Raw genomic sequence first — 72,089 nt, 5'->3', positions numbered from 1 at the left:
TCATAATTTTCATAAATTCACAGTATTATTCCAACCTAAAACAAAAGAATAAAACAAAGGTATATCTAGTTTTTGACTGCACTGGACCTTTAAGCACTTGATAATTTAGGATTGCACATGTTATTCTCTGTTGAAATTCTGAACACTGTTATCCCTCTTGAACTGTAGGATTCCAAAATAGAACACCTAAAATAACATTCTAAATCTCCCTCCCTATGGTTATAGATAGAAAACACAAGGCTTGTGACACAGATTCAGATGGATCAGTTGTTTTGTTTTGATACTGACAACAGCGAGGTTGAGGGAGGGTATGTGAGGTAGATCTAGGTGTCACGTCCTAACCAGTATAAGGGGTTATTTGTATTGTAGTTTGGTCAGGGCGTGTCAGGGGTGTGTTTGTTTTGTGTTGTCGGGGTTTTTGAGTATTGTTCTATGTTTTTGTATTTCTATGTTTTTCTATGTTGTGTATTTCTTTGTGTTGGCCTGGTATGGCTCTCAATCAGGGACAGCTGTATTTCGTTGTTGCTGATTGGGAGCCATACTTAGGTAGCCTTTTTTCCACCTGTCTTTTGTGGGAAGTTGATTTTGCATGGTTGTGAGTAGCCTGCAATACTGCTCGTTCGTTGTGTTTTGTTTATTGTTTTGGTGGTTCACGTTTATTAAAATATGAACCCAACCCACGCTGCGCTTTGGTCCCCTTCTTCTAACGACGGACGTTACACTAGGTTTCTGATTATATATGATTACTAGGCCAGACAAACAATGAGAGAATGGAAATATGAAAACACTTGGAAACAAACATGTGAAATCCATTGAAGTCAAGCCAAATATGGCTTCAAAACAATGAGTCATACGGAACACATGCACACAATTGTGAAAAGGTATTGGTATGCCAAAGCTATTAGTCAAGGATTCCATCTGGCCGTATTTGATTACCCTCTCTCCTCTGTTTGAGCCCCTATCCTCAATTATCTTAAGGGCCTGTCTGACTGAATGGTATTCACTAAAAACTCCAAACTGGATACAGGCGTTATTATCCAGTTATGAATGAGACATGGGTTCATGGAAAGTTTAGTGCTTTCTTAAAGGGCAATTTCGCCCCTTTTCAACTTCATATTCATTATCTCCAGCACCATACCAAAGTCTACATACTGTATGTGAAAACGTCACGTTTATATGATCTGCGGTTAAAAAGATAAGAAGAAAGGTCCTACAAAAGGCTCTGTGACATCACAGTGTAGGATTAAAAGTAGTGGTTGGAACCAAAATTATTTTCCAATCGTTTGGTTCTGAAAAAAAAAAAAATCTGTTCCGTTCCACTGTTCCGACCAGCAAAATAAAGTTCTGAACCGGTTCAAACCCCCAAAAAGTAACGGTTAACAAAATTAAATTACTTCACCAATCAGTGCGGATAGACCAGCTTGCTATGGAGGGGGAAGCTATAGTTATTTACATGCATTGGACAGACAAGTGTAGGGCACGAGATGTGACTGAAATTTTGCGGGTTGGTGAGAGAGCGAGAGAGGGTGGAGGAGGAGGCTTAGCTTGAAGCGTTTACACCTACGGACGAGCAGCTTCTATGAAGGAACGTTGAATGTCTTTGAACTTCCGAGAGTTAGCTTAACATTGGACCAGAGCTAGCTAGCTAGCCAACAAGCTTGTGTGTGCAGAGTGGAACCAGAATTAAAATAAAAACACGTGAAAGCTGATAACTATAGTATCCTTAACTAGCATTGAAAAAGTGAATCCATTCTTCTCTAATTAAAAGGGGAAGGTATCCTACACACACACACACACACACACACACAGGCAAAGATTTTCAGCTGGCACGCAGACACTGGAATAAGTTTCTGAGCGACAGAGTGAGGGCTTTGCAGATTATTCTTCAAATCTGTCATGATCGATGTATTGTAACAGGCCCACAATGTGGTTACTGGTCGAGGTTGGATATATTTGGCTGTTTTCGCTGCATAACATTTAGAAGTAGTCAATTTTCAGGTTTAGAAGAAGTGACTGCTAAGTGCTAACTCCCGTTCATATAATCTGGTAGCATAGCTACATAGAGAAAGCAGTGGAGGTTACCAAAGTCGTTTTAAACTGTAATGCAGTGGATTGGTGACAATGAAATGAACATGTATTGGGGTTGACATCTATACAGCATTATACTCCAATTTTTACCTCAACATAGTGTGAAATACACATAAAAAGAATAGCCCAAATGTAGGCCAAATTTTCCAGGGGGCAATGAGGAGATTCAGGATCTTTCCCCCACGGCATCTTTCCCCCACGCGTTTCCATGACTTTCCATTGTTTGGGTCGAGTTCCATTGACCTCTCTACCACATCTATTGCGCACACAGCGAGCTGCCTAATCACCCTTTCCTGTCCCAGCTGTAACCACCAAGTGTCTGGTGATGCCCAAATTACCGCAGCACAAATATCCCCCACAGCCAACCCTTTAAATAATGCCTAAGATGCTGCCAGACCCATAGTGGAGTGGACGTGTACACCGCTATGTAACCCTTGCCCCTTGCTGCCATATGCCTCCACAATCTAGTGGGAGAGACGCTGCTTAGAGAGTGCCCTGCTTTGAGCTGGATTAGCAAAACATACAAAAAGCTGGTCACATAACCGGATCCGGGTCCGCTCAATGTACTTGCATAAAGATCGTACTGGACACAGGGCATGTAACTGCCGTTGCTTCTCAGAAAAAATGGAGGAAGTGGAAAGGGAAATAGCTCAAAGCTAGAGACCTGTAGGGCATAGTGATGACCTTTGGGGCGAAGGCGCCATTAGGATGCAATATCACTTTAGAGTCGCCGGGAGCCACGAGCAAGGAGGATTTGTAGGAGAGGATCTTCAGATCCACAGACTCCAGTGGTTCAGAAGGGGGCCTCAAACATAGCATCCAAAACCAAAGCTAAATCCCAAGTGAGCAAAATAGGTTTTGAAACCCGTCTGAGACGGCACACACCTTTTAGGAATCGCACCGCAAGGGCTAGTGGCGCCATCAATTCCCACTTGACACGCTGAAATAGCCGCCATGAACCCTTTCAAAGTGGAGAATGAACAACCCTGCTCATTAAAATGTCCCCATGTGCACTCTGAAAACAAACAATTCCTTTATTTTGGCACCAAAGCCCCAACACCTGCCACTTAAATGCATAAACAGACGACAATGCACATTTTCTCGTGATGCGCAAAGATTTCCCATATCCGGGAGACCAGCCAGGGGCGTAGCCTCCACTCCTGAGAGAGAGGGCCCCACCTGGATAGAAGATCTGCACCTGAGTTGAGGCAACCGGGGACATGCGTCGCCCAAAGCGAGAGCATGTGCACGCACTGCTCCCTAGCAGTAGGGAGCGAGACCCAAAATTAAGAGGAAGAGAGATCGAGTCTCTCCCCATCGCTTGATGTATGCCACCACTGACATACAGACATGACGTTTGCTTCGACCAAAGACCCAATCCATTTCCGCATCCCGCAACTGAGACTCAGTCGAGGTACAGGCACCTGGGAGAGGAAGTCACCATTGGAAAGACCAAGCTCCTTCAAGAATGCTATACAACTGTCAAGAAAACCTGCACCGTGGACTAGGGGAACAGTGCCAGCCGCGGGCAAGCAACTGTAACTGACACCGTCCGAGCATGCACCGAGCTGAGACATACAAGACAACAAACATTACTATCTTTTTATTCATTCGGGCATTGTCGCAAACCCAGCTTGTTAGCCATCTTCATCTCACCCTAGGAAACTAGGATAACAAATACAAACTCCAGCACACAATGTTCAGGGGATGAGCACACTGTACCACAAAGGGACAGTTTAGTTGGCGCAAAGTCAGATAGTCTTGTGTTCCAAAACGTTTTGTTTTTAGTAGCGTGAATCGTTCCTGCTCACATCGAGGTGAAGTGCGGAAGAATTTAAGGAATGAATCCGAGCCTCGGGCTTATCACCTGTGGAAGCCGAGGCTTCCAGAGAGGCGCGGATTTCATTGGCCTTGTTAGCCGTGATTTTAATTCTTCAATCGAAGTCGCGAGAGTGCTACTCCCCATAGTTGTTTTACCGAAGGTACCGACTGAAAAGGAACCTATTATCACCTGCTGTTTGATGCATACAGTGAAAAGGGAGCAACTTCAACCAAAAATGCAAAGCTGACCTAGATCAGTCTATAGGCCTGCTAGGGACAGCTTCATCCTACTCTGAGACCAACTTGTTGACTGGTATTTGTTCCCCACTAGGGGGCATTATGCAGATAAAGAGAGAGGCGCTTCCTCTCGCTCGCCCCGTGGGGACAGGAACGTGATAGTTTCCATGGTAACTCATTTATAGGATCGGGCTCACGGCTTGTATATACAATTTGAGATATTTTTAGTTCCATCTTTGAACATGCACACACACACACACACACACACACACACACACACAGACACACACACACACACACACACACACACACACACACACACACACACACACACACACACACACACACACACACACACACACACACACTGTGACTGAGTGTGCCGCTGTCTGTCCATCTGTCCACCAAGTCTCTCCAAGTAAAATTCATGCAAACGCATTCAAGCAGCTTCTTGGGTACAACAAGTCCTAGATGATACTGTACATCGGCATGAATCATGAAGCAAAGTCTTGTGTATAAAAATATTCAATTCAATATAATTAGCATTTCAAATAGTTTTCTTTGACTTTAGTTGACCTGTTGGTGGTGGGGGAAAAGTCAGTGTCTGAGTGAATGTGTTTTCATTAGAGTTTGTATGTAATGCTCATTATTAACACAATTTTAGATTGTCTTATTACAGGGTGAAGCCAAAGGGAAAAGTTGATATTTGGGTGGACAATAAAGATGTGTTGTTCTATACTATTCTATTCTACCTCACACAGGTAGAATGCTACACTAATTACAGTGACCTATAGACATGTGGTTGAATCCTAGACATGTGGTTGAATCTGCCTCTGTCTGGTTCTGCAGTGAAATACCTGGTCCCGTATCCACAAAGAACCTCAGAGTAGGAGTGCTGATCTAGGATCTGTCCATATAAAATTATTCACTATGATCTAAAAGACAAACTGATCCTAGATCAGCACTCCTACTGGAGTCCAAACTGAAGGGTGAAGTTAAGACATAAAACAGGACCTTGAGACGGGGTTAATGGTTAGGATCCCAAAGTTAAAGAGTTAATCATTTGTAGATGCAACAACCTGCCATCTTCCAGGCTTCCATTATTCTTCTGACAAGGTCACATTGTCCACGAAGTGTTCATGACAGGGTCAGGAGGGAAATTTGACATCCTACAGGGTTTAACGGCCTGGTTCGTTTAAGTTTAAACTTCCTAAAGACCAGTGATGGAGTTTTCACTAAAATTATCGCTTTCCATAAATGAGGTTAAAATAAGGAATGAATAGAGAGTGATTGAGAGAGAGAAAGAGTGTGTTTGTGAGTGTTTAAATCATGTTCATTCTTAAACCTATGTGGAAATTAAGAGAAAAGGGACAAACAAAACATGTAGAGTATTCTTAAAGAGGCTTGAGGATAGGTTTAAAGAGGCTTGAGGATCGGTTAGTAACCATTATGAATATGAGTGGTGAGAGATATTGACAGAGATTTCATCCTAATATGAATAAGCCTGCACAGAAGAGACCAAGAGACTTTGCTTCATAAATATTTTAAGTTACAGAGACTTAAGTCCATTGTCACGCAATGGATTCAATCTACTTTATGAAGGCCGATAATCGTAAAACATTCAATAATGGGGACTCCGCCCCTCCATTCTATGTTACCATGGCAAAAAGTGCAGACGTCACGATCGAAAGGAACACTGTATATAAGTATTGGACCTTTTAATGAGACGGGAAGCTTGGATGCGTGTCCGGTAGGAGTGACACGTGTGGATAAGGGCACATCCAGGGGCAATACATTTTTCAATTCGTTTTTAAGTAAATTGGGATTTGATTGTTCAATAAGTTTTTTTTTTTCTCCACAAAACTGCAAACATGGGACGTGGAGTAAGTGCGCTTTTTCTTTCCATCTTCACATTCTAGCTCCTCCATGAAATGCTACTGTAGCTTAATGTATTCAATTCTTAATTCTAGGCTACTTGTCAAAAGTGGTATGGATTTAAACATTTTTTTTTTTAATAATACAGTTGAAGTTGTTTTTAAATTATCACATGTACGTAGATGGCCGCATTTTTTTTCAAAATGCCTGCGATGGGAGAGTGACTTCCGCATTTTGTAGGCTGAACAAAAGTTGCTTTCATAACGTGTCTTGATCGAGTGTCAATTAGGGTTCAAAATGTGTTGTTTTTACATTGATACTGAAGATTCACAGGTTGGTTAGCTTGGATCTAGTCGCCAAGGAGAAAAGCTTGTAAGCGCTACGATGATAGAATTGAATTGACGGTATAAGACAAGTTTGAAGATTGATACAATGTTTATTTTCATCCAAGTGAACTGCCGCCAAGGTGGCTACAAATGTGGCGTGGTCTGTTTAAATTCGAGTTGCGGGAAGTGGGGGCAGACATGCTATCTTGTGACTTGTTACTTTGAGATACACGGCCATACAGAGTCTGTAGCCCACTTCTGAATATATGTGATGGTCTTTGTTTCAATGAGTCTTTCATGGTGACTTGTAACCCGCTTGACTACATTTTGTTCATCAATGAGAAATATGGGTAATATTCAGATTCTTGATCAATTGGTTAAATGTAGTTGCGACTGTAGGCTGTTGCGAAAGTCTGTTCTTCGTAAATTGAATAATAACCGTAGTCCACCCCATTCACAATATCAACCATGCGCCAAAGTCGTCGGTGTTTATTTATTTTTGTCATGCTCGTTGAAAGAATGTAGTTTTTATGTAGATGGACTATATTGGAATAATTCACTTTGGCTGCTTAAAAGGATAGTTCTCGATTTTAGCAGGATGCCCTTATCTACTTCCCCAGAGTTAGACGAACTCGTGGATACCATTTTTATGTCTGCGTTCAGTTTGAAGGGAATTGCTAACTAGCGTTAGCGCAATGAGTTGAAGTATATGGGAACACGCTAACACTAGTTAGCATTGGCTCACGAAAATACCTCTAACTTTCGTAATACTGGACGCAGACACCCAACAATGGTATCCACGAGGTCATCTGACTCTGGGGGAAATACCGAACTGACCCTTCATAACATTTGAGCACCTGCAAAATCTCTTAATAAAAAAATACATGTATTCCACTGAAGGCTTAATTGTTGTATACGGATTTTGCATATGGTTGTGTATGACATTTCTTGTGTAGCCTACATTCTGCGAATGTTCAGATAGGCCTACGATGTGTCTGGGAAGACCTACATCAACTACATGTATTAATGAAAGTCATCACTTTTCAAAATAACAATAGTTTTTATTAAATTTGATACAAATCGGTCCAAGACAAATGAATCTCCTAGTTGCTCCAGTGACGTTCAATACACTAGATTTGTTGTATATTCCTCTCACTTCAAGTCATATTGTTCTCGACTTGTAGAATTACGTTTTTTTTTTTAATGGGCAATCCTTAGTCAATAGGGTTTTTGTCATCGCACCTGTCTAAATAACTACCTGCAATTTTATGGTGATGGAAAATGTATCAATTATTGGGGTAATTTTTTTATTTGATGATTTATATATATATTTTACAGCTACCTACCTGTGACTCCTGTGTTTGGGTACTGTATTGACTACTGAATGGCAGACTGGTGGGATATCGGGGAGGTTAATAGCATCATATAAAAGGCTCGCCACTCCCTGCTGGGCAACGGATCACACGGACACAGTGATAAATGATGCATTCACAGCTACAGTAAGAGAGGGGTGATTAGAGAGACAGATTGGTTGTATGATGTGAATGCAGAGCAGCAAACCTCCAAGTGTTTTGGATTTTTTTCCCTGTATGGTGGTGAACACTGCTCTGCCCCCGCCCCTTCTGTCTTCTCAGCGCTCCGGTCCAGTACACCCGCAATAGGCACAGATGCTTGGTCAGCTGGACTAATGATTTCCAGGAGATCACAGAGAGGGATGTGAGAGGTACAGGGAGAGCATGAGGGTGGCATAGGGCTGGAGGGAGCAAAGGGTTGGTTAGAGTGGTGAGGTATATGGAAGGGAGACCGCTGTGAAGATGAGGCACCAGTTGCTGCATTGTCATCATTGTTCAGAGGGAGCTGGCAGAATTTTTATGAACTGGTTGAATGGCAGTTCAGTTCAAAATGCAGTTTTTCTGTAATGAAATGGAAAATCAAGAGGTATGATGCTATACAACTGCTCACTGTCAACAAATTGAAACGCCCAAAAGTTCCTTCCCAAAATGGTATACTATGGCTATTGTTTCCATCTCTCAAAATAAACTGTGATCTATAAACAAGGCCGTTTTCCTGTAACGTTATTAGGGCGCATTCTTTCTTTGTTTTTCCACTTCTTTTCTTGCCATCTTTCATCAAGGGGGGTCATTGTTTTAAAGATCCCACCACTGAGTGTGATGGGAAGTGACTTGTGGAAAATCTCCACTGTAAACAAATGAGGCCTAGAATATGTCCAAAACAAGGACTTTTTATATGGTGAAGTAATTGTGGAATTCTTTATTACTCTCCAGTGTTCCACCTCTGAGCTACTATCAGGTTGTGGCCTCAGCTGACCATTATTTCCCCCCAGGGGTCCACTGTGGAACCAAGAGACCTGCTCTTTTTAAAACATTTTTTTTGCTCTCTCTCTCTCCTGAGGATTTCACATTCTTTCCGCTCGACAGTCACTATGAATTAGGCATCCCTTTTGTCACGCGCCACCCCATCTCTGTGACAGAGAACACATCTCACCCCCACTGCCCCTTTCTCTCTCCTGCTCGATCTCCCTCTCTGCTCGTCTGGCTTAGCTGCCTAAACATTATGAGAGTACCACACATTATTACACCTTCTGTTTCCTCCACTGTCATTTCTATTGTTCCAACTGCCGAGGGAATTGTAAAAAAAAAACGGTTGTCCCGTAGGCCTACTCACAATCGGCATTTCGCAATAGCCACGCGCGTTCTGTTCTAACCTACATTTCAGACTGGCGCAATAAAGGAAGTTGCATCCCATTGATTCGTAGTCTGCTTTTAACTGTGGTTCCTGGGGTCTTAAGGAGAAACACTGGCATTCACCATCTTTTGTTCTGTGGGAAAACCGACTCTTCCAGCGGACGTGGTGGGAGTTTTAAATGCGTTTCTTGTGAATAAATGAACTTTTTTCTAAACTGAAGAGAGGGAGAGAAAAGGGGGAGGAGAGTAACACGTGACTCGGTCCATTCAGATATCTGAGAGGTGTGGTTATGTCGCCTGTAGCAACGGGGCAAAGTCCCAGTGCGAGGAGGAGCCAATATGCTTGAGTGGGCAGCTTTTGTATTTGGCACACGTACAGGAACAGAACCAGGAATGGTGTTCACAGGAATTCGACCCTGGCTGTAAAATATGCACCCGCTCGACCGTCTCTTATGAACTTTTGTTGATCTGGCGGTGGTGTTTTAGCGTAAAAGTGAGAGGCCCCTCGTCTCACTGAGGCTCTGTTCTGTCTATCACTGTTGTTTTTATGAGGACAGTTCTTTCAAACTTTCTGTCCTCTTGGAAAGGGATGTCTTGCCGGCTTCACCCCCTTCTCTACCCACCCTGCGTTCTTGCCCTCTCTTTCACACACAGTTGTTTCTCTTTCTGTCCCTATATGTGTAGGGAAGTATTTAAACTCTTGCTTAGGTCCAACCTCTGATCTTTCCAAGCATTTTTTATATGCTAAAACAGGATAAAAATTTAAGAAAAATAAGAAAACATATCAAATCATACTACTGTAAATACACTCCCATATGCAACGTTCATGAGAACAACAATTACGCAGTTGAATATACTACTCTGAACTATGGGAGAAATGGTATGCAGACCCAAGCCATGTTTACCACAGTGGTGTTCATCCCACTCCCAGATCAAACCATTACAGTAATCCCATATAAGAATGCGGTAAGCCTGGTATCTTAAGTGTTTTGCTAAGAGGGTCTGAATAAACTCCGTGATTGTACAGTTTGTCCAAAATAAAGTCACTCTAAAGATATATTTCTTTGCCCCATTTTTCATGTTTTTACATGGTTCTCCATAGAGGTACAAAGCCTCATTGTTCTCAGGCTTGTAGTGGGACAACTGTTGTTTTTGTGTGATTGGTCTTGTGAGAGATTCCACACAATTGCTGACATCCACACTTTTTTCCCTGTTTTCAGTGCAGTAGCTTCCTGTTAGGTTTGAGAGACAGCTGAGTAATACTTCCAAAACAGCATCCTCCCTTCCTTGCTTCATTGTGGTAATAACGGATGTGTACACTATTGGGAAAGTAAAAGGGATATTTCTTAATAGTATTAGTGGGGGGGGGGGGGGGGGTGCATTTCCAAGAAGGGGAAAGTCTGTGTGCCTGTCAACTAATAAAAAGACCACAGGGGACTGCGACAAGATTCCTTGAGGGGGCCGGAAGACTCCAGCGGGACTTGTCGTTCCACCTCTACCCTTTACTGTTCCAACAGCAACAAAAAAAAAACTGGTAGGGCACCTTATGTTGGATTCAGTTGTAACCAAACAACAAAGTTGAATTATCAGTCACGCCCCTGTGACTTGGGGATCACATTCTGAACCAGGAACTGTCTTGCTTAGAGTCAAGCAGCTTTTGTGTAACCCCATAGGGTCAAATCAGAGAAGCATGTAGAGCTCTCTTCCCCCACAGCCAAAACGCTTCTGAACACCAGTAGAACCTGAATAATTTATGATCGCTAACTGCCTTACCGATGTTTATCTGGTACTGTGCATTATCCTGTTGCTGCAGTGTTCCAACACCCTCCCCTTTTCAGCCGTCTAGCTGACGTGAATTCTTCAACAGGTCTTTGTCCTCTTCCCAAAAGTGACCGATTGATAATGGAGAAAGGGAAGAGTGAATGAACAATGTGTTTGCAGAAGGTGAGGTGCCAGGGTTATTTTGGACTTTCACAATGAGATGACTCCAGAGGAAGAAAGTTCTGTGTGTACTCAAGACAACCGAGCCAATGGTGTGCATCTTTTCCCCTCTGGAGTTCATTTTGCCCCTATTCTGGACAAAGTATTGTGACATAGGGCCTAATAGTCTGACATTCCTGGATTGCAGTGGAGTATGTTGAAATGACCCTCAGCCCCACCTCTCCCACAGCTCTCCTTATTGACGCAGTTGCACAAAGTGACGGTCTGTGACATGATTGTTCATTAAGCATTCCTCATGAACTTCAGACAGATGCCATTTTCAAACATCCAAGTTGGTTCTGCTGAGTAGTGAAAGTAATTGGGCTATCTAGAACAGGTCGTAGACGCTAAAAGGTGAAAGCCTACAGGGTGATAGTCCAAAAGGGACGGCCACAACTATCTTTGTACTTGTTGCACCATACCTGTCTAGGTCACGTTTGTTTTGTAAAGGATAACTGGGCTTACGTTCAGTAGAACAATGCTACATCAATAACCCACAAGTTGTTGGGTGACTTCTGGTAAGTCATTTGTAACTGAAAAGTAGCATTTTTATCCTTTTCAGATGAGTGAGTCTCTAATTGACTCAATGAATTACCTTTCAAGAGTTGGGGCCCCCAGACTTGGGTTTTATTCATGCCTCGGAAACACTATGGGAAACTATACTATAAGCAGATTCTGCATCAGGGGCTTTTGCTTGAGTTGGGTGAAGATTTTATTTTCTCGGGCAGAGCTCTAAAGGGCCTCTTTCTACCTATTTTATTATGTTTGTATATATATTTTTTTTCCTTATCTCTCCTAACAATCTCTTCTTGCCCTCTGTAGGAAGGACGGGAACAGTATGAGCTGGCGGCGACCTCTGAGCAGGGAGGCAAGAAGAAGAATGCCAAGGCCATGAAGAAGGAGAGGGACATGGATGAGTTGAAAAAGGAAGTTGATCTGGTGAGTCGGCTTCTCTCACTTTCATTCTCTTTCAGGACCTGGGAAGTTCATCTTTAAATCACAAGTCTTGATCACTCGTGTGTTGATGTCACTGACTTGGTGTCAAGCTTGGCGCTGCATGTAATGTACTGTATGTTTATCTTGTTGGTGCAGAAGTGCAATGCAGTATGCTTGTCAGTGACATGTTCCTAATCTCTGTCCCATAGGATGACCATAAACTGACCCTGGATGAGCTCAACCGCAAATACGGCACCGACCTTAGTAGGGTACGTTTGGAGCTTCGCTCATTTTCATTTCAGTTGGCGATTCATTCATCTCCCCTGCACTGTTTTCTGTTAACAAATTAGTTGCTTATCGACCACAGCTGGAGGGCAATTCGGCTCGGTTCTCCTCAATTCGAATAGTTTCAATTATTTAATAGAAAAATTAAGTCAAGTGATGGACTTCAAAGTTCTGCTCAAGTTATGGGTTTCGGACTCTTGGGATCTCTTCCAATTATTAAACCGTGGAAGAAGGGGGTCATCATAGACTTGGATGTGACAAATATCCAAGGCAATGCGAGAGATGCTTTATCCCTCTTTTACATCCATGCAAATAGCCTCTTGATCATGATTGGGAGATCAAGGGGAATAGTAGATTACTGCCTCCAAACCTAGCAGCGCAGCCGAGTGGTCCTTTTGAATAATTCACAAGCAGCAGGCTCATAGCACCTCAGCCCAGATTTAGGATGCGCTCAATCCCAGCCGAGGAGATGGCCCTGTTTTCATTGTTTGCAGCGAGTTGCCTGGCAACTGTCAGCACCTCGACTCTATCCAGAGCCCCATTGACTTGTTTCTCTGTTTTCTGCCTTGTGTGAAATTAGAGTTATGACTTGGCCCTGCAGTGTCTGTCTGCCACTGACAGACCTCGCAGAGATATTATTGTGTTGACAATTTGCTTCCTCTCTCCTTATACGTGCCGTGAGAGAGAATCTCAAGAACGGGGGGGGGGGTACCTAGATATGCCTGAATATAGCAATATACTTGATTTTAAAACGCAAGGGTTGATAAAGGTATACCCTTAAAAATAGTGTGGGAGGGAAGCACCTATTCTTTTAAAATTAAGTATCCTACAGCATCTTAATTTTGAGGTCTCGACATGTAAAGTAACACAACCAATTTTGTATTTCCTCAGGGGTTATCCAGTGCTAAGGCTGCCGAGAACCTTGCCCGTGATGGCCCCAATTCCCTGACCCCTCCTCCCACTACCCCTGAGTGGGTAAAGTTCTGCAAGCAGATGTTTGGCGGGTTCTCCATGCTTCTGTGGACTGGCGCTCTCCTCTGCTTCCTGGCCTATGGAATCCAGGCAGCCATGGAGGATGAGCCGGCCAATGATAACGTAAGATTCCAAGATGAAGAATGTTGATTTTATTGACATTGTGATGGAATTGAAAGCAGATGATGCTTGGGTTTTGTAGTTCTTTTGTATTGGTGTTTGTGCGGGGGAGTTAACTTAATTCTAACACGTTCTGCATCTTTGTCCCTCACAGTTGTACCTGGGTGTTGTGCTCTCTGCTGTTGTCATTGTTACTGGCTGTTTCTCCTACTACCAAGAGGCCAAGAGCTCAAAGATCATGGACTCCTTCAAGAACCTGGTCCCACAGGTACTGGCTGTTTAGAAATTAATAATTTTGAATGTGTTTTTTTCCCCCCCTTATTATTACATTTAAAGTTTAATCTTGTTGTCCTCTGCCTTGTAGCAAGCCCTGGTTGTCCGTGATGGTGAGAAGATGAACATCAACGCTCAACAAGTGGTGGTTGGAGATCTGGTGGAGGTGAAAGGTGGAGACAGGATTCCCGCTGATTTGCGAATCATCTCTGCCAGCGGTTGCAAAGTGGGTACTTTAAAATCCCCTTGCTCCAAATACATCACGTTCCGCCCATGTCCGTGCCATTCATTATTGTATTAATCTAATTCCCTCCCCACTCAGGTGGACAACTCCTCCCTCACTGGTGAATCTGAGCCCCAGACACGTACTCCGGATTTCTCCAATGACAACCCCCTGGAGACAAGGAACATTGCCTTCTTCTCTACCAACTGTGTTGAAGGTACTTTAACAGAGCAGAGTTGCTCAGATGAGAAACAAATCAACTAAAAATACATTCTGTCCAGGGACCACAGATAAAAAAATTAGCAATCTAGCTAAATCTGGTGCAAGGGCATGTTGTACATGGTCCCTGGCAAATAAATAAAAGAAAACAAACCATGACTGGGCTAGCTTTGATGAAGTCCTGTTGTTGTATAAAGTTGCTGTATAAAGTATGTCCACCATTTCTGAGGTTGAATCACTGTCAAATGTGCTGTTACAGTAGTCAATATGATGGCATGATTGTTACATTAAATCTGCACGTTATTTCCTGAAGGAACTGCCAGAGGTATTGTCATCAACACTGGTGACCGCACTGTTATGGGTCGTATTGCTACCCTCGCCTCTGGCCTGGAAGTCGGACGTACCCCAATCTCCATTGAAATTGAGCACTTCATCCACATCATCACCGGTGTGGCCGTCTTCCTGGGCATGTCTTTCTTTGTCCTGTCCCTCATCCTCGGATACTCTTGGCTGGAGGCTGTCATCTTCCTCATCGGAATCATTGTCGCTAACGTGCCTGAGGGTCTCCTGGCCACTGTAACTGTGAGTACTGTCTTTCGGGAGTGTTTTATTTTCAAACACTTCACATATGGCTCCAAAAATCAGTACATTGCCAATTTTATTCGACAGACATGTTGAGTACTTTCGGCTTCCTCCGCAGGTGTGTCTAACTCTGACTGCCAAGCGTATGGCCAAGAAGAACTGCCTGGTGAAGAATCTCGAAGCTGTTGAGACCCTTGGCTCCACCTCCACCATTTGCTCTGACAAGACCGGAACCCTGACTCAGAACAGAATGACCGTGGCTCACATGTGGTTCGACAACCAGATCCATGAGGCTGACACCACAGAGAACCAGAGCGGTACCTCCTTCGACAGGAGCTCTGCCACCTGGGCTGCCCTGGCTAGAGTCGCTGGCCTGTGTAACCGTGCCGTCTTCCTGGCAGAACAGAGCGGTATTCCTATCCTTAAAGTAAGTGTCTCATTTCCCCAGAGTGAATTGACAACAGTATACACAATGGCGTTATCGACAGGAGTTCAGCATGTAAAGCTGCTGAAAAGGCTCAACGGGGTTGTCTTTCACTTTATGTAATTCCTCCCCTGTCGCCTGAATGCCTCAGCCCTTGCAATCCCCTGGAATATAACCTCTCACTCCGTTAATCATCTCACCTTGGACTAGCTGTGATTACCACATTTAATTTTACCCCTTATTTTCAGTTTCTCTTTGTGACGGTCTTTGTCTTCTACAAGGCTCAATCTACAAAGAGTTCCTTTCCATTAAATCTGTTTAAATTGATGGAGGGCATTTTAATGTCTTGGGCCACGTAAGGATAAACCAGGTACTTGGAAGTGCTAGTGTGTGAAAGAGTGTGCGCCAGCGGCATACCACGTCCACTTCATCTGCCTACTCGTTTCCGTCTCGCAGAGAGATGTGGCTGGTGATGCCTCAGAGTCTGCCCTGCTGAAGTGTATTGAGCTGTGCTGTGGGTCTGTGCAAGGCATGAGAGACCAGTACACCAAGGTCGCTGAAATCCCATTCAACTCCACCAACAAATACCAGGTAGGTCAATGGCACGGTAGCACCCTGCCACATGAAATAAGGGGATATGTTTCACTAAGTCTTTGAAAACCCTTCCCTTTGGCACAGAGATCAACATGGTTACGCCTATTCTGGTAATCTGTTTTCAAAATGGCTGCTCCTATAATTTTATCCCTTAGCTCTCCGTTCACCTAAACAAGAATGAGGGTGAGTCCAAGCATCTGCTGGTGATGAAGGGAGCTCCTGAGAGGATCCTGGACCGCTGCTCCACCATTTTGATCCAGGGCAAAGAACAGCCTCTGGATGACGAGATGAAGGACTCTTTCCAGAACGCCTACATGGAACTGGGTGGTCTGGGAGAGCGAGTGCTGGGTAACAGTCATTTATTTCAGTCATCACTAGTCAATACAACTGTATTTTTTTGTTATTCCATCTGTGTTGTCAAATTATCCAATGTGAGGTGTAAAATTGCACTTTTGCTCCTTTTTTCAAATCACATTTTCACCATTTTGTATCCGTCTAGGGTTCTGTCATTTCCAGCTCCCTGATGACCAGTTCGCTGAGGGCTTCCAGTTTGATTGTGAAGAGGTGAACTTCCCAACTGAGAATCTGTGCTTCGTTGGCCTAATGTCCATGATTGACCCTCCCCGTGCTGCTGTGCCTGACGCTGTGGGCAAGTGCAGGAGTGCTGGAATCAAGGTATGGCAATGTAATACTTAACACGACTCTTCAGTCAACCCACATAGCAGCCACTGTGACCAGACCACTCCTATTCCCTTCCTTCCCTTAGGTTATCATGGTCACTGGTGATCATCCCATCACTGCTAAAGCCATTGCCAAGGGTGTGGGCATCATTTCTGAAGGAAACGAGACTGTTGAGGACATTGCTGCTCGTCTGAACATTCCAGTCAACGAAGTTGACCCTAGGTAATACAAAAAAATATTTAAGTTATGTTGTTGGAAACAACAGTTAAACTCCTGCCGTTTCTCTACATTTTTCCATTTTGAAGGCCTTTTTCCAAAGATTTCATTCAGGCTTGAATGTCGGGTCCTTCTCATGAGCGCTTATAGACATAGAAATGTCTTCATAGCAATGGGATTTCCCATAAATAAAGGGTACATTTTTCCCAGGGATGCCAAGGCCTGTGTGGTCCATGGCGGTGACCTCAAGGACCTGAGCGCTGAACAGTTGGACGACATCCTGAAATATCACACAGAGATTGTGTTTGCCAGAACCTCTCCTCAGCAGAAGCTTATTATCGTGGAGGGCTGCCAGCGCCAGGTAATATTCAGCTCAACTTAAAGACACTAGGCCTATCTCACGAGAGGTAAACAGAGTGAATGTAGCGTAGGCAAATTCCTTTAAAATTAAAAATGTGTTTACCAGTTTTCTCTCTCTAGACTTCTGTCTCTCCATAGACTCAAACACCTCTCCTCCTTATCCACAGGGTGCTATTGTAGCTGTGACAGGTGATGGTGTGAACGATTCTCCTGCTCTGAAGAAGGCTGACATCGGTGTTGCTATGGGTATCTCTGGATCTGACGTCTCCAAGCAGGCTGCAGACATGATCCTCCTGGATGACAACTTTGCCTCCATCGTGACCGGTGTCGAAGAAGGTAGAAGAAGCATTTCAGTGGATTTAGAATTTTTGGGGTTCCGTCTATTTTGCATTATTTTCACTAACTGTTATGCATGTACCTTTCCTAGGCCGTCTGATCTTTGACAACTTGAAGAAGTCCATCGCTTACACCCTGACCAGTAACATTCCAGAAATCACACCCTTCCTCTTCTTCATCATCGCCAACATTCCACTGCCCCTAGGAACTGTCACCATCCTCTGTATCGACCTGGGAACTGACATGGTGAAGAATTTGTATATTTAAGATTTTTCTTTTCTAAATCTTTGTTTACTGTTCAGTTTTATTCTAATTGTTGAAATCGTCCTCAACTTTCCAGGTTCCCGCCATCTCCCTGGCCTACGAAGCTGCCGAGAGTGACATCATGAAGAGACAGCCCAGAAACTCCAAAACGGACAAACTGGTGAACGAAAGACTTATCAGCATAGCCTACGGTCAAATCGGTAAGACCCCTTTTCACAAAGCCTGACTTGCGCAAAACAAAGTATTTTCATTCTTAGATGAAACATCTCATACCCCTCAAACTGGATTCTAGACTTAAGTTGACTGGGTGGTTTTGGGATCAGCTGGAAGTGGGGTATGCGCCAGAAATAGCCTCCCTGGTGATAAGAGAAGGGGTCTCTGAGTGATGATGGGATGTCTCTGGCTCAAGAGTTTCACACTTTGGTGATGGAGCCAAAAATAGGTTTAAACCAGAGGTTTCCACGTGAGCGGGACTTTCCTTAAGAGGAAACACTGATATGGACAGCATTCACATACTGCGGTTGCATCATATCATGGGTCGCGAACCTCTCCCACCAACGTGGTACTCCTTGGGAATCACTGAAGGGCGGCAGGTAGCCTAGCGGTTAGTGTTGGCCCAGTAACTGAAAGGTTGCTAGTTCGAATACCTGAGCCAACAAGGTGAAAAATCTGTCGCCGTACCCTTTAGCAAGGCAGTTATCCTTAATAAGCTCCAGGAGCACCCTACTACTATGGCTGACCATGTAAAACAACACATTCTCCTGCACCTATCCGGTTTATGTAACAATCAAACTTTAAAAAAAAAATTATATGGAGATTGAAGCAACATAGAAAAACCAACAGACAGAATGACATGGATAGAATCTGATACAAATGCACCCATCTGATCCTGTCTCCCCATCTCTCCACAGGTATGATCCAGGCTTTGGCTGGGTTCTTCACATACTTTGTGATCCTTGCTGAGAACGGGTTCTTACCCTCCAGACTGCTAGGTATTCGTGTGGACTGGGACAACAAATTTTGCAACGACCTGGAGGATAGCTATGGCCAGCAGTGGGTGAGTATGCAGACACCAATGTGGTTTTCACAAGCCTTGTTGATTGGTCTGATTCTAGATGATTAGCTGACTGTGTTTTGACTGTTTCTCCCTCTGTTGCTGACTGTTTCCCTCAGACTTATGAACAGAGAAAGATTGTGGAGTTCACCTGCCACACAGCATTCTTCGCCAGTATCGTGGTTGTACAGTGGGCCGATCTGATCATTTGTAAGACCAGGAGGAACTCGGTCTTCCAACAAGGAATGAGGTGAGTTCAGTGGCCATTTTGAAGAGCATTGGCTGTTCGTTTTTGTTGTGAAAGAAATAACTTGATTTTAAATGCTGCTTCTGTCCTCCTCAGGAACAAGATTCTCATCTTCGGCCTGTTTGAGGAGACCGCCCTGGCCGCCTTCCTGTCCTACTGTCCTGGAATGGGCATCGCCCTCAGAATGTACCCACTCAAGTAAGTAAAGACCTTTCAGTTAGGTCTTCATCTCTTAAAAAAAAATAATTGTAGTGCCAAAAATAGTTAACTCTAGGAGGACTACTATTAATCTTAGCTATGTGTTGCTTAACGTGTTAAGATCTGTTCTTGGTGTATTCTGGTCTGGAGTCATTTCAGATCTGTTATTTTTGTTTTATGTTTTGTTTTTCTTTTCTCCTTAGACCCAGCTGGTGGTTCTGCGCCTTCCCATACTCTCTCCTCATCTTTATTTATGATGAAATCCGAAAACTGATCATCCGACGCAGCCCAGGAGGTGAGGCTAAATCCCTTTTAGTTATTACTGTTATTACTATATATCTGCCGTACTTGTTCATACAAGTCCTCAGTTTGGCTCTCAAAACCACAAGATTTTCCCTCGTTCTCAGGAAGATGGTAAGGCTACCTAAATATGCAGCCTTACTATCTGGCAAACAAACGAAGTCTGTAAATCTTTAAGCAGCAGCATATTTTTCAGATGCACTAGTCAGTGCAAGACAGTGGACGCAGACACGTTTGGGAGTCTAGTCCACTCCATTGACAACTGCTGATGTAAAAATGGCTTTATAAAATGCATTTGTGAGTAAACCGGTATGCTATCAGAGACTTTTTAAAACTAGTGGATGTTAAAGATGTCGGTCACTTGACTGTCTTCCTCAGTGATCGTCTGAACTACACACTGATAGTTCACGTGATCATTGTTTATGTATGCTACAGCCTTCCTCAGTCCACCTGTTTACCAGAGGTAATTCATCTCTAAATCCTGTTTTCGATCTTCTCTGTTTTAGGTTGGGTGGAGAGGGAGACGTACTACTAGAAAGCATCCAGTTTGCATCGCTCAAGTTCTTGCATGGTTGTCTTGCTGCTCGGAATTTTAAGTTCTGTAAAATGTGGATGTGTTTTTATATAGGGAATGCTTGATACTAAAACACTGAGATCGAGATGATGAACCAAGACATTGACATTGTGTGCCTTGTTTCTGGAACAGGACCAATTTTATACATGTTTTTAACAGTAATATAAATAAACTTTCAGTCAGCTCCCACTTTGGTGTCTATGGTTTGTGCATGTGTGCTTGCACGTTTCCTCATTGCAACTTGGAGACTTTCCAGAATAAACACAGCATCAACAGATCTTCAGGTCATTATTTTCCTATCCTTCCTGGAGATTCTCTCTACTCTCACTCCGTTTTAACCATGAGCACTGCTTTCAGTGTGCAGTCAACTAACACCAGCTAGTTGTTCACTGTCATTGTAGTGCAGAATGTTGACTGTATTTCATGTCACCTTTTGACCCATTCACATCACACTTTGTTATCCATCTACTGCCCGACATTAAACACTATCTACACACACTAGCAAGCCTGTGTCAGAGCAACCTTCTATCAGAAGCACAAGGCAAGACTTATCAACTGGCAGCACTTGAGTATTAAAAACCCTGCTGATAGCATTGTGGCTTAATATGTATATTTCATTCAAAACCACTGTATAACGCTTACAGTAGCAATGCTCTCCTGTGGGTGGGTGTTTTAAAATAAAGTAGCTATGGAATGCCTAATCCAATATCCTACGCTTGAGGTTTGGGAATGAAGCTAAACTATTTTTTTAATCCACCCACTAGTGGTGAACCCCTAGTACCACTGACGGCATGGCCAAGAGAAGGAGAACTCCTGATTTCTCTGTGAACATCCCTCCTACGTAAACGCTGCAGGTTGCCTAGTGGTTAGATCGTTGGCTAGTAACCGAAAGGTTGCAAGATTGAATCCCCGAGCTGACAAGGTAAAAATCTGTCGTTCTGCCCCTGAACAAGGCAGTTAACCCACTGTTCCTAGGCCGTCATTGAAAATAAGAATTTGTTCTCAACTGACTTGTCTAGTTTAAATAAAGGTAAAATAAATAAGAATTAAGTTCAACTAGTTCAAGTTCCTGCCATATAAATAGTGAAAGGAACAACCACTTCTGCAGCATTGTCAACTAAGAACATGTAGATCTACTGCAGGCTACATTATCTAAAGGGCTGTTTGTCGACAGCTGCGACCAGGCTTATCGAAAGAAGAAGCTAAGCTACCTACTGTTCACAAAACATTTCATTGATAACTCCCCACTCAGACTGAGCACACTACAATTGAACCTAGCTTGCTAAAGTAGGCATTTCACATCCCGTCTGTCTGTGGAGTGGAAGACGCTTGAGACGACAGTGCACACAACATCCCGTCCACAAGGAAAGAAAACTGTCACAAGCTCACAATCCCCAAGCTTGGGGTGTCAGTGCACAGTCCAGTTTTGTCAGTCCCTACCGGACTTCATGTCTGGCAAAAGATGGTGGATAAATGAAGATGTTTTACTCAGGCTTTACCATTTAATTTTTTTTGTCACAGTCCAGTCTTAAGGGGTGACTCTCCCATAGACACCAATATGATAGCAGCTGGGTCTGCTTAGTTCATTGACTGTTTATGAACTAGAAACAATTTGGGAGTGGGATGTCTCTCTTCCGTCTCTGGTCAGGCTGCGTGACAGCGTGTGGGTTGACAGCGCTGTGTATTCTCCACACCTCCCTTACTCTCATAGGACGGCCTATGTGGCTTCCAGTTAAAGGGATAGTTCATTCTCCAAAGCCAAAGTTTGTCATGCCTCAAATGTGGCCTATAGTCGAGCTCCATATCCCGCGGCATCTGTTGTGTAAATGTCTCAGGATTCAAATGAATAAGAATGATTGGCACCACTGAGGTGAACTATCCTTTAATGCAAAGTGAAAGCACGTTATACTTACAGAAAGAAGTTCTATCTCCCAGGGGTGTTTCTGGCAGGTCTTTAGCAGGTCTGGAAAGAGGCCAAAAAGGAGAGGGGTGAGAAGAGTGAGGCTAGAAATGGGTAAAACAGACATGGCTAGAAATTCCACTTGATTTAACACAGACCTACCAAAATGTCAGCCAACTACATTCTTGCACTGAAAAACATACTGAATTATAAACTTCCACACGGAACTCTGCATTCAATGAATGAGAATGACCATTCTAGATCAGCCCCATTTCAGTTCTATGGTAGTTAAGGGTCGTATGTACAGTAGGCATGGAAACAAACCGACTTCCTGCACCGTGTGGAATTTGAGGTTTCTATAGTGATTTGGCCGAATACAGCCTATTCAAGATGATTTCCATTCATGGTGTAGGCCTATCGAAGGGTAGAATGTTTAAACAACACTGTGAGAGAAGGAATGTAGTTTCATTCATATCTTATTCTGCAAATGTCATCATGAAAAATATTAGAATGAGTACAATAGTTTAAAAAATATATTGTTAAATAGTGTAGTCTAGTGGTTACATAGTCACTGAAGGTCATAGTTGGAATTTTCGGAAACTTTTCTGTCATCAATAGCATGTCGTTGGTAGTTCCTATCGCTTCCTAATTTTCATTGGAACTTCATGTGTACATTTTAAGGCACTCAGCGTTCCATAACACTCAAGGGATTCAGATTCTATAACTTCACCTCTATCGGGAACAGAGCGTATGCTGCTTGATGACATCTTGTGTTTGAAAACGTTTAAGGTCAGGAAAGGCCAGATAGGAGCGCCTTTTACACTTAAGCAACAACTTACATATCGGCTAGACAGGTCAGGTCATAAGGTCATAAGCAATCATATGGTATCTCTTTTGGTATCGCTTTGATCCAAGCACCAACACCTCACTATGCGGTGTGCCTAGTTTACTGCACTAAGGTGTGTGCTGTTAAAAAATGGTGTCTGTCTGGTTCTCTTTAACGTTTCAGCTTCATTTTAATGAGTGCAGATCGGAGCAGTGGGCCATATCACCTCCCTACAGCCCATTAACGACACTGGCTCCACAGTAAAGACCTCTGGAGAGTGGCGGGCGAAAGAGTGAAACACATTCACAAACATGATGTAGCTCCCTGAGCAACCACAGAAAAGGGACCAGTGCTCATCAGAGCTCCCTCAGTATTTTCTGCCTCATTTAGGCTTTTAAAAAAAGCAATAGACACTCAGTCTGGAGAGGGACTGCTACTTCCTCCTCTGTGCTAGGCCTACATTTCTCCTTAGACTGAACACCCAAATGAAACTCAGTCAGTCAATGGAATTGCACATTGGTACAGCTGGAACAGTTGGCTTCCCATGAGTACTGGGCCTAATCTCTTTCTGACCCTTCTGCATCACATTCTAAACCACAGCCCTGCCTGGCTGCTCTTCCATCATCTACAGGGGTTCCGGTTCTCCAGAAACCCCCAGTCAGAGATTCCGTCGATGCCCCTGTTGAAATATGCAGCCGTATCCTGGAGTTTGCGTGTCGAGGCAGCAGGTGATAATCAATACTTGGCTACTGGAGGGGAAAGGCGGCTTCAGCCTCTCTAATCACTGTTTGACTTCTGGGCAGCAGAAAGAGGATTCAAATAAACCTCTTCTGATATAAATATCCTTTACATGCCTCTATCTCTAGTCTGCCTGACTAATACCACCATGACTATGATAAGATTATGATACTATTATGACTATGATAAGATTATGATACTATTATGACTATGATATGATTATGATACTATTATGACTATGATACTATTATGACTATGATATGATTATGATACTATTATGACTATGATATGATTATACTATTATATGATATGATGACATGATTATCATCAAATCCAATCTGATTTGATGAAATGATTATGATATGATTATGACTATGATATGATTATGACATGATTTACTATGATATGATATGACTATGATATGATTATGACATGATTATGGCATGATTATGACTATGATATGATTATGACATGATTGACTATGATATGATTATGGCATGATTATGATATGATTATGACTATGATATGATTATGACTATGACATGATTATGACTATGATATGATTATGTCATGATTGACTATGATATGATATGACTATGATATGATTATGGCATGATTATGATATGATTATGACTATGATATGATTATGTCTATGATATGATTGTGATATGATTAGGACTATGATATGATTATGACTATGACATGATTATGACTATGATATGATTATGTCATGATTGACTATGATATGATATGACTATGATATGATTATGGCATGATTATGATATGATTATGACTATGATATGATTATGTCTATGATATGATTGTGATATGATTAGGACTATGATATGATTAGGACTATGATATGATTGATATGAAGTCAATCCAGACTAAAAGTGTTACTGAAATCTGTTAGAACCCAATCCAATAACTGCATGGTCTGGCTGTCCCTCTGTAGCCTGGCCCATCTGATTATGTTCATCCAGACCCCTCAGCTGGCTCTGTTAAAGAGCTCTGTCTGGTGCTGGGCCTCGCTGTGGATAAGATAAACTGTCTACTGTCCTTATATAGCCTGCTGCCATGCTGCACAGACAGCCACCCTTGTTCCATGTATAGTGGAGCAGGTTCAGTTTGCGTGATGAGTCGCCTTGCTTGGAAAATTAAGTTTAGTTATAGCTCCCAACGCTAATGCCTAGGCTTTAACTCAATGGGCTAATGCAGTCTTGAGTCAACAATCTGAAGTTCAACACCCATTTGTTTCCTGAGGCACGCTAGTAGCTTTTCTTTACGGTTTTGCGGTTGCCGTGCTGCGCTAACTGTTTGTTATTGTTACAGCTGTAAGTGGTCTTCAAACAGACACTACGTGGCTACATACAATGTACAACACAGGAGTCTGGTGGTACATTCATTGGGGAGGACCGGCTCGTGGTAATAAATGGACCAGAATCAGTGGAATGGCATCAAATACATCAAACACATGGTTTCCAGGTGTTTGACGCCATTCCATTTGCTCTGTTCTGGCCATTATTATGAGCCGTTCTCCCCTCAGCAGCCTCCTGTAACATACAAAGCTTTTTATTTGACAAGTGCAAGAAGCCAGCGCTCAGGTTTTAGGTGTAACAGCTCTGAGCCATAAGGTAACTATAGATGAAAGTGTAGTGAGACAAGAAGTGGCTGTAGCTAACAACACTGTCTCCTGTTGCAGTCGACCTACAGACTGAGTGTCCACTGTTTTTTTCTAAAAGGCTCAAATGAGGCAGAAAATGATGAGGGAGCACTGATGAGCACTGGTCCCTGTTCTGTGGTTACCCAGGGGGCTATCTCCAAAACCTGTACGTGTACATGTGTCTTTCGGCGGGATTGGGATAAAAGCGGAAGCCAAATTTCGATGAGACCATGTGTGCAATTGACCAATAAAGAGATCTCAATCTTACAGGCAGTGTGTTTGTGGATGTGTTTCTCTCTCTTTCTCCCTCCACTCTTCAGAGCTCTCTTTACTGTGGAGACAGTGGTGCTAATGGGCTGTAGTGCGTCTTCAGGGAGGAGATAGGGCTTACTGCTCTCATCTCTACACTCAGAAAAGAAAATAGAGCTGAAACCTTAAAGAGAAACTGACACCGTTTCTGTGCCAAATGAGCACCGTAGACAATCTCTCTAAGGGTGTTTTAAGTACACGGTACAAAGGGAAATGGATGGTAAATGTTATTGTGCCCCAAATAAGCTCCAACATAGAAAGTGTTCAAGGGCCCTGTTTGAATACTTTAAAAACTCATCCTTCGTTCCCAACTTCCTTCCTTGAAGTTATCACTAATTGGATAGGTGAAAGCAATGACTAACTGGACAGGTTCCACTACATAGCTTTCATCCATCCAGTCATGTCAGATCAATCATTCATTCAAAGAAGGGGAAGGAAGGATTCATTTTAAGTAGGTCTATTCCAATGGGACATGTTTACAATATGTAAACTGGGACGACCAAATTTCTTTCTATGCTATGCCTCACTGAATCAACACAATCCCTGTCGGGCTCTGGACTGTCCTGCCTCGGACATAGCCTCTATCAGAGCAGGGTTTTAGCTATCTCCCTGGATCAGACTGTAAGACAGAAAGACAGAATGAATCCACATCCATCCCATTGCAACATAGCAGGCGTTCTTCCCTAGAGGGACAGAACCAGTCAATGATGGAGCACAGGAACTAAGAAGTAGATGATCACGGTCCTCCAGACCATATTAAATTGGATGTGAAAAACGTCAGGAAGGAAAGAAATAGGCCCAGAAGAAAGAAGGGGAGATGGAAAGGAGAGAAGGATGCCAGCCCAAAAAGCTGGAGGGTCTTATATTTCCTGCAGCTGAGAGGTTTGGAGAAATGATTAAATTAACGCTAGCTTGGTTTTTTCCCCCGCTGCTGCTAATTACCTGGCCTGCAGTCCATTTGAATGTCTAATTTCCTATAACGAGAGCGTCACATTTGAAATGGATTGGAAATCGTAACACAGGCAGAATAAACAAGCTTTTAGACTTTGTTCTCCATGGTTACCTCCATGGTGAAAAAACATCAGCTGTATCTTAAAGATCCTCTAGTAGCGTGTAGCGTCTATCTGGAGAGACACTGGTGGGAGCGATGAATAGGATCTCGGTACGAGTTGTTCATCTTAATTACACAGACGTCATCCCTGCTGGCCCAAACATTTTCCAATGTGCTCGCCAAAGCTCTTGGTCAAGCAGGCCTTTCATCGAAAAAAACTGAGCCACAGCACAGCTCTGCTTCCAAAGGTGGAAGGCGAGCTTCTGTTGGTTGTTTCCTGGCTAAACGTAGCTTTAGCCGGCTGGCAATGGCAGCGGAACCATGGCAAAGGGGAGCTGCACCAAAACAATGGAGCTCTTGTGGAGCTCTGACCAGCGGCAGTAGGGGGAACAGGGTTCACTTCTCCCGGACTGGAAGCGTTTGTCTTTCTGGAGCTGTTCATTATTGCAGTGCTGGTCTCGTTCTCCCACCAAGAGGCCTTGCATGCGAGCGGGGCTTCTCTCTGTGACTAGCAATGAGCGGAGAAAAACAACAAGGCAATCTACTGTAGTTGCTCAGCAGATTGATGATCCACAATGGTGCACACGGACAATGTATTCACCCTGAGTGGCTATTAACAAACATGTCTGACGTATTTCATGTAATTGATATGGTAATAGACATGCAGTATGTTATTACAGCCATTATAACTGATTTGACAAGGCTTGTGATTGTTAGCAGCACAAACCTATCAAAGGATTAGACGGTTTTGAAAGTTGGTCTTCTGTTCACATTATCATCTTTTGCTTCCTGAGTTTCTTGGAACCATCACTGTGGTTTCCTGGTAGTAACCTTCATTAGATTGTATGAGGGGAGATGAAATTAGATTTCTGGATTTTGCCAGGGGATAATAGGTCTATTGGCAAGGGACCCATCTGAAAGGTAGCAACTGATTTGATAGAAATGGGTTTCAAAGAAATGGGGTGTATTCTGTGTGAGATACTGCCATTCTTTTTGGCAGACTTCTAAAGTCTATGAATGCAAAACACACATTTCCAACGTTTTGATAAGCAGAACAATTTGGACAGAACAATTTGAAGTTATCAAATGGAATTAGACAGGCCGGCTTACTAGTATTATTAGGAAAAGTTGAGAAATTGTTGTTTAACTATTGTTTTGACCATTTATAAAACGAGGGTGTCAAATGAAATACATTAGCTCTGTCTAGCCACCTAGCTATTCTGGGAAAGTATATAGCTAGCTAATGTTAGTTAGTAGATAGAGGTTAGCCAGCTAGCTACCACTGTTGCTAGCATACTGCTAGCTAACTAGCTGCCGACATCTCCTTTATAGGCCTCTTATCTTATGTTAAAATATGAATATAGTCACGTTTAATGTAGAGCGGACTCACTTCACATAATTCATGTCATGCCGGGGTATTATTTTCTTAACTCATCCATCATGAAGTCTGAAGCTCAAAAAGTCAGACACCTTCGAAGTCAGACACTAACATTTAACAGAGCAGAGGTGAAAATGTATGAGTTTGGTGGGTTCATGTGGCGGGTTGTTATTGATGGTACGTTGGGGGCGGCAGGTATCCTCGTGGTTAGAGCGTTGGGCCAGTAACCGATAGATTGCTGGATCAAATCCCCGAGTCGACAAGGTAAAATCTGTGGTTCTGAACAAGGCAGTTAACCCACTGTTCCCCGGTAGGCCGTAAATATGAATATGAATTTGTTCTTAACTGACTGGCCTAGCTAAATAAAGGTTCCATTTAAAATAAAGAAAAAATATATATCTAATTGCGCGTACGCTGATTTGACCGTTCTAGGCTACACAAATCCATTACATTTTCGTAATTCGTAGTAATAGCAGTGATACCGTTGTAGTGAGGGTGTTTTCGTTGTATTTACCCCTCGCTGTGAGTCACCTGAATCGTCCAAGCTCCCCCACTCGCCTCGGCAGGAATCCTCTGAGGCTCGCAGCTGGGTTTACTAAGGACCGAACCTGTGAAGAGAGGGAAAGAGAGATGGATAGCTAGTGTAATCAACAGCTGGACAGGACGCAAGTCATGGAAGCAGCTGACCACATACAGAGAATGGAGAATAAAAACTGAAATTCAAGTAGGCCTAAGTAATAACAACATCACATGGATAGAATAGGATATAGCCTTTTCTATGGAAAATTGCCTATCATATCACCTCATATGTAGGCTTTACATAAAGACAAGTAATCCCACATCATAAAAAGAATCACACCTTATTGATGTAGGCCAGCTCATGGTATTGCTTAGCCTACTAATTGTTCATTATAGGCTGTATAGAACCAGAAAACGGCAATCTACAAGGGCCATTAGAAAGCAAAAAGTTCCCTTGACAAAATGTCACCACAATGATAATGTATGATTATATGATAATGAGATAACTTTACTTTAGATGTTTGAAAAGACAGCAATGTGCTTCTAGCTGAAAGCAAATCGGTATGTTGTTGATGCTACGTTGTCAAAATAAGGATTGCGTGGAGTCAAACAGGTCATTTATTCAGATGTGTTCCTTCCTTGCCCCTGTAAATGGAAAACACACAATACAAATCGACACACACACACCCACAGAAACACGTGAATGTGTATATAGGTGACTGTGTGAGGGAGTGGCGAGATGGGATGGATCACTGTATTCAAATGGAGGCTCAAAATGGCACTGAGCCAGAGGCGCAGACAGCAGGCAGGTAAACCAGCCCCCGGGGCCACTCACACTACACACACTACTCACACGTAGACACCACACACACACACACACACACACACACACACACACACACACACACACACACACACACACACACACACACACACACACACACACACACACACACACACACACACCTGGTGCTCATTTCTCATAGATGAAGGAAATGTTGATAGCGTAGTGGCTACTGCTCAGGGGGATGGGAGGAGGAACTCTTACCTCATTTGTATTATACAGGAGTTTTCCTATTAGTTATGCTATAATGATGATATATATAGCCCACTGGTGTAATTCACCATGCTGGATTACGCTGTCAGTGAGGCAACTCCACATGTATCAGTCACGGGTTAACGATGTTGCACTGTGCTGATTCAACACAAGACATCACGTTACGTATTCCAGGTGAATGGGTTTTAACCGTGTTGTTGTAGAGGCTTTAAGTAACCAGTGTTTTCTCAGGGGACATATTTTTGTTGATTTAGAGAAGCACCTCTGGAGCCTATGACCTGTGTGCTAGTAGGTGGTTCTTAAGACCCCTCCACCAGCTGAAGGATGGTTGTATAGGGATGCGGATACATTTCTGTGTTTGTGAAGAGGGCAGCTGAATTTCGAGGAGGAGGGCCAGCTTTTACGCTCTGTTTCTCTGCGCGCGTGTGTCTGCGAATGTGTGTAGCTGTGTGTGTGTGTGTGCACGTGCATGTTTCCATTGCCTTAATAACCCTCCCCGAACAGCAGTGCCCGTCACCAGCCAGTGGTCTTGCAGGCATAAATCAGCTTGGTTTAAGAGACAGAAGTGTCCTCGCTTTATGCTTCTTAGAGCCTAGGAGCAGACATGGTGTTGAATGCAGTGCTATTTTAGAGAGCGGGTCCGCAGAGACTTTCCCTTTTGGTAATTATCACTTCCACCATCTGTTACCATCAAGCATATGATAAGGTGGAGAGAGAGAGAGAGAGTATCTGGGCCAAAGCTGAGAGATTGTGGCAGTGGAACTGTTTTATGTTCCACAGAGAGTGAGTGGGGAGTGTGTGTTTATTTGTGAGGGGGGAAGGGGAAGAGGGGAGTGTCTGTGAGTGCGTGTGTGTGTGAGCGTGCGCACGTCTGTGCTTGGTTGTTGTGAACGTGTAGGAGAGAGAGCGAGTAGGGAGAGAAAGAAATCAAGTTATTTTTAGCTCTGTATGGCCTGCCCAGGGAGCTCACCTTGTCTGGCTGGGTGTATAGATGAGGAATAACAGGGAAATACAAGGACACATAAAATAACTGATATTCTGTATTGGCGTCTCAGCTCACACACTCATGAGACAATACAAGACAATACAATAGAATACCATAGATCAATCTCCTCAGGCACCAAAAGAAGGGCTTATCAATAGGATCATCACATCCATCCTCCACATACTGTAGAAGCTACTATATAGACCTTTGTTTATACCAGGCCATCTGATGTGTGTGTGTGTGTGTGTGTTGTTGTGTGCCCAGTGTGGTGATGGGAGGTCTAGTTTTGGACAGGGTCGCTAGTTAACGGCATGCCAGCACGGCAGGAGCTGGGACTGTGTGTGGCCTACACCCAACTGGCAGACTGAATCTGTTTTAAAATGAAATGAGAAAATAATCAAAGAAATGTGCCTCCCATTTCTCATATTATGTTACTTTGTTGAGTCTGGCAATCATTTACAAATTGAGAATTAATTTCATATTTTGCTATTAAAGTTGTAACATGTTTAATGATATAGTATACAATCATAATCCATTGGAGGCCATTTTTAGTATTTTGGACCTTTGCCAGATAGAAAGGCAGCATTTGCATTGATACTAAAAACATTATAATTGGCCATATACACTGTAATACTGCATTATCTATGCTGGCTTTAAGTAAAGTGTTACCAAATTGATTTCCTACCAACACACAAGGGCCTCCTGTGGATCTGAGCGCCTGTGAGCACCGCCCACATAGCAGCAGGGTACAACAGAGCCACAACAGCTCTGATACCCAGTCTCATCCAACCTAGACTCCATGCTCTACTACCATAGAGATGAGTGCCAGAGTCATGAATAATACATGATTGGTGGAAGAAGGCATCTGACTAAAGCTCATCACTAAGCTAAGGACCATTGGACTAAACACATCCCTCTGCAACTGGATCCTGGGCTTCCTGACGGGCCGCCCCCAGGTGGTAATGGTAGGCAACAACATGTCTGTTACGCTGATCCTCAACACTGGGGCCCCTCAGGTGTGCATGCTTAGTCCCCTCCTGTACTCCCTGTTCACCCACGACTGCGTGGCAAACATGACTCCAACAGCATCATTAAGTTTGCTGACGACACAACAGTGGTAGGCCGACAACGATGAGACAGCCTATAGGGAGGAGGTCAGAAACCTGGCAGTGTGGTGCCAGGACAACAACCTCTCCCTCAATGAGAGCAAGACAAAGGACCTGATCGTGGACTACAGGAAAAGGCTGGCCGAATAGGCCCCCATTAACATCAACGGGGCTGTAGTGGAGCGGGTTGAGAGTTTCAAGTTCCTTGGTGTCCACATCACCAACAAGCTATCATGGTCCAAACACACCAAGACAGTCGTGAAGAGGGCACGACAACACCTTTTCCCCCTCAGGAGACTGAAAAGATTTGGCATGGGTCCCCAGATCCTCAAAAGGTTCTACAGCTGCACCATCGAGAGCATCCTGACTGGTTGCATCACCGACCTGGTATGGTAACTGCTTGGTATCCGATCGTAAGGCGCTACAGATGGTAGTGCGAACGGCCCAGTACATCACTGGGGCCAAGCTTCCTGCCATCCAGGACCTCTATACTAGACGGTGTCAGAGGAAAGGCCAAAAAATTGTGAAAGACTCCAGTCACCCAAGTCATAGACTGTTTTCTCTGCTACCGCACGGCAAACGGTACCGGATCGCCAAGTCTAGGACCAAAAGGCTCCTTAACAGCTTCTACCCCCAAGCCATAAGACTGCTGAACAATTAACCAAATGGCCACCGGATTATTTACATTGACACCCCCCCTCCTTCCATTTGTTTTTTACACTGCTGCTCCTCGCTGTTTATTATCTATGCATAGTCACTTCACCCCTACCTACATGTACAAATTACCTCAAAAAACCTGTACCCCTGCACATTGACTCGGTACTGGCACCCCCTGTATATAGCATCGTTATTGTTATTTGGCGCACGTGAAAAATTGGATTTGATTTGAATAAGATGCTCGGTGGCACCCATGACAACAACAGAGAGAGGGAGAGGGAGAGAGAGCGACAGAGAGAGAGAGAGAGAGAGGGACAGAGAGGGAGAGAGATAGAGAGAGAACAAGATAAATATGGATTTAGAGAACAATAAGTGGGTGACCGATAATGGAAAGAGAAAAATAAAACTAATGGGGAAACATAGAAAGTAAAAAGATTGAGAAAAGAGACAAAAAAATAGAGTAAAAACCAGAGAAGCAGCACAGTGTATCAGCCTGCACACACAGAGAGGAAAAAAATCATTAACATACAGCAACAAGGAAATACCAATCTGTATGTAGACTGGTATTATGGTGTGTTGCTTTGCTTTCTCCCTCTGATGAAAGCATCCGTTAAAACATTCTCTCTTTCTCCATCCGTCTCTCTGTCGGCGGCACCACTGTCTTAAATCCTCCTGATGTCCAATGTGGAGGCACAATAAAACATCCTTAGACTCCTCACTAATGGGAATAATACAATAACTCTGGCTGATGTCTGGACTGGAAAAGCTGGGCTGCCAGGGCTTTGGTACTGGTTCTGATTGGATTGTTTTGCGATAATTCTTTGTGATTGTGTGTTTGTGTGTGTGTGCATGTGCGTGTGTGTGTCTATGTGTGTGGGTGTGCGTGCGTGTGTGCAAAGAGAGAAATGGGAAAGGAGACAGAGTGAGAAGAGGGGGTAAATCAACTTATCACATTTTAAGATCCTACATCATCAATATTACATGACTTTGTTATGAGACATTTTTAGCAGTTTGACAGAGAGATGAAGAGAGAGGGGGAAAGACAGAAAGAGAGCTAGACAAAGACAGAGAACAGCTACATAAAGAATACTCAGGTAATCCAATCTGACAATTTCACTTTGCCAACATTTACACAGTTACGTTGCATTGTAGATCTGTTCCCCCATCTCCCTATTGTATGGTTATGATATTGTTGTGGCAACGTTAGAGTTTGGTTGCTGCTCGATTCATTTAATGTGAATGTGCTTGGATAGCTCCCTGCTGGCTGAGTGGCACCACTGATGGTTATGACATCGTTGTGGCAACGTTAGAGTTTGGTTGCTGCTCGTTTCATGTAATGTGCAACAAAAATAAGCGTTTCTCTTGGACAAATTGGGGTAGGTCCCTCCGCGTTTGGTTCCGTTGCCTTCTTTGTGGTTCCCAGGCACGTAACGTAGCAGGAAACAAACAAAGAGACAGATGGCTCAGTGGTAGAGTAGTGGAGCTCAAAAAGTCTTTATTGTGGCTTTATTATAGCTCCCTGCTGGCTCAGTGGCACCACTGATGGTTATGACATCGTTGTGGCAACGTTAGAGTTTGTGTGACAGTTGTTAAAGTACTATGTGAATTTCACCAGGTTCATATATTAATATGTCATGTTGATTTGTTATTATGCATGCCTGCATCCTGGGAGTAGGGGAGTGTGTACTTACGTTTTGCCCTGCGTGCTCGTGCTCACATCATTTTGATGCACTATGAGAGGTAGGCATGATTTTTCTGTCGTCTTCAGAAAAGTTTGATTCTTTTAAGCACAAAGTCATACACACAGCGTTTTGTTCATGAATAATGTTGTATATTTCGAGGTTACTCATAAGTGGATGGTATTGTTAAGATGCACTTGTAATTGTACTTTTTAGGATGATGTCAACATTCTGAATTCAACATGTGGTTAATAGCTAGCTAAGGTATTAGCAGGCTATGGTATGTGTGAACGATGGCTAGCTCCTAGAATGATCCCAGTCCCTTGTATTGTGCGTCGGTTGTAGAAAGAGGCGACGATTCGCAGAACATATGTGCTCTACAAATGTTTTATTTTCTTTTGGATGCAGATGCAGGATGCAGAGAGTGAATTCTGCTTGATTAAAACTACCTGATCTCCAAAGTCCACGTCTATAGTCTCAATCAACCACACACAACGCAGAGTTACAGCGGTGCAGTTCAGCACCGGTTACATTTGGTTGCTGCTTGTTTTATGTAATGTGCTTGGATAGCTTCCTGCTGGCTCAGTGGCAACACAGATGGTTATGACATCGTTGTAGCAACGTCAGAGTTTGGTTGCTGCTTGTTTCATGTAATGTGCTTGGATAGCTCCCTGCTGGCTGAGTGGCAACACAGATGGTTATGACATCGTTGTAGCAACGTCAGAGTTTGGTTGCTGCTTGTTTCATGTAATGTGCTTGGATAGCTCCCTGCTGGCTGAGTGGCAACACAGATGGTTATGACATCGTTGTAGCAACGTCAGAGTTTGGTTGCTGCTTGTTTCATGTAATGTGCTTGGATAGCTTCCTGCTGGCTGAGTGGCAACACAGATGGTTATGACATCGTTGTAGCAACGTCAGAGTTTGGTTGCTGCTTGTTTTATGTAATGTGCTTGGATAGCTCCCTGCTGGCTGAGTGGCAACACAGATGGTTATGACATCGTTGTAGCAACGTCAGAGTTTGGTTGCTGCTTGTTTCATGTAATGTGCTTGGATAGCTCCCTGCTGGCTGAGTGGCAACACAGATGGTTATGACATCGTTGTAGCAACGTCAGAGTTTGGTTGCTGCTTGTTTCATGTAATGTGCTTGGATAGCTCCCTGCTGGCTGAGTGGCAACACAGATGGTTATGACATCGTTGTAGCAACGTCAGAGTTTGGTTGCTGCTTGTTTCATGTAATGTGCTTGGATAGCTCCCTGCTGGCTGAGTGGCACCACTGATGGTTCTGACAGTTAGCGCTCAACGCAACACCGCTCAGGTCAGTTCAGCAAGTGTTAGGATCCATCACGTGCTGATGACGTGTGCAATACTGAAACAGATTGGTTTTTAATGACAAATACACTTTTTTTTATTTTCCTCCAAGAATGGCTGAGTGAATATCTCTTTGCACATTCAAATTGAGAGAATTGAATCTCTTGAATTCATCCACTGCAGGATAGTAACTGTAGGCTATAGTTTTCTTATCTTATTGTCCTCTGAGACGTTTCTCATTTAATAGCCATCTCATCTATCTTTTGACTGACCATCCTATTCCTTTTTTGTTCATCTTGCTGTTCTGTGACAGTCTCCAGGCTTCATTGGCTGCGTTTACACAGGCAGCAAAATTCTAATCTTTTTTCCACTAATTGGTCTTTTGACCAATCATATCATATATTTTCAGAGCGGATCTGATTGGTCAAAAGACCAATTAGTGAACACAATATCAGAATTGAGCTGCCTGTCTAAACGCAGCCATGAATATCTCCATTGATATATCTTTGTTCTTGCAGTATTGGCTGCAGTACATTGGCTGCAGTATGTTGGCTGCAGTATGTTGGCTGCAGTATGTTGGCTGCAGTACGTTGGCTGCAGTACATTGGCTGCAGTATGTTGGCTGCAGTATGTTGGCTGCAGTATGTTGGCTGCAGTACATTGGCTGCAGTACGTTGGCTGCAGTACGTTGGCTGCAGTATGTTGGCTGCAGTATGTTGGCTGCAGTACGTTGGCTGCAGTATGTTGGCTGCAGTATGTTGGCTGCAGTATGTTGGCTGCAGTATGTTGGCTGCAGTACGTTGGCTGCAGTATGTTGGCTGCAGTACATTGGCTGCAGTACGTTGGCTGCAGTACGTTGGCTGCAGTATGTTGGCTGCAGTATGTTGGCTGCAGTACGTTGGCTGCAGTATGTTGGCTGCAGTATTTTGGCTGCAGTTTATTTGCTGCAGGTTCTGCTGACAGTCCGGTTTCTGGGCTCTGTTTAGCATCGCTGAAAAACTGTAAATTATTTTAAAACTAAATTATTTTGAATTGGGATTGGCTCTGTGGATACAAAACACTTGTGGAACAGTGAAGTGGAAATCGAAACAGTGAAGTGGGAATTGTTGCATACCATTGTGCAGTATTGCATGCTTAAACCCAGATACGTCCCAAAACAGAATAGATTAGAATTTGCTTCTATCATACAGTCATAGTTGGCTCTGATTGGGTTATTACCCTGGGCTGTTTGCTGCTAGGCCAGACCACTCACCTCGCTCCAAACCCGGCGCCACACAGAGTTTGATCCCTACCCAGTCATCCCTGACAATCCCCTTCTTTCCTCACTAAATGAAAATCCTCTCTCTCTCTCTCTCTCTCTCTCTCTCTCTCTCTCTCTCTCTCTCTCTCTCCTCTCTCTCTCTCTCTCTCTCTCTCTCTCTCTCTCTCTCTCTCTCTCTCTCTCTCTCTCTCTCTCTCTCTCATATATATATATATATAGCAGTGGTGGTCGGTGACGTTTATGACGAGGGAGGACAGATTATTTTGTTCATGAGCATGGCCTTATGTCTATTACAGCATGTTGGATGACTGTCATTCATATTCCATTCACCCAGTTCAATGTAACATTGATAGGTTTAGGCTACTACATGATACTCTAATTGTCCCTATACCCATCATGAGGTTGCTACAACCTAGCCTATGAATGAAAGTTTACAACGTACACTACCGTTCAAAAGTTTGGGGTCACGTAGATATGTCCTTGTTTTTCAATGAAAATCAATTTTTTTTGTCCATTAAAATAACATCAAATTGATCAGAAATACTGTGAAGACATTGTTCATATTGTAATTTTTTATGATTTTTAATGGAATATCTACATAGGCGTACGGAGGCCCATTATCAGCAACCATCACTCCTGTGTTCCAATGGCACGTTGTGTTAGCTAATCCAAGTTTATCATTTTAAAAGGATAATTGATCATTAGAAAGCCCTTTTGCAATTATGTTAGCACAGCTGAAAACTGTTGTCCTTATTAAAGAAGCAATAAAACTGGCCTTCTTTAGACTCGTTGAGTATCTGGAGCATCAGCATTTGTGGGTTTGATTACAGACTCAAAATGGCCAGAATAAAATAATTTTCTTCTGAAACTTGTCAGTCTATTCTTGTTCTGAGCAATGAAGGCTATTCCATGTGAGAAATTGGCAGGTAACTGGAGATCTCGTACAACGCTGTGTACTACTCCCTTCACAGAACAGCGCAAACAGGTTCTAACCAGAATAGAAAGAGGAGTAGGAGGCCCCGGTGCACAACTGAGCAAGAGGACAAGTACATTAGAGTGTCTAGTTTGAGAAACAGACGCCTCACAAGTCCTCAACTGGCAGCTTCATTAAATAGTACCCACAAAACACCAGTCTCAACGTCAACAGTGAAGAGGCGACTCCGGGATGCTGGCCTTCTAGGCAGAGTTGCAAAGAAAAAGCCATATCTGTCCAGTGTCTGTGTTCTTTTGCCCATCTTAATCTTTTTATTGGCCATTCTGAGATATGGCTTTTCCTTTGCAACTCTGCCTAGAAGGCCAGCATCCCGGAGTCGCCTCTTCACTGTTCATCTATTGTCTTTCTCTCTCTTTGAGTCAACTACTCACCACATTTTATGCACTGCAGTGCTAGCTAGCTGTAGCTTATGCTTTCAGTAATAGATTGATTCTCTGATCCTTTGATTGGGTGGACAACATGTCAGTTCATGCTGCAAGAGCTCTGATAGGTTGGAGGATATCCTCGGGAAGTTGGCATAATTACTGTGTAAGTCTATGGAAGGGGGTGAGAACCATGAGCCTCCTAGGTTCTGTATTGAAGTCAATGTAGCCAGAGGAGGACAGAAGCTAGCTGTCCTCCGGCTACACCATGGTGCTACCCTACAAAGTGCTGTTGAGGCAACTGTAGACCTTCATTGCAAAACAGTGTGTTTTAATCAATTATTTGGAGACGTGAATGTATTTAGTATACTTTTTCAATGTTTTACCATTTTTATTTTTATGAAATTCATTCCTCCCCTTCCTCCCCTGAGGAGCCTCCACTGATATATCTATATATACACTGTATATATCTCATTCACTCTCTATCTCTCTCTCATTCACACGCTCTCTCTCTGGAGTAAACATGCACTGGCAGTGAGGCTTTATGTTATAGTTCACCACAACGTGTGTGCTCTCTGATAAACAGACAGGATTGGTCTTGTGTTCCCTTTACATTCCTACTTTACATGAAATATTCCTCCAAATCTGGACTTCTTGGGTCATCATTCTCTTCTCACAACACAACGATGCAAAGTCTGTGTTCTCAGAGTAATTTGACAAAAAGATTAGAGCGAGAAAGTGAGTCAGAAAGAGAGAAGGAAAACAGACAGAAAGATAGAAAGGTGGTAATAGGAGAGGAAATGGAGAGAGAGAGAGGGTGTAGAACAGTGTGACACCCTCCCTCTCTCTTTCTCTCTCTCTCTGTCTCTCGCTCTCTCTGTCTCTCGCTCTCTCTGTCTCTCTATCTCTCTCCCTCTCTCTGTCTCCCTCTCTCTGTCTCTCTCTCGCTTTCTCTCTCTATCTCTCTCTCTCTCCCCACCCGAAGGCAAACTGGATTGAAGCTCAGCAGCAGCCCAGGAGAGTGGGCTCTATCTCTCTCCCTCGCTCTCGCTTTCTCACTCTCTCTGTCTCGCCATCTCTCTCCCTTTCTCTGTCTCTCTCTCTCTGTCTTTCTCTCTCTCCCTCTCTCTGTCTTTCTCTCTGTCTCTCACTCTCTCTTTCTCTCTCACTCTCTGTCACTCCTTCTCTCTCTCTCTCTCTCTCTCTCTCTCTCTCTCTCTCTCGCTCTCTCTCCCCACCCGAAGGCAAACTGGATTGAAGCACAGCAGCAGCCCAGGAGAGTGTGTTATTGGATGATCCCAGTGTGCTGGTGTGTTATCATATAGGGCCAAGACACCAGTAGTCTAGTCTATTGGATGATCCCAGTGTGCTGGTGTGTTATTATATAGGGCCAAGACACCAGTAGTCTAGTCTATTGGATGATCCCAGTGTGCTGGTGTGTTATCATATAGGGCCAAGATACCAGTAGTCTAGTCTATTGGATGATCCCAGTGTTCTGGTGTGTTATCATATACGGCCAAGACACCAGTAGTCTAGTCTATTGGATGATCCCAGTGTTCTGGTGTGTTATTATATAGGGCCAAGACACCAGTAGTCTAGTCTATTGGATGATCCCAGTGTGTTGGTGTGTTGTCATATAGGGCCAAGACACCAGTAGTCTAGGGTGCTTCTCAATAGTCCACAGTGGCTTCCTCTCCTTGTATCCTCATCTCCTTTCCTTCTGCGTGATCATAAAGGAAACCTTTTGGAACTATTGTGATATACCCATTGTCTCCCATCTCCACCTACACACCTCTACTGTGGAAATGAGACGCCTTGCCTTCCCGCTCTTCTGGAAATGAGACGCCTTGCCTTCCTGCTCTTCTGGAAATGAGACGCCTTGCCTCCCGCTCTTCTGGAAATGAGACGCCTTGCCTTCCTGCTCTTCTGGAAATGAGACGCCTTGCCTTCCTGCTCTTCTGGAAATGAGACGCCTTGCCTTCCTGCTCTTCTGGAAATGAGACGCCTTGCCTCCCGCTCTTCTGGAAATGAGACGCCTTGCCTTCCTGCTCTTCTGGAAATGAGACGCCTTGCCTTCCTGCTCTTCTGGAAATGAGACGGCTTGTCCTCCCGCTCTTCTGGAAATGAGACGCCTTGCCCTCCCGCTCTTCTGGAAATGAGACGCCTTGCCCTCCCGCTGTTCTGGAAATGAGACGCCTTGCCTTCCTGCTCTTCTGGAAATGAGACGCCTTGCCCTCCCGCTCTTCTGGAAATGAGACGCCTTGTCCTCCCGCTCTTCTGGAAATGAGACGCCTTGCCTTCCTGCTCTTCTGGAAATGAGACGCCTTGCCTTCCTGCTCTTCTGGAAATGAGACGCCTTGCCTTCCTGCTCTTCTGGAAATGAGACGCCTTGCCCTCCCGCTCTTCTGGAAATGAGACGCCTTGCCTTCCTGCTCTTCTGGAAATGAGACGCCTTGCCCTCCCGCTCTTCTGGAAATGAGACGCCTTGCCTTCCTGCTCTTCTGGAAATGAGACGCCTTGCCCTCCCGCTCTTCTGGAAATGAGACGCCTTGGCCTCCCGCTCTTCTGGAAATGAGACGCCTTGGCCTCCCGCTCTTCTGGAAATGAGACGCCTTGCCTTCCTGCTCTTCTGGAAATGAGACGCCTTGCCCTCCCGCTCTTCTGGAAATGAGACGCCTTGCCCTCCCGCTCTTCTGGAAATGAGACGCCTTGGCCTCCCGCTCTTCTGGAAATGAGACGCCTTGCCTTCCTGCTCTTCTGGAAATGAGACGCCTTGCCTTCCTGCTCTTCTGGAAATGAGACGCCTTGCCCTCCCGCTCTTCTGGAAATGAGACGCCTTGCCCTCCCGCTCTTCTGGAAATGAGACGCCTTGCCCTCCCGCTCTTCTGGAAATGAGACGCCTTGTCCTCCCGCTCTTCTGGAAATGAGACGCCTTGTCCTCCCGCTCTTCTGGAAATGAGACGCCTTGTCCTCCCGCTCTTCTGGAAATGAGACGCCTTGTCCTCCCGCTCTTCTGGAAATGAGACGCCTTGCCTTCCTGCTCTTCTGGAAATGAGACGCCTTGTCCTCCCGCTCTTCTGGAAATGAGACGCCTTGCCTTCCTGCTCTTCTGGAAATGAGACGCCTTGCCTTCCTGCTCTTCTGGAAATGAGACGCCTTGGCCTCCCGCTCTTCTGGAAATGAGACGCCTTGCCTTCCTGCTCTTCTGGAAATGAGACGCCTTGCCTTCCTGCTCTTCTGGAAATGAGACGCCTTGGCCTCCCGCTCTTCTGGAAATGAGACGCCTTGCCCTCCCGCTCTTCTGGAAATTAGTACAAACCAGACTCTATTTCTCAGGGGTGGGGGACAAGCCCACGCCTCTGTTCGCCTCTATTCTCTGTAAATGGTGAGGAACACATCATCAGCTCAATCAACATTCTATTTACACCCCATCAGTTGGATAAGTATGGTGATGAGGAAGAACATTTCAGTTGATGAAAAGAAGAAAGATGGAGATTAAAGAGGAAGCAGACAGAGAGAGAAGAAACGAAGGAACGTAACGAGCTGAAAGTGAGAGGCAGAATGAGATGGAGTGGATGAGGGATGTAAGAAAAAGAAAAGAAACATCTCACCATTTCCTACTTATTCAGTTTTCATACAAGGCATTGATATAGAGCCATAACGTCTGCATTTAACACCCCTATCTCCTGTATTGTATTCCTGAGATGGCACAGGTGTCCTCGCCATGTGGATGAAAGGATCAGATAATGGACGGTGAAGGCTACAGCTGAGCCCTTCCACACCACCGTCTATACCCACCACTGGCTCATTTCAGAAGGAATCACAAAGAGGTGTGTTTGACCAAACTGGGAGTTTTCCACTGAGGTGATGATCAGTATTCACCCATTCATAATGTAAATCACCTGAATTATGTGGTGCTGTTCGCTGAGGGTAATCAATAGCTACTTCATCAGAAAATATTGGGCTGTGGAGATTTATTGCCCTGTGTAAAGCACAGTTGCACACACACACATACACACACACACACACACACACACACACACACACACACACACACACACACACACACACACACACACACACACACACACACACACACACACACACACCACACACACACACAGCTCACACACGCAAGTACGCAGGCACACACACACACACACACACACACACAGAGACCCCTCGCGTTAGGAATTATGATGCTGTGTGTTGGGTGCTGTACCTGTATCGTTAGGATTCCCACGTATTTCAACAATTACTATCATTAGTGCTAATGGCTGTTTTGGTGGGAGTAGAGAGACAGGGTGGGTGGGGAACAACCTCCATGTCAAGAGGATACCTTAAAGTTAATGTGGCTTCTCTATGCAACATAAGACTGACACTGAGGCTGGCTATATCTGGCCGTTGTTGTCTTTCAGTTTTAAACAACAATCATGGGTAAGAGGGATAACTCAGATTCTAAAGTCTCGTTTTCAGTGCGAGGTGGATTACCTTTACTTTAAAAAAAAAAGAAAGTTGACTGGGAGATGTATGAATTGTAATATCTTTCCTGCTGAAATAAAATATTATACAAAATAAATGTAAGAAAAGAATGAATGGATTCAGAAAGGTGGGGACTCTTACATTTCCATCCTCATTCACTTGATCAAGAAGAAAATACTTCCAGTTGCCTCTCTTGGAGGAAAACAGCTGAACATCTTTTCTAGATCAAAGTTGTTCTTCATTTCATCATGCACCTTCATTGAACTGTGAGATATCAACAGTATACTTTTTAATTTCACAACCTCACCTCCCTCAAGTCTCTCTAAACAGAAGCAAATATTATAACTTCCATCAATAATGGTCCTGATAGGCCTTTTATCGTCTCCTATTTCCCTAAAAGCATGTTATTGTCCAACAAACAGCATATTAAATAGCCAATCAACTGAATCTTGCGGATGGTAATTTTTCCCCCGCTTGAACTAACCCCTCGGGTCCCTTCCCTCCATCTACCATCCACTAACTCTCAAATAGACTCGCAACTTTCAGACATTAGAGCAGTGCAACAGGGGAGCAGAGGGGCGTTGTTTTACATCATGCGTTTTGTCGCTAGAAGTCTAGCTAGGAGGGCTAGGGGCTCCCCTGAGAGTTGTTGAAGACATCAGGAGACAGAGAAACAGTGCAGCTGCTGCAAGTCTGGTGATGTACGAACTCATCAACGCCAACCACCGCCCCTGTACTCAATTACTAATACAGCTGTAATCAAGCCTTTAACTGCTAACTCTGCTTCCACTCTCAACCCTCCATCCCCATCGCTGTCTCTGGAACATAGTCGTTAGCCAGTCGTTAACCATCCTTAATGATCCAGCAACACTGGCCCTGCAACATGTGGTGAATCTAGCTGCAGCTGATATACAATAGTAGCAGTAAAGCCATAAAGTCCATCTGAGTCCAATGCAGAACTGTCCTGTTGCTAACATGCTGAGCTAGCCATAATAAAGGCCTTTATTGCAAACCCAGTGGACCCGCTCCCATTTCCCATCCCATTGCCAACTGAACCAATCATTCACTTTTGTTTATGATCCAGCAGACTTGATACCTGATCCAGTTTGGCCAAGATTCCAGTACCATGTTTTACATTCTCCAGTCTCCACCCACTCAAGGTCTTAGAATTCAGTGCCATATTTTGCCTTCTCCAGTCTCCACCCACTCAGGGCCTAGATTCCGGTGCCATGTTTTCCAGTGAGCTGAGTGGCTCCAGAGCCAGGGAGAGTGTAGCTAAAACACCTGTATGTGTATCTGAGCTAAGGCTGTTATGGACATTAAAGATTAATAATTAAATACTCAAAGTGTTCTGATACTGCAGACTCTTAGTTGAACGCTTATCAGAGAAAGGTCGAGCTGGCCCGAGCTCCATGTAGGAACCATTATATTGCACCCACAGGGAAAGAAGTGATACTTGTTCATCTTCATTTTATTTGAGTCTGTGTTGTCAATCATACTGTTTCTTGAGTTTTGAAGAGAGCTTTAAGTAGAGCGACATCTATTTAGAAAGACTTTTCATTATATGATAACATTATATGATCAGATTACTTTCTCCAGTGCTGCTGAATTCACCACCACACTCACACACACACAAACACGCACACACACAAACACACACACACACCATACATATCATATTGTAGCAGTTGAGTGCCAACCATGGTACGCTGTTGACGCCACACTATGATTTCTGTCGCCCTGATGCAAGGGTCGCTGTACCCGTTAGTGCAATTAGCTAACGTCTCTTTGCTGATCTACAACCTGTTGATAGATGGTGGCAAGTTGCAAAATGGCTGGCGAGGAGAGGGAGGGATAGAGATAGCCTTTTATATGCTGTGTAAAAAAGGGCAAACTGTTCCAACTATATCAATGGGTGCTGGCCCTTACAATTGTATATGGACATAACTGAAGGTATCTTAGCTCCTAGCAACCAGCCATAATTATATTTTTTGTCTAGAAAGTAGTTGAGCGAGTTCCACCTTCATATCATTGCCAGGCCTATAGCCATAGGCAGGGTTGGGAAGTTGGAACTGGACCAAGGAAAGGGTTAACCATTTGTGCCTGGTGAGGGAGGTTGGGTTCTAAATGACCTGACCTTGGCAACACTAACAACAAAGCTCTGTGGAGTTTGGACCCTCTCCTTCTTCCCTCCCTCTGTTTCTCTCACTCTCTTTCTCTAGTTTTCTCCTTTGTCTCTCACGGTCTCTCCCTCTCTCACTCTCTCTCCTTTTCTCCTTTTCTCCTCTGTCTCTCTCACTCTCTCTCCTTTTCTCCTCTGTCTCTCTGTCTGTCTCTCTCTCTCTGTCTATCTGTCTCTCTCTCTCTCTCTCGTTCTTCCTCCTACTCTCCCCTACAGCCTAATACCATTCATATAAATGAGCAATGTAGAGCACACTTTCTTATCTTCATTCCTCTTCTATCTCTCTCTCTCTCTCTCTCTCTCTCGCCCTCTCCACAGCCCCTCTACCTCCCACACTCTCTACCTCCTGAAAATGTACATTCTCACTGACAATCAAACTTCTATCTCTGTGGCTTACTCTCTAGAACATTCAATCACTTGTTGCTTGTCTTGGTGTTCTCTGAGCAACCTGCCCGTTCAATTTAGCTGCACCGATGTGAAACATCTCTCCATCCTCCTCACTGTGTTTATACAGTCCGGCAAGCCCCTGTGTTGGCATGCCTTTGCAGTTGACCCTGACCTTTGTCACATGGCTGTGAACAATGGGAGGGCTCTCTCAGATTCCTGGGGCCTAGTCATGTTGCATAATCCCACAGCCCACAGCCCTCAGCCAGATCAGAACTCTATACATACAGTACATTCTATGAGAGATGAATACTACTGTAGGAGGTGGCTGTAGGTGATAGCTAGATACATACAGCACATTCTGTGCGAGATAGTAGTCTATGAGGGTAGGCAACAACACATCCGCCATGCGACCCTTAATACGGTGGTCCCTCAGGGTTGCATGCTTAGTCCCCTCCTGTACTCCCTGTTCACCCACGACTGCGTAGCCGCGCACGATTTCAACACCATCATTACATTTGCTGACAGCACGACAGTGGTTGGCCTGATCACCGAAGATGATGAGACAGCCTATAGGGTGGAGGTCAGTGACCTGGCAGTGTGGTGCCAGAACAACAACCTCTCCCTCAACGTCAGCAAGACAAAGGAGCTGATCGTGGACTACAGGAAACGGAGGGCCGAGCACGCCCCCTTATCCACATCCACGGGGCTGTAGTGGATGGGGTCGAGAGCTTCAAGTTCCTCGGTGTCCACATCACTACGGAATTACGATGGTCCTCTCACACCAAGACAGTCGTGAAGAAGGCACAACAATGCCTCTTCCCCCTCAAGAGGCTAAAAGATTTGTCATGGCCCCTCAGATCCTCAAAAACTTCTACACTTTCACCATTGAGAGCATCTTGACTGGCTGCATCATTGCTTGGTATGGCAACTGCTTGGCACCCGATCACAAGGTGCTACAGATGGTAGTGCGAACGGCCCAGTACATCACTGGGGCCAAACGTCCTGCCATCCAGGACCTCTATACCAGGCGGTGTCAGAAGAAGGCCCTAAAAATTGTCAAAGACTCCTGCCACCCGTAGTCACAGATTGTTCTCTCTGCTACCACACGGCAAGCGGTACCGATGCACCAAGTCTGGAACCAACAAAACTCTAAACAACTATCCCCAAGCCATGAGACTGCTAAATAGTTCGTTAAATAGTTAATCAATAGCTACCCGGAGTATCTGCATTGACCCTTTTTGCACTAACTCTTTTGACTCATCACATATGCTGCTGCTACTGTTTATTATCTATCCTGTAGCCTAGTCACTTTACCCCTACCCATATGTACATATCTACCTCAATTGCCTCGTACCCCTGCACTTCAACTCGTACCCTGTGTATATAGCCATGTTATTGTTACACATTGTGTATTTATTCCTCGTGTTATTATTTTTCCATGATCTATATTTTCTTCCTCTCTGCATTGTTGGGAAGGGCCCGCAAGTAAGCATTTCACTGTTAGTGTACACCTGTTTACGAAGCATGTGACCAATACAATTTGATTTAACAATTAAGTGATATCTAGATACATACAGTACATTCTATGAGAGATGAACACTACTGCAAGTGGTGGCTATGGGTGATAACTAGGGCCACTCCAAATGTGTGGGAAATGGTCTCATCATCTCTAAACTATCTCCCTCTCTCTTCCTTATTTCTCTCACCCCTCTCTTTTCTCTCTCTCTCTCTCTCTCTCTCTCTCTCACACTCACACTCACACATAATGAAAGCTTAATTAATTATTTGGTATGAAAAATGTGCATATCAATGATTCATTTACAGGTATCTGGTATTACATTTCCACACCGTCTGGGATAATCATTTCACCACTCATCATAAAGCAAACTCCAATACATCAAATGCTCCAATACCATTCCCCCAAACCATGGTCCCCCTATATCACCATGGCAGGTACAGCCCATCGCTCAGTGACCATGGTCAGATGTGAGCTCCACGGCTACACAGAATAAAAACACCAGCTTTTAACAGCATACATATGATGTTGAGGAGGTGGGGGAACCTGACAGTTTTGGAAAGAGAATGCCTTGCATTCATTTATCTTGCTTCACTTAGAAGGGGGAGGTAGAATGCAGAATTCTGTGAGTGGGGTAGAATTCGGAGAATAACATTAAAAAACTCCCTCTACAAAGGGTTATAATAGGAGGTATGTCTCTCCCATGCTGGTTTTAGATTAGCTCACTAGTGGGCTGTGGAATAATCTAAGGCTGCTCACGCTGTTACCATGGAGGCACTACGGTAATAAGGAAACGAGAGATGTCATTAAAGACAGTTTAATATCTAGATAATATTTACATTAAATATATACAAAACAGTTTGAAGAAACAACATTTTGAGTGGATAAGCAAGTTAAAATGCAGTGTCTGGGTTAAACATTTTGAGACAGAGTGGACATGGCAGTCATTCATGTGGAACTGTGACGTCGACACCAGTGTTGATTTTGTGGTGTCAATAGCTGAAAATGATGAGTTGGTCAATGGCTCATAGCTCTCATACTGATTCCTATAATGACAAATGGAAGAGGGATTAGACATCAACTCCCACTGAGTGACACAAATGGATCAGTTGGCTCCCATGTGTACTTCCTGCTTTCTTACAGGACATAATCTTTCCATAATCCTTGTTTATGTCTCTAGAGTCTAGACTGATTCCAGGAAATCCTATGATCATTACAAAACATTACAGTATACAATATTAATGGTTAGATTTAATCTATTCGTGCTTTTTGTATGGGGGTAAATAAACGTGTTAATTTCTGTGGTGTGTTTGACATGCTACTCCCAGTCACTGTGCATACTGATGGGGGCAGCCAGCAGTGCAAAAGCTTGGCTTAGTACTGCCTCCTCCTGGTAGAAAAAAGAAATACACTTCTGTCTCTGTTTCTCATCCTTCTCTCTCTCTCTCTCTCTCTCTCTCTCTCTGCTTCTTGGCATTACTAACGATACAACTGTGCAGTTTGGGCTCTCCCATTCCTGAATATCCCCCCTATATCTCGCTTTATTATTGCTGCTCAAGAGAGCTACCAGATGCCATGGTTGTGTGAGTGGGCAGCACTTTGTGCTCTTTGGCAGGACTTTACACACACACACACACACACACACACACACACACACACACACACACACACACACACACACACACACACACACACACACACACACACACACACACACACACACACACACACACACACACACACACACACACACACACACTTGGCACGCATTGTTCTGTGAGTGGGCAGCACTGTCAGGGCTTAAAGCACACACACACACACACAGCGCTTGTTTAAGCTCTTTCAGTCTTATCATCAAGTTCTTTATTGTAGTCTCATCCACCAGCCGGCTCTCTCTCTCTCTGTCTCTCCCTCTGTCTCTCTCTGTCTCTCTCTCTCTGTCTCTCTCTCTGTCTCTCTCTCTGTCTCTCTCTCTGTCTCTCTCTCTGTCTCTCTCTCTGTCTCTCCCTCTGTCTCGCTCTCTCTCCCTCTCTCTCTCTCTGTCTCTCCCTCTGTCTCTCCCTCTGTCTCTCTCTCTCCCTGTCTCTCTCTCTCCCTCTTTCTCTCTCTCTCCCTCCGTCTCTCTCTCTGTCTTTATCTCTGTCTCTCTGTCTCTCTCTCTCTCTGTCACCAGTAATTCCAGCCTGGGTACCAGGTTATCTTTATTGTAACAGGGTCAGTGGAAATACGTACCATAAAAGTAGCCAACCTGACGATCCCTCTGCCATAGTTATACATTAATAAAGACCATTACTACCAGGTCATAAACCATGTCACAGAGATGAAGGATATTCACCCTGAAGTCAGTTACCTTAGAACATTAGGTCAATGTGTGAGGCTGTGAAGCATACAGCATGATCTTGATCTTGATCTTACAGTGTAACGTGGTACAATAGTAGGCTATACTGTCTGTCGGACCAGAACTCATCTGGTATCTATTCATCTATTAACAAGTCCATATTAAGTATTATTAGTCCTTCAAATGAAAATGTTTTCAGTTGAATAATTTAGTCTGAGCTGTCTACAGTTATGTTTGAGAGAGGGATCTGTTCCATTTAACAGTGAAATCTACTCCGAAATGAACATTCCGTTAGTAGGGTTCTGTTCCGTGATTCTGCCAGTTTGAAAAGATCACTATAAGGACTCTGACACTAGTCCTAGCGCAACGATTGCACAAATTGTGAAGGTTGGTTGTTCATCAACCTAGACAGGAAAGGTCCAGAAAAGCATTGTTCTTTAGTCTAGGATTAACTATGAAGGATGTCATAAACAAGTGGACTCTGGGACACTGTGTCGTTTAGCTTTGAAGGGTAAATGAGATGGGTCATCACTTGACAAGGGTTACTATTAAAACTGAACAGGAGGTGTGGTGAAACCGAAGTTTCAGAAGATCAAGACATTTGTAGTTTATTCATCGATAGCCGAGAGCAGGAAACGGAACCTAAAGGTGAGTGTCATTCAAGGGTAGAGACTTGAACAGGTGGGGCTCCAAACTCACATGCAGGCATTGTGGGTACACACACAAACACGCACACAACTAGACATATTCTAACAGCACAAACTGGCCATAACGGTGTCCATTGTTCTTTTGGCTGTACATCCAGAAGGGGGCATCTGTGAGTAATTGAAAGAGTGCAGCGAAAAACAACTCTGTAGTTACTACTGTAGATGGCCATACTAGAAAGAACTAAAGTTACGATTTTGTCCGAACTAATGTGTAACTACGTACATTTTTGGTACTCAATTTAGAATTAGGGTTAAGGTTTGGGTAATGGTTAAGGTTAGGGGAGCGGTTAAATGGACTATGTGGTTGTAATGTTCCGTCGTTTCTAGCATGATCAGATTGTAACAACTAAGCCACACCTTTCCTCTTTTTATGATGCAGTGATCGTGTGAGTTGACTAGGTGGTGCAATAGAGACTCCTTTGTTCAACTGTCACAAAAGTGCACCACAGATAGAAAGAGCCAGATGTCTCACCGGATGTATACATTTGAAGCATCCGTGTAGAACCTCCACTCACGTTTTGTAGACTTTACCCTTCGCCAAAGTTTCAAATGTTGTTGTTGTTTAGGAATGCAAGGCCGAATTGAGTTATTGCACAAAACACCATTTTGAGAAAAGGAATTCCCTAACGGAAATATGCAAATGCTTGCAAACACGTGCCAATACGATCTTTCTAGTTCGTGCTTGGCTCTGCCCACCTCGTTCTGTCCACTATGCTTAAAATGTGCTCACATTAGAAACGACACCGATGGGATATCTTTGGTATACCACGCAATGCCAGGTACAATACAGGCCTGTAGGATGTCTATGGTATCAGGCACATTAAAATCATTAAAAATAAAATCAATGCTTTATTACTACTAAGTTCTAAGAGTGACAGTTTTACAATTCTGTTAAAAAGACAGCCTTCACACTCACAAAATGCATGTACAAAACTGAGGCCGTGGTCTCTAAGGAAATATATACATAAAACATACTTGTACATTCGTTCAACACAAAATTGGTTTAAGCTGCAGGAAATAAACATGTAAAATGACGTTCCAATTAGACAGCACTTTGACTATGAAAGGTAAGGCAGTGATCTTGCAATCACATCACTCATCTTAAGATTGTCATTGTAAAGTTTGCTAGTAGTGCAGTAAACTTGTTCTTACATAGCTTAATAAAGAACAGAGATGGAAGCACAGATACACACAGAGATACACACTGGCAGAGTAGAAGTGTGGGCAGGCTTAAAAGGCACACGGCTTTAGTTTGAGCAATTGCACTACACCAACTGCATATTTTTATATAAGCACAAACTTTAAGTTAAATCTTTTTGCAAACTACTGTATTTCATGTAACAATGGGTATGTCACTGATTCCCCCGGTACTGCTGCTCATTCAGTGCACCAGCTCTGGAGATCTACGTCACCGGCTTTCTAGGCGTCACTGAACTGGATTCATTATCATCAACCCCAGACTGTCTTGTCTCATTACGCACACCTGGTTCCATTCCCCTTGATTAGTATGTTTTTATATGTGCCCTCTGTTCTCCATTGTCCTTGTCGGTTATTGTTCCCATGTCTGTTAGTCTAGTGAGTACCTGTGCTGGCGTTCGTGCTACGCGTATTGTGCACTTGTTATTTCTGGTCTTGTCCCGTGTAATATTTAGAGGTTTAAACCTCGCTCTTTTTTGGGGGTTACATCCCTGTGTATTTTATATACCTGTTTGTTTTGGGCTTTGTCCCCGTGCCTTTTCATGACATGTTGTATTTTGGGTGGAGTAATAAAACCCCCTATTACATATTCCTGCGCCTGTCTCCGATCCTTATACAATGTGACAGGGTATGTTCATATGCATTCAATTTTATTAGTGTGAATACTCTTATTATAGTTTGATTCATGTTTACGTGCTTTGCGAGAACGATTCCCCCTACAATCCGGTTTACATGGACAGGTCATAATCGGGCAACCTGAAAATCACCAATCAAAATAAACGTTCTATCATCTAATTTTTGGGAAGCCTATTTGATTCAAAGTTTGGACATAAAATGCATACTTTCAGATTTTCCAAACTCACTTTACTTGTGCCATAGAGGGTGGCTCACGCTGCTCGCGATAGCACATGCGCAGATCAAATACACCACTGGAACTCCGATTAAGGTGTTTACATGCCATTAATACACCACTGAAACTCAGATTAAGGTGTTTACATGCCATTAATACACCACTGAAACTCAGATTAAGGTGTTTACATGCCATTAATACACCACTGAAACTCAGATTAAGGTGTTTACATGCCATTATAGTTCGGAAAATTGCAACAAAAAAAAAAAATCTGTGTAAGTGTTTTAATCGGCATATGCTTACTTCGTCGTTTATGACCTTAATCCGAGTAAGGTGTTGACATGACTAATCCCAAACTCAAGAGTATTGCCCTAATTATCTTAATATTGAATAATTAGTGGCATGTAAACAGTCAGTGTAGTAGTCATTGGTGTCATAGGTTTGTCTATGATCCTGATAATTTATAAGGCTTAGCAATTTACTTTGCAACTGGTAATTGAGTTTGCAAATTGTTTTAAGTTTACAGATGTAGAATCTTAATTTGATCATCGTATTGCAGGAAATGTAAAACTTGTAGTGTACTCAAGGATTGAAAAGGCTTCTGAAGTTTAATTTTCTCTTTGACATTTGATTTGATATTCCTGTACGAAAATCACCCCTACAATTTTTTTCCAATTCTAATTCACATTCCCTGTTGCCGCAGGACTATTTTCCTGCAGTAACAAACTAGCTCAAATTAAGATCCTACATCTAACTCAAATTGACCTCTATTCCTCAGATCGGGATGTAACATTCTTTTAATGGTACAATAAAGTGTTAGAGCGTTCCCTTTGTCATCCAGTGCTCGTTGTCTAGATGTTTGTTTCTCTTGATCCACAGTGATCCTCTGGCCCACAGATCCACAGCTAAAACACATCAGTAGGAACAAGAGTTTAACACACTGGTAGTTTGCCAGAGCCGGGCCGAAATTGGTTCACAATTAAGAGAATGAGGTAGATGCAGTATATATTATTTTTACAGTCAAACTTACCATCCTACCATACTTTATCATCTTGATGATCATTATTCCTCGCCAGGGCTTCCTCTGCAAAATAACACACAAAACAGGATAGTTGGAGAGCTCAAAATCCCATTGCCAAGCCAGAGAGCCACCACCATATTGCTAACACCTAAATATAATGCTGTATATTCCATTTATTCTTTTATCCAAAGCGACTTAGTCATGCGTGCATACATTTTTCATACGGGTGGCCCAGGAGGTTAAAGCTATAGGAATATAACTTGGTCCCTTCAGATCAAACATGGAAGTGGAAGATGCTGGGCATCATACCTTCCTTCCCCCGCCCCTCTTCAGCAGTGGGTGTGTTAACAGCAGAGTAGGAAACACCTGAGGAAATGCAGAGAAGAAACACATCGACTACAGCCCCTCTATAAAGCATCTAGAAACATCTAGAAGTCTATAAACGATCAATAAACAAGCTAAAAAGCACTAATTGATAAAGAAATCATGTCTGCTTGGTGACTTTTACACTCAGTACTTGGTGTAATACTGTAGACATCCCATTATGACGGAATAGACTAATCAAGATTTTCAGATATGCATCTAACAATACTTCTGATGCTATTTCCGCATCATGCAGTCCAGAAGTAGCTCTATGACTTGCCTGTGGATGCAGAAACTCCATTTGATGCATCAGTGGCTGAAGAGAGGAAGAGAGATTAGTTTATCATACATAGATCCTGTTTGTTGAGGTCAAGTAAAGGAAACACTTACCAGGTCTCACTTCTCCCTGGTCTTTCCAAAATTCTAGTAATGGAAAACACAAGAGATTCAATTAGGTCAATAGTGACTTAGTGCAAGTAATACACATGTAACATGTTCATCTCCCTTTCACCGAAGCAAAGGGACATGATCGTGAGGAATCGTGACGGCAGCAAAAACAATGAATGGAACTTAAATGAACATTACTACAAAACAAAAGTAATGGATGTTTCCTACCTCCTTCCCATGGCATTGATTCTGGGGGAAAAAAATAAGCAAAAAGTAATTACTATACTTTTATCAAATCACAACTATTACCCAATATTTTATTATTGTTAAATACTCCAATTTAAACACTTACTCCCCAAACCCCCCCTCCAGAACACTGGCCCATAAATGGTGCATTCCTGTATTACACTTTTATACTAAAATGTTTATTCTATTCTACTGAGCCATTTACTTTGTTGGCTTTCTTATCTTTTATTATTGTTGCATTGTCGAGAAGGAACCTGCAAGTAAGCATTTCGTTCGACGGTGTATACCATGTGTATCCTGTACATACGACTAACACAATGTTGAAACTTGAAAAACAGACAATCATCCTACCTTTCTCATAGAAGCAAACTCCTGTGGTGTAGAAAAAGAAGAATACATTTATTGTCCAAGACAATCCACTTCCTACTGGTGTAAATAAGTAAACATGAAACTAAATATAATTTGTCCTTACCTGTTTTAGCTCTATGACCAAGAATGAACAATAGAACTCCAGCAACAGCCAGAACAAAAACAGAAATACCAAATAACCTGGCCTTGGTCAACCAGCCATCTGCAGTGAGGAAGGAATACATTTCAACATTTAACAAAACATTCCACTCCAGATGCTTTCCTTTTATCCACCCAAATACCTCACCTATCAACGACATCCCTGATTCATTCCCAAACATATCATTACTACTAGTATAACATCATACTGGGCAGTGTCCTGTCCTCTCACCTGGACCAAAAAGGTCTTTATCAAAGTCTTCACTGGCCTCGCTCACAGGGTTCGTAAGCTGACACGTGTAGCTGTTAGTGTTGTCATTCCTAGAGACAATCTTCTGTTGCCCTGAGACCTCCCACGCCCCCTCTCCCGCTTTCCAGCTGTAGGTGACTGGTTCAGCATCAGTGGTGTTGCCTTCACAGGTCAGAGTGCAGGAGGTTTTGTTGGAGTTACAGGAGGATGTAATTGCGGGTTTGGGGACTGCCTCTGTAAAAGAAGATCAAGACAGAAAAAAATCTAATTTTGGGAAAATGTTTATAATCGCAGACAGGCAGGCAGGCAGACACACTTACTTATAACAGATAGTGTAAATGTCTTAAGTGGTTTGCCGTTGAACTCCACAGAATAATCTCCACTGTCTGTTTTCATCAATCCACTGATTCTCAGCTCTCCAGTAGTCTGGTCCAGGGTTGTACGGTTTATGAAGGCAGCATAGATGTCCAGACCACCAAAATCCTTGTCCCACTCTGCCACCTTGTTCTTCCCATGCTTCCATAGGATGGTTGTGATGGAGTCAGGCACTGAGGACTTGTCCGGCGTCAACACAAGATCCTTTCCCACTTTTCTGTAGAGGTGTTCACCTGGAAAACAAGACAATATCTCATACTGGTAATGGAGAACCAAGGAGGTGAACCAAGGAAACGTAGCCTATATCTGACAGCCTGTATCTATCTATACAGGTATACACAAGGCCTGCAGATTAGTGTGGCCTTCCCGTTGCATGAACACATTCCAACCATATTGTTCTGTTTTCTGACACATATTTATAAATGAGAGAGAAGTTGTACTTCATTAAAAAAATATTTTCTTGATCATTACTTTGGTTAGGCCTCTAGGTAACCAGCTCGCACTAAGCCCATCTATCCCACTGAGCACACACATGCCTAGCTATCCCACTGGAAACACTGGTTGAATCAACGTTGTTTCCACGTCATTTCAATGAAATTACGTCAAACCAACTTGGACGAGACGTTGAATTGTCCAGTGGATGTAACCTACAGTGAAGGGTGCGGTCGTTTTTGTTATCGATAGGCCTAAGAAAGCGTCTTGTTACCACCTTCATAAGATCATGTTGGTTGTAGGTAGCCTATTTTACGTTGTAAAGCTTCAATTCACCCCGATGCTTTCAACTTTTGAGGCTTGTGTAGTACACACGTTATTTTTTCTGTGGTTTGTTGTTGACATATGCACCTTGGTTGTAAGACGCACACAATTGCCTAAAAAAAACTAAAATGAGAGAATTTGCCGCCACCCATAATGACAATCGAAAACCATAGATAATACATGCGTAACATAACCTACCTGAAACAGCGCAAAGCATTGCTTCCGCCAGAAAGACAGCCAGAAGTGCGGTCGACATTGATAATTCGTAAAATCTGTTTACCGCTGCTATTGCAGTTGCCTGGGTTATATTACGTGTTTATCTTTCTGGGAAAGATGTTCTCCTTTTCCTGTTTCCCCTTTTCTTAGCCTATGAAGTGAAATGAAGCTTGCTACTAGATAACTTCTTCATAATGAAATTGCACTGTCATGTGGCTGAGAATTTGTCAACTATCATTTATATATATATATATATATATATAAATAACTGTTACAATGTATCCTAGATTACATGCTACACACATTTAATTGCTACAATGTAGCCCCTAGATTCTCCACCTTTCTCCTGGAGAGTCCCTGCCTTGTCGTGCATTTTACACTTTGGCTCCTCCTTGTGACGGGATGACAATGTCTTTCACCAATCAGGTTTGGGGGAAAAAAATCCACTTTATCACTTTCAGAGGTCATAATAATAAAATCCAATATAGAACTCAAGTCCTTTATTGAAAAAATGTAAATATCAAACACCTCAAATTCACAAAGAATATACAGGCCAGAATTCAATCGTTGCAGATAGATGATGTCACACTATGCTTTGAAGTGCATTTGTTTTGCACAGCAGCATGTCTCAGAAGAAAGGAGTTGACATTTGATTTTGGAATCGTCAGTCCTGTGGTGTGATCCGTTAAGCGAACCTGGCTGAGAAGTCATGCAGTACATGCAACGAGACTGATCTTTAAGTCTAGTGTTAACTAGTCCCTTTCCCCAGCTCACTATTCACAGATCTGAAGGGTTCAGATAGGGATATGTATGTTGGTGATGGTTCAGCCCAGCCCAGCCCTATGATGGACCTTCCTCTGTATTGCTTTCACCAATCAAGTTTGGAAAAAATACATTCTTAAGACAAAGTGCTGAAACAGAATTGGTGTTCAGATGTGTGTACATGGACAACACAATCATTCAGTCATCAACACATCACTACAGTGTGAGGTCTGGAGTTTAAATAGCGATACAGACAATGACTGTACAAGTCCAGGTTTTTGCATGTGCCAGGACTCCATTTTAGAAGAGTCTTGGTCCAGTCCCAAAATAAATTAATGTGAGCTGGTCTTAATTCATAACATCTTCTGTAACATAATTACCTGAGACATACCAGTAACAGAACTAAAACCTGGGATATACCAGGTTAGTGGTCTTGACCAACAAATGTTCTCACCAATCTGGTGGTAACTAGTGTACACTGCTGTTACCCCTTACTTTGGTCCATCACAGACTGATGTACAGATATATTTGAGAAAAAAAATCTTAAAATTCAGGTGACAAAATTCTATTGTGAAAACAGATATGCTCAGATATATACCAGAGGGGAATTTGAAGGAATTTGATGAAGACAAACACTGTGTTTCTGTCAATTTAAAATATTAAGGTATTAAAACAAATACACATGCACCACTAATACAACATTTCAGTACTGCAGAGCTCTCTCTAAGTAATAAAACATATCAGTACTGCAGAGCTCTCTCTTAGTAATAAAACATCTCAGTACTGCAGAGCTCTCTCTTAGTAATAAAACATCTCAGTACTGCAGAGCTCTCTCTAAGTAATAAAACATATCAGTACTGCAGAGCTCTCTCTAAGTAATAAAACATCTCAGTACTGCAGAGCTCGCTCTAAGTAATAAAACATCTCAGTACTGCAGAGCTCTCTCTAAGTAATAAAACATCTCAGTACTGCAGAGCTCTCTCTAAGTAATAAAACATCTCAGTACTGCAGAGCTCTCTCTTAGTAATAAAACATCTCAGTACTGCAGAGCTCTCTCTAAGTAATAAAACATCTCAGTACTGCAGAGCTCTCTCTAAGTAATAAAACATCTCAGTACTGCAGAGCTCTCTCTAAGTAATAAAACATCTCAGTACTGCAGAGCTCTCTCTTAGTAATAAAACATCTCAATACTGCAGAGCTCTCTCTTAGTAATAAAACATCTCAGTACTGCAGAGCTCTCTCTAAGTAATACAACATCTCAGTACTGCAGAGCTCTCTCTCTTTACAAGGCAGATGAGGATGAGCGCTACCTCTCAGGCCTGGTTCCTCTCAACCAACAGTCTCTCCCTACACTATACATTGCCTAGTGGGGGAAGGTTGGCATAAAGTACTCAGAAAAATATCTAAAAACAATAACCTGTACAAATTCCTTGACAAGTCAAGTGAAGGCTCGAAGAATTATTAAATTATGGAATGAAAAGAAATTCACAAGCTGCGATTGAAAACAGAAAGTTCAGTGGGTTGGCATAAAGTGCTGTCTGCCTTTTTTGTATTGTTGGGCTCTCAATGATCACCTACGTACAGGTGGTCGTTAACCAGCTCCATTATTGTAATAATTAATCAATATTAAAGTATGATTGTTTGAAGAAATTCTTCTCCCTTACTTGATTAGAATTTCCACAACACTAAGCACTTCATAGAATGAGTTTGACACTCTTGTTCTAGATTAACCCTCTATACTTATAGTACACAGTATAATGTTACAGGAATCAAATCATCCAGGACAAATATGGTTTGAGGGTACGGTAAGTCTCATACACAACTCCATTCCCCTGCCCCTTTCCAGCTTTGTCTGCACCATCTTCCTCTGTTTTGGTGTTGGCGTTAGTGGAACCGTAACCCCTGCAGAATCACACAGAAGGAAAACATCAACTACAGCCTCTCTCCTACTGCATCAAACTTAAAGCTACAATATGTAACTTTTTGGGGCGATCCAACCAAATTCACATATAAATGTGAGTTATAAATGTTTCATTCCCATTAAAAGCACAAGCTTCCCATAAGAAGCGGTGGATCTGTTCTATGTGTGCTATTTCTATGCTTCCTGTTTCGGTTTTGTACACCAGCTTCAAACAGCTGAATACAGTGAGGGAAAAAAGTATTTGATCCCCTGCTGATTTTGTACGTTTGCCCACTGACAAAGAAATTATCAGTCTATAATTTTAATGGTAGGTTTATTTGAACAGTGAGAGACAGAATAACAACAAAAAAATCCGAAAAACGCATGTCAAAAATGTTTAAATTGATTTGCATTTTAATGAGGGAAATAAGTATTTGATCCCCTCTCAATCAGAAAGATTTCTGGCTCCCAGGTGTCTTATATACAGGTAACGAGCTGAGATTAGGAGCACACTCTTAAAGGGAGTGCTCCTAATCTCAGTTTGTTACCTGTATAAAAGACACCTGTCCACAGAAGCAATCAATCAGATTCCAAACTCTCCACCATGGCCAAGACCAAAGAGCTCTCCGAGGATGTCAGGGACAAGATTGTAGACCTACACAAGGCTGGAACTTTATTATATATAATTTTTTTTACAACTTTTACTTCTCTACCTTCCAAAAGAAAATAATGTACTTTTTACTCTATACATTTTCCCTAAAACCCAAAATGACTCGTTACATTTCGAATGCTCAGGTAGGACAGCAATATGGTCCAAGTCATGCACCTATCAATATAATGCGTTGTCATCCCTACTGCCTCTGATCTGGCAGACTCACCAAACACAAATACTGCATTTGTAAATGATGCCTGAGTATTGGAGTGTGCCCGTCTGTCCGTAAAAAATAAACAAGAAAACTGTGCTGTCTGGTCTGATTTAGATAAGGAATTTGATGTATAAAATTATCTTTTACTTTGTACTTTTACTCAAGTATGACAATTGAGCACTTTTTCCACTACTGTACTTAAATACATTTACAACCAGATACTTTTAGACTTTTACTCAAGTACTATTTTACTGAGCGACTTTCACTTTTACTTGAGTCACCATAATAGAAAATATCTTTACTTTTATGACAATTTAGTATTTTTTTACACCAATGCACACACCAACACACACACACACACACTTGGAAGTATGTGTATATAGTGCAGTACATGAATAATGTTGTGTTACTTTGGGGACCCTGTTAGCAGGTTGAATATGGATCAGAGTAAAGTTAGTGTAAAACATACCAAACATTCCACCACAATACTTTCTCAAAAAGTCAATCCAGGTGTCTTGGGGATATCCTGAAATGAATAAGAGAGACTGAAATGTAAGACATTATTAAGACTGTCATTCAAATTTAATTCACATTGTGTAACATTTTGGGAAAGCAGTGAGTATGAAGAGTTGAACCTACCTTTTATTTTCTTCCACACCAACCAAACTGGGGAGTAAAAATACTAATATTTTATAACTTCTTAAAGTACAAGTCTGCCTTAATATTCTATCAGCTACTTATTATGACTTCACCGACATTTACACGCTTGAGCTGCAATTAGAAGCCATCTTTTCTGAGAGCACCAATAAACAACCTGCATACAGTACCTGCACATCTGAACACTACTGTAAATACAGGTAGAACAGGTATCCCCTTCAGGGGGTATAGCTCACTGTTGTTGCTGCTGTTATGTCAATCTGTGCTTCAGAACTATGTACATGTACAGTGTTCTGTTACTAGAGATGTACTGTTCTTACCTATTATGACGATGACAACAAGCACTACAATGGTAACGACAACACCAACAACAACCCCAACACCAACTTCAGAAGGCTCTGAAATGAAAACACATTTTGTATTGATATGTTGAAAGAAATCGATCAGGAATTCAACATAGTGCAGCATTCAAAATGTCCTACAACACTAGCAGTGTTACTCACATATCAATACATAAGACTGTAACACACTTATAAGTGTTCACTCACCTGAACCAAACACCTCTCTAACTGGCTCACTGACTTCCCCTTCCCCACTAACAGCATTCTTCAGCTTCCAGAAGTACTTGTAACTGTTGGTTGATTTGCCAGTGTCACTCTTAGAGACAATCAGTTGTTTTCCTATGACCTCCCACGCCCCCTCCCCCACTTTCCAGCTGTAGGTGACTGGTTCAGCACCAGTGGTGTCGCCTTCACAGGTTAGAATGCAGGATTTGTCTGGGTTGCAGGTATAAGTGATAGTGGGTTTAGGGACTGGCTCTGTAAATCCAGGAGAGAGAAAGACAAAGCAGGGAAAAATGCTTGTGAGGCACTGCATAATCTTCTATTTAAAATATAGGCACAGACAGACAGAAACACTTACTGATAACAGATAGTGTATATGTCTTGTCAAGTAGTTTGCTGTTAAACTCCACAGAATAAACTCCACTGTCTGTTCTTCAATCCACTGATTCTCAGCTCTCCAGTAGTCTGGTCCAGGGTTGTACGGTTTATGAAGGCAGCATAGATGTCCAGACCACCAAAATCCTTGTCCCACTCTGCCACCTTGTTCTTCCCATGCTTCCATACGATGCTTGTGATGGTGCCAGTCACTGTGGACTTGTCCGGTGTCAACAGGAGGTCACCTCCCACTTCATGATAAAGATCATCTGGAAAAGCAGTCATTTCATACATGTATCAGAGTATCAATGTATCCAGGGTAACACATCATGGTTAAGGTATAAATATGTAGTCCTAACCCTATTGGCATTGAAAGAGACATTATTATCAACCTTTACTGTTTATGTCTAGAATTCTGCTTGCTGGGTCTATCTGGCCTATGTAGTCTGACCACTTTACCAGTATGTCCCCCCTCATCACCACTACTGGAGCAGACTTTTGTAGTTAAAATTCCCATGTAGAAAATGAAAAATAGAAGTTAAATGGGTTTCCATCAGATTCTCAACTCTACTGATGGTTTGTAACAAAAACTGTTGTGTTATATAGACTGTTGTGTTATATAGACTGCTGTGTTATGTAGCAAATGAAAAAAAACAAGTTAAATGGGTTTCCATCAGATTTTCAACTCTATTGATGGTTTGTAACAAAAACTGTTGTGTTATATAGCAAATGTGCCCACCCTGGTCTTCGCACTGTTGCTTCAGCCAAAAACTCAGTGTGGTGGTAAGCTATCTACATTATGAGATGTGTATGTGTAACAGTGTAGGTTCCGTCCCTCTCTTCGCCCCAACCTGGGCTCGAACCAGGGACCCTTGCACACATCAACAACTGACACCCACAAAGCATCGTTACCCATCGCGCCACAAAAGCCACGGCCCTTGCAACGCAAAGGGAACAACCACTTCAGGTCTCAGAGCGAGTGACGTCACCGATTGAAACGCTATTAGCGCGCACCTCCGCTAACTAACTAGCCATTTCACATCGGTTACATATGGTTAAAAGCAATATTATTTGTATTTGTCAATGGGCAACAAATCATTGATGATCATGTCACCAGAATAAGACCCTGGATATTTATTGGAAAGGAGCATCAAGATCACAGTGAACATTCACCACCGTGTGAAGTTCATCATTTATTTAAACTGTACCCTAATAAACTGCATGGTTTCCCGAGTCATAGTGGGAGGTTCACACACCATATTATCTCGTGACTCCAAATGTACTTCGATATGATGAGTTAAGCAGGGCAGATGTTATGGGCGGGCCCTAGGGGGGCCGATAGCAAGACGCATCAATGTCAGATAAAGCATCCGAGCGCTTGAAACAGCGCCCCTCTGTCTCTGTATGTGTAGACCGTGTATCTGATGCTGTCTGGACAAAGGGAATATGACATGTCATACTTTTTTCGCATCAGATACATGGGCTAGTAAGACAGAGGAGCGCTGTTTCGCACTCTCGCAAAATCTGTGCGTCCCGATGTGTTTCTATGGGCATAATATGCAGACCTAAGCTTGTAGCCTGCAGTCCCGCCTTTGGGACAACGACTCCCATTGTTATGGCGGAGACCTGAGCATCTCGTCATTATATACAGATCTCTGGTTTCAGCCACTTGCGAATTAGAAAGGAAAAATGTTGCTGGCTAAAGTAAAGTTAATAAATGTTTTGCTTCTGGCGCCATACTCTTTTGGTCCAGACAGCATCAGATACATGATCTACACATACTGTTGCTCAGGTATTCCCAATCTGGGGTATGCCAAATAAAAATGTGATTCACATTTTTAAAAAAGATTTTAAAAATTAAACCACTTTTTTTTTTTACATTTTCAAACAGTTCATTTAGATTTTCCAATGGGGCTATACATTTGGGTGAGGTTTTTTTCTCGCCTGAGTAGCCTCGTTTCACTGCCAAAAATTAAATTAAACCATCTAGTGTTCAGCGGAATAACAACAATGTCAAATACAGGTAGCCTAGTCAAACAATTAACCTCCAATCACATTAACCGTTACTCTCTCGCGGGAATTCCACTAACGGTCTGTATGTAGCCAAACGTAGCTGTTGCCAGTGACGCCAATTTAGCAATTTTGTTGCTAGATTTAGCAACTTTTCAGACTACCCTGGCAACTTTTTTTTCAAACAGCATCTAGCAACACATTTAGCTACTTTAAAACATGTATTTGGAACTTTTAGCAACTTTTGAAAAGTGACTCAAACGCTAAAATGCACGCATTTTCCCTCTAAATGACACAAAAACGATTTTCTCTGTCACACACTCAGTCACAACACACGTGCCTGGCTGCAAAAGTGCGTTGTGAGTGACGTCAGCAGCAGACGCTCAGCTCGTGCACAGGCAGCAGCAGGCCAGTAGAAATTTCAGCAAATTGCAAATCATTGTTGGCTGACTGCAGCAGCACGGGCTCGACGAGCCAAACCCAATGAATATAGTTGGTCACGAATGTTTGATCTTGAACAGAACTTACAACATCAATCAACATGTCTCAATCAAAAATGTACAGCCAGAAGTACAGAAAAGAGTGGGAGTCTGTACCTGAACAAACGTCAAATTATATTTTTTGCCGAGATGGCCAGTCAATTTGAGTAACGTTATTGTGTATTCTACGTAATGACGTCACAACGTCATTTAGCAACTTTTAGCAACAAATCTTCCTGCCTCTAGCAACTTACCCTGAAAATGAGTTGGCAACACTGGCTGCTGCTCATTCAGTTTTCTCGAAAAATGATAAATGGTTAAAAAAAAAAGTATGGCTCGCGTCCATAGATACACATTCCAGCTCTACTGGTAGTAAGTACAGCTACTACCAGCAGTACTACACCTGCACCTGTCGACGACACAAGTTGTTCTGCTTCCATGAGCACATCCAATGCTAGCATCAGTAATTGTACATTTGTTGTTAGCCCAGCTAGCATGGACACTGACAGTTGTGAAACTGATGCAGCCGAAGAGCTACTGCCCCCTTACCAGGGAAAGCACCGAACAACAGACAGGGACGTTGGACCATTTGTCTGAATGTTGAATGACGAGAGAGAGGCATTGATGCGAGTAACCAGTCTTGTTCAGTACATTGCAATACATCCAGGTATCTCAAGCACACCGATAAAAACACTGGGGTTGCAGTAATTAACATTTACCAACAGATGGGATCACTGTGCCATCTTACACCATCAAGCTACCGAGTGGCTAGGACAGGCAAGCCCCATACTATTGTGGAGGCTGGGACAATGCTGGGGGAAAATGCCAAAAAACTATACAGACAATGACTTCATCATACAGCTGTTTCACGACGCATCAGTGACATGGCAGGAGATGTTATGAAACAATTACTGCTTCGCATACAAGCCAGTGAATTCTATGCGTTACAGCTGGATGAGGCAACAGACGTGGCGGGCCTGGCACAGCTCCTGGTATATGTCCGTTACCTTTACCTTTAGGATTACCGGGACTCTCCACAACTATATTCAATCTGCGGGACAAAATTGAGGCTATGATTAAGAAGTTGGAGCTCTTCTCTGTCAATATTAACAAGGACAACACACGGGTCTTTCCATAATTGTATGATTCTTTGTGTGCAAATGAACTCAAGCTTATGGACAATGTCAAATGTGATATAGGGAAGCATCTGAGTTGGGTGCGCAATTACGCAGGTACTTTCCCGAAACGGATGACACAAACAACTAGATTCATTATCCCTTTCATGCCCTGCCCCCAGTCCACTTACCGATATTTTAACAAGACAGCCTCATCGAAATTGCAACAAGTGGTTCTGTGAAAATGTAATTTAATCAGAAGTCACTGACAGAAGTCACTGACAGATTTCTGGATAGGGCTGCGCTCAGAGTATCCTGCCTTGGAAAATCGCGCTGTTTACACACTGATGTCCTTTGCAACCACATACCTATATGAGAGTGGATTCTCAGCCCTCACTAGCATGAAAACTAAATACAGTCACAGACTGTGTGGAAAATGATTTAAGACTGAGACTCTCTCCAAAACAACCCAACATTGCAGAGTTATGTGCATCCTTTCAAGCACACCCTTCTCAATAACCTGTGGTGAGGTAGTCACAATTTTCGATGAACAAATAAAGTTTTATATGTAAGATGGCTAAATAAATTGCAAAGTTATTGATTATTATTATTTGTGCCCTGGTCCTATAAGAGCTCTGTCACTTCCCACGAGCCGGGTTGTGACTAAAACACACACTCATTCTTATGTTGATTAAATGTATTGTATAGTGTGTGTGTGTGTGACAGGCTTACAATGATGGCAAAAAACAAAATTTGAGAGTGCGCTGACCCTGGTGCTAGAGGGGGTATGCAGCTGGAGGTTGAATGTTTGAAGGGGTACGGGACTATAACAAGTTTGGGAACCACTGGTTTAGTGGAAAGAATGAACAGAACTCTGATTAATTTGATGACAATCAACCTAATTGGGATGAGATACTCCCATATGTGATGATGTCATACAGGAGTAGTGTTCAATCTTCCACGGGGTTCACACCATACAGGGTGCTGTTCGGTGCTGAAATGACTTTACCGGTTGATGTGGTTATGGGAACACCACAAAATGAAGGGAAACAGTATGTTTCTCAGTATGTGCAAAAGGTGCAAGGGTATTTAAGCCCTGTAAGGGAAGCTGTAAAGAGAAATCTCCTAAAAGCCACAGGTAAACAAAAGCAATACTTTGATCTGAAGGTGACATCCCAGAGGTATGAGGAAAATGAATATGTGTGGCTTAGAGACTACCAGAGGGAAAAGGGGTTGTCACCCAAACTGAGAAAGAAATTCAAGGGTCCTTTCAAAATGACAAAGAAACTGTCAGAGGTGCTGTATGAAGTAGTTCAGTGTAATGGACCTTATCATGCCGTGGTACACTACAACAGGATCAAACCTGACTTTGGGGTTGTTTCAGAGCATGAGGTCACTGGCACGGGACAAGAAACTGAGTTGAGCACCGACTCATTTGTGCCTAGTCAGACATACTACTCCTCAAGGAAACAGGGTGCTCTGAGGAAAAAGCAACCAATGTTGCCTAGGTTACCCTTCAGGATAAGGGTGAGGGACATTGTGAGACTGTCGGCTCCAAGAGATGTTAATGTCTCAGTGGAACGGGAACTGGACACTGTCAGAACTGAAAGCTCAGTCGAAGACACAGAGACTCATGCCACACAAACGGACGTGAACACGGAGTTTCCCTGTGCACCTGCAAGAGAAAGTGACTCATTTGAGACGGGTCAAGCACCTGAGTCAATTGCAGCAGAAGATCACATGGGTCAGGGGGGGGTAGACCCCAAATAACTATTAGGTCTGTTTTATTAAACACAGGGTGTGTTCAGTCTCTCAGCCTATCACACACTGTTATGCAAATGAGATTGCTGTATGTGAGGAGGCGGGAGGCATGCTGAGAAAGTTTTTGGGAAGGTGTTTTGTGCGGCGGGTCAGTGCTGGGCTGCACTGTCTGTTTATCCAAATAAAAATACAACTTGATTATTTCATGGGAAATCAGTGTCCTAGAATGTTTACGCTAGTCAACAAACAACGTGCGAGTTTCAGTGGCCTGACAGGTTCGTTACTCTGTGAAGTGAAAGTCAGCTTGCTACTAGATAACTTCTAGATAATGAAACTGGACTGTCTTGTGGCTAAGAATTTGTTGGCTAATGGCTCAAATTTACATTGTTACAATGCAGTTTAGATTACAGGCTACACACATTTCTTAATTGATACAATGTGGCCACTAGATTCTCCATGCTTCTCCCAAAGTCCCTGCCCAGTCGTGTATAACTCTTTGGCGCCTCCTTGTCACGGGGTGGCAGTGGTATGGCATTGTATATTGCTTTCACCAATCAGGTTTCAAAAGAAAGTTGACTGTATCACTTTCAGAGGTCATAATAATAAAATCCAATATAGAAAAGTCCTTTATTGAAAAAAATATAAATATCAAACTCACAAAGGATTGGCAGTATATACAGGCTGGGATTCAGTCATTGCAGATAGATGTCACATTGTCCTTTGAAGTGCATTTGTTTTGCACAGCTGCATGTCTCAGAAGGAAAGAGTTGACACTTGATTTCGGAATCATCAGTCCTGTGGTGTGATCTGTTTAGTGAACATGGCTGAGAAGTCATCCAGTACATGCAACGAGACTGATCTCTAAGTCTAGTGTTAACTAGTCCCATTCCCCAAGTCAGTTTTCACAGATCTGAAAGGGTTCAGATAGGGATATGTATGTTGGTGATGGTTCAGCCCAGCCCAGCCCTATATGGACCTTCCTCTGTATTGCTTTCACCAATCAAGTTTGGAAAAAATACATTCTTAAGACAAAGTGCTGAAACAGAATTGGTGTTCAGATGAATGTACAACACAAGCATTCAGTCAACAACAAATCAATACAATGTGGAGGTCTGGAGTTTAAACAGCGATACATATAATGATTATACAAGTAAAGCGTTCTTTTCTCAGTACTGCAGAGCTCTCTCTAAGTAATAAAACATCTCAGTACTGCAGAGCTCTCTCTAAGTAATAAAACATCTCAGTACTGCAGAGCTCTCTCTAAGTAATAAAACATCTCAGTACTGCAGAGCTCTCTCTAAGTAATAAAACATCTCAGTACTGCAGAGCTCTCTCTAAGTAATAAAACATCTCAGTACTGCAGAGCTCTCTCTTAGTAATAAAACATCTCAGTACTGCAGAGCTCTCTCTTTACAAGGCAGATGAGGATGAGCGCTACCTCTCAGGCCTGGTTCCTATCAACCAACAGTCTCTCCCTACACCTAGACTTTTCCCCTACACCTAGACTTTTTCCCTACACCTAGACTTTTCCCCTACACCTAGACTTTTCCCCTACACCTAGACTTTGCCAAATTATTCAATTATATAAGAGATTCACAATCTACGATTAAAAGCAAAAAGTGCAGTGGGTTGGCATAAAGCACTCTGGGGAAAATACCTGAAAAGGAATCATACAACCACAAAGTGATTGATACTATGGCTTCAATCAAAAAAAACATCCACAAATTGATTGAGATTTGTAAAGATGAGACATGAATACTGAGAAAGGGTAAGAATTCAAAGCTATTTACCTCAAAGTATAAGACCATCTCTTGTTTTTGTCCATCAAATGTTCTGAGATACAAATATTGCCCTCATATTTCTGAAGTACAGAAAATTCAAACATTATACAGTGAGCTCCAAAAGTTTTGGGACAGTGACACATTTTTTGGTTGTTTTGGCTTTGTACTTGAAATGATACAATGACTGAGGTTAAAGTGCATACTGCCAGTTTTAATTTGAGGGTATTCTCATCCATATCGGGTTAAAGATGTCTCTGTGCCAATACTTTGTAGCTCAATGTACTTCATCTGATTGAATGCATGTTACTTTGTGCAATATTTGCTTGTCGTTTCTCTTCATTTTACATTTCATTAAAAACATCTCCAACGGTTCAAACATGTTTCTCTCTTGGTTGTTTGTCTCAGTATAACATATGAAGGCATGTACTGAGAGCCTTCAAACCCCATGTTTCTGGTCCTCAGTTACCCCACCAGGAAGACCACCAGCTGGAAGGAAGCAATAGAGGAAAGAGCTCATGAGGCAAAACATTACTAATGACTAGGTCACATGGTCTGGAAAAACTCTTGGTCTTATGTTATAAATACAACAGGTGTTATTCATTTCCTTTAAGAATACCAACACCAATCTGACTAGTTCATTGTTTCTTTCATTGGATCCAAATTAAAATACCACATGTTGATCATCACTAACATAATAATGTAATAACAATGTGAGCACTTCAAAAATGGTCAATACCTCACCACAGGTTAATGAGGGTGTGCTTGAAAGGATGCACATAACTCTGCAATGTTGGGTTGTATTGGATTTCTATGCTATTTTTCTCGTAAAATAGCGATAATATTCCAACCGGGCAACGTTGTATTCATTCAAAGGCTGAAAGAAAAAAAATGGAGAAGTCTCGTGACCGCGCATCTCCAGTCTCACTGTCCCCAGGCTGACCACTCACAAACAGAGCTGCTATACTTTGCCCAGAGACAGCAGACACCCCATTCCACTTTCTGGCGGCTTTAGAGAGCGAATGGAAGCCTTAGAAAGTGTCATGTTACAGCACAGATGCTGTAATGTCGATAGAGATGCAACAGAAGGACAACAATTTGTCAGACAGGGCACTTCCTGTATGGAATCTTCTCAGGTTTTGGCCTGCCATATGAGTTCTGTTATACTCACAGACACCATTCAAACAGTTTTAGAAACTTTAGAGTGTTTTCTATCCAAATCTACTAATTATATGCATATTCTAGTTTCTGGGCAGGAGTAGTAACCAGATTAAATCGGGTACGTTTTTTATCCGGCCGTAAGAAATACTGCCACCTATCCCAAAGAAGTTAAAAATATCCTCTGTTGTCCTGGTTTCCAGTAGTTTGCAGAAGAGGATGTCTTCCTTAATTGACCTCCTATAAAAGGTAACAGACATATAACAGGAGCTGTGCCAGGCCCGCCACGTCTGTTGATTCATCCAGCTGTAACGCATAGAATTCACTGGCTTGTATGCGAAGCAGTAATTGTTTCAAAACATCTCCTGCCCGGTTACTGATGCATCATGAAACAGTGTTGTTTGATGAAGGCATTGTCTGTATAGTTTTTCTGGCCTTTTCCCCCAGCATTGTCTGAGGCATATCTGAGGCAGCAGGAAGAATTAAGTCCTCCACAATAGTATGGGGCTTGCCTGTCCTAGCCACTTGGTAGCTCACCATATAAGATGCTTCTAGCACCTTCTTATTAATGGTATCTGTTGCTTTTATACATGTCTTACTACTCGAAAGTCGTCTTTATTATCGCTCAAAAAACTCCTGTGGCTTATTTTTCATGTTTTGTTTCTAAAAGTCTGCGCAAGAGTGAAGGTTTCCCGCGAGAGAGTTAGGGTTAATGTGATTGGATGTTAATTATTTGACTAGGCTACCTATATTTGACATTGTGTTGTTATTGTCGCTGAACACGAGATGGTTTAATTTTATTTTTGGCAGTGAAACGAGGCTACTTTTCTACTCAGAAAACTGAAGAGATATATATATACACATATACACACACACACACACACACACCACACACACACACACACAGCAAAAAAAAAAAAAAAGGGAACACTAAAATAACACATCCTAGATCTGAATGAATGAAATAATCTTATTAAATACTTTTTTCCTTTACATAGTTGAATGTGCTGACAACAAATTCACACAAAAATAAATCAATGGAAATCCAATTTATCAATCCTTGGAGGTCTGGATTTGGAGTCACACTCAAAGTTAAAGTGGAAAATCACACTACAGGCTGATCCAACTTTGATGTAATGTCCTTAAAACTAGTCAAAATGAGGCTCAGTAGTGTGTGTGGCCTCCACGTGCCTGTATGACCTCCCTACAACGCCTGGGCATGCTCCTGATGAGGTGGCGAATGGTCTCCCGAGGGATCTCCTCCCAGACCTGGACTAAAGCATCCGCCAACTCCTGGACAGTCTGTGGTGCAACGTGGCGTTGGTGGATGGAGCGAGACATGATGTCCCAGATGTGCTCAATTGGATTCAGGTCTGGGGAACGGGCGGGCCAATCCATAGCATCAATGCCTTCCTCTTGCAGGAACTGCTGACACACTCCAGCCACATGAGGTCTAGCATTGTCTTGCATTAGGAGGAACCCAGGGCCAACCGCACCAGCATATGGTCTCACAAGGGGTCTGAGGATCTCATCTCGGTACCTAATGGCAGTCAGGCTACCTCTGGCGAGCACATGGAGGGCTGTGCGGCCCCCCAAAGAAATGCCACCCCACACCATGACTGACCCACCGCCAAACTGGTCATGCTGGAGGATGTTGCAGGCAGCAGAACGTTCTCCACGGCGTCTCCAGACTCTGTCACATGTGCTCAGTGTGAACCTGCTTTCATCTGTGAAGAGCACAGGGCGCCAGTGGCGAATTTGCCAATCTTGGTGTTCTCTGGCAAATGCCAAACGTCCTGCACGGTGTTGGGCTGTAAGCACAACCCCCACCTGTGGACGTCGGGCCCTCATAGAGTCTGTTTCTGACCGTTTGAGCAGACACGCACATGTGGCCTGCTGGAGGTCATTTTGCAGGGCTCTGGCAGTGCTCCTCCTGCTCCTCCTTGCACAAAGGCGGAGGTAGCGGTCCTACTGCTGGGTTGTTGCCCACCTACGGCATCCTCCACGTCTCCTGATGTACTGGCCTGTCTCCTGGTAGCGCCTCCATGCTCTGGACACTACGCTGACAGACACAGCAAACCTTCTTGCCACAGCTCGCATTGATGTGCCATCCTGGATGAGCTGCACTACCTGAGACACTTGTGTGGGTTGTAGACTCCGTCTCATGCTACCACCAGAGTGAAAGCATCGCCAGCATTCAAAAGTGACCAAAACATCAGCCAGGAAGCATAGGAACTGAGAAGTGGTCTGTGGTCCCCACCTGCAGAACCACTCCTTTATTGGGGGTGTCTTGCTAATTGCCGATAATTTCCACCTGTTGTCTATTCCATTTGCACAACAGCATGTGAAATTTATTGTCAATCAGTGTTGCTTCCTAAGTGGACAGTTTGATTTCACAGAAGTGTGATTGACTTGGAGTTACATTGTGTTGTTTAAGTGTTCGCTTTATTTTTTTGAGCAGTATATATATATATATACACAAATCACATTTTTATTTGGCGTACCCCCGACGGCATTGCGCATATCCCCAACCCCAGTTTGGGAATAGATCATGTGTCAAACTCATTCCACGGAGGGCCGAGTGTCTGGATTGTCACTCCTCCCTTGTACTTGATTACTAATTAGTGACCTTAATTCATCAAAGAACTCCCCTCATCTGGTTGTCTAGGTCTTAATTGAAAGGAGAACCCAAAAACTTGTAGACACTGTGGGAAAAATTACATATTTACCTGCTTTGTTGATTATAGCTGTGTGAATATTGATAGTTGACAATTATGTGCTTGGCAGGGGTGAGAGATATCTTACTATTGCCGGAGGATTTCATAACTACCAATGCTGTGCTTTTCATAAGGATGGTTGCCTCTAGCTCGCTGAAGCTGGTCGGTGCGTCTTGTCAAGGACATGGTGCGACTCAAGATGGAGAGAGCTTGAGTCGCTGAACAACCTGTTATTGTTTCTAATCATCTTTGCTTCCGAGAACTAATCCAGGGAGGGGTGGAACCAGCCATGACGAAGGATTTTTAGGTCTACTATATAAGACCACTGCATCACCTACGGGTGGTCGTTGACCAGCTCCATTATTGCAATAATTAAATCAATATTAAAGTATGATTGTTTGAAGAAATTGGAAAGTCTCTTCTCCCTTACTTGATTAGAATTTCCACAACACTAAGCCCTTCATGGAATGAGTTTGACATTCCTG

At 43.0% G+C, this 72,089-nt stretch overlaps 3 protein-coding genes and 1 pseudogene across 4 annotated transcripts in view; 1 reads left to right on the top strand and 3 right to left on the bottom strand.

Annotated features, from left to right (window-relative positions):
• Window positions 1–5,809: 5,809 nt before the first annotated feature.
• On the top strand, window positions 5,810–20,079 carry LOC106574724 (sodium/potassium-transporting ATPase subunit alpha-1). The gene is made up of 22 exons (XM_045697848.2): window positions 5,810–6,029; window positions 11,855–11,971; window positions 12,178–12,237; window positions 13,145–13,348; window positions 13,500–13,613; window positions 13,710–13,844; window positions 13,941–14,058; window positions 14,374–14,642; window positions 14,761–15,069; window positions 15,523–15,657; window positions 15,816–16,008; window positions 16,160–16,335; window positions 16,427–16,563; window positions 16,768–16,918; window positions 17,085–17,253; window positions 17,345–17,499; window positions 17,594–17,717; window positions 18,429–18,574; window positions 18,691–18,821; window positions 18,915–19,016; window positions 19,220–19,311; window positions 19,823–20,079. Exons 1-22 carry the CDS (start codon window positions 6,018–6,020, stop codon window positions 19,849–19,851), a joined length of 3,078 nt encoding a protein of 1,025 aa, XP_045553804.1. The 5' UTR covers window positions 5,810–6,017; the 3' UTR covers window positions 19,852–20,079.
• Window positions 20,080–50,124: 30,045 nt separating this feature from the next.
• LOC106574726 (CD48 antigen) lies at window positions 50,125–55,794 on the bottom strand. The gene is made up of 11 exons (XM_014150741.3): window positions 55,446–55,794; window positions 54,437–54,724; window positions 54,099–54,350; window positions 53,832–53,930; window positions 53,711–53,731; window positions 53,342–53,362; window positions 53,117–53,149; window positions 53,007–53,042; window positions 52,673–52,729; window positions 52,373–52,426; window positions 50,125–52,247 (listed from the first exon to the last, which is right to left on the bottom strand). Exons 1-10 carry the CDS (start codon window positions 55,501–55,503, stop codon window positions 52,377–52,379), a joined length of 915 nt encoding a protein of 304 aa, XP_014006216.1. The 5' UTR covers window positions 55,504–55,794; the 3' UTR covers window positions 50,125–52,247; window positions 52,373–52,376.
• A 154-nt stretch (window positions 55,795–55,948) lies between these two features.
• On the bottom strand, window positions 55,949–60,928 carry LOC123723872 (uncharacterized; annotated as a pseudogene). Its single transcript, XR_014380978.1, has 6 exons — window positions 60,570–60,928; window positions 60,197–60,466; window positions 59,969–60,046; window positions 59,631–59,657; window positions 59,461–59,517; window positions 55,949–58,127 (listed from the first exon to the last, which is right to left on the bottom strand). The product of XR_014380978.1 is annotated as an uncharacterized LOC123723872 (transcript).
• A 5,636-nt stretch (window positions 60,929–66,564) lies between these two features.
• Window positions 66,565–72,089, bottom strand: part of LOC106574725 (retrovirus-related Pol polyprotein from transposon 17.6) — a 24,712-nt gene continuing 19,187 nt past the window's right edge. Inside the window, exon 8 of the mRNA XM_045697846.2 lies at window positions 66,565–68,218. Coding sequence (XP_045553802.2) covers window positions 68,169–68,218 — 50 coding nt within the window. The 3' untranslated portion in view covers window positions 66,565–68,168. The remainder of the gene's footprint in view (window positions 68,219–72,089) is intronic.

The sequence above is a fragment of the Salmo salar genome, chromosome 16, assembly GCF_965601325.2.
Source record: "Salmo salar chromosome 16, fSalSal1, whole genome shotgun sequence".
NCBI lineage: Eukaryota > Metazoa > Chordata > Actinopteri > Salmoniformes > Salmonidae > Salmo > Salmo salar.
This window is presented reverse-complemented; position numbering and strand designations above follow the sequence as displayed.

Bases quoted from the DNA above. Each gene is read 5' to 3' on its own strand.
- LOC106574724 (XM_045697848.2), top strand. The intron at 16,564-16,767 runs GTAATACAAAAA...CATTTTTCCCAG, and splicing joins GTCAACGAAGTTGACCCTAG to GGATGCCAAGGCCTGTGTGG. The intron at 18,822-18,914 runs GTGAGTTCAGTG...TGTCCTCCTCAG, and splicing joins GTCTTCCAACAAGGAATGAG to GAACAAGATTCTCATCTTCG.
- LOC106574726 (XM_014150741.3), bottom strand. From the start codon at position 55,503: ATGTCGACCGCACTTCTGGCTGTCTTTCTGGCGGAAGCAATGCTTTGC. The intron at 54,725-55,445 runs GTAGGTTATGTT...CTTGTTTTCCAG, and splicing joins AATGCTTTGCGCTGTTTCAG to GTGAACACCTCTACAGAAAA. The intron at 53,150-53,341 runs GTAGGAAACATC...TTCCATTACTAG, and splicing joins ATCAATGCCATGGGAAGGAG to AATTTTGGAAAGACCAGGGA.